Raw genomic sequence first — 70,354 nt, 5'->3', positions numbered from 1 at the left:
TCATTAATGCTAGCTTAGCAACACTGGCTTCACTCGATACACGTCATGCTAATATAAAGAACAAGTCACTTTGAGGTCAAACTAGAGTGCCTGACAATAAAAAGAAGGATGAAGGTCGGAGGTTCTGAAGTGTCCAAAAAGCCATCAAAAATGAACAAAGCGCTGTGAGCCGGAGCCGATGATGTGGGAATTCAACATTAACGTGTTAAGTGGACCTAAACCAGTTTGGTCTGTGTCGGATTGCTGGACTGCCATCAGGGCAGGACTGCGTAACTGCCAGCAGCTGCCCCTGAATACCGGCCTTAACAAATTATCTATTTCACAGCTCACAAAGCATTTAGCCTTCAAACTATGTGAACTAATCCATTCCCATGCTTTTAGAAGGAAAGCCACCCAATATTTTTGATCAGTGATCGTGATGTAGTGGGCACGCCAAGACCGTAAACGCCATGTTAATAAATATGGCGTTATCACATCTACCTGATTGACCCAATATCAGTAGCTGAAAAATGCACATCCAGGTGTCAGTGCTAGCATCTCAGAAAACAAAGGATTGAAAATGAAATAACTGATTTTAATCAGCCACAATGACAATATAATTATTTTTTTGTTCATGGCTATCCCATGGTCATCATCACTACTGAGCCTAAATGCTATGGGTGTTGAAAAGAATAGAGAGTTTGTTAGCTTGAGCTTTAGGAAACATTAGTGAAGAAATGCACAACCCCTACAGGTAGTGCATTGTTCCACTACATTAAAAAAATGGAAATAAATTCAGTACCCCTCAAGATTTGATTAAGACACATCACTACAGAATAGCTTCCTCCTGCCATCAGATTGGCTCCACCCACAAATCCCACCATTGCCATTTACAATAATTTAACAAGTTCTGTGCTAAGATCATTCTGTCTTTGTTCTGTTTCTGTTGCCATTTAATCCAACCATTTTGCATACATTCTAAAGTCTCAATCTTTAAGCCAAAATTGATATGATACAACAGAGTATATGCAAGTATTGGCAATCCTCATCAGTTATTGTGCTTTGAATTGCCCATTAGCTGACATCGGTCAACAAAGTCAATACCAAGCCAATGTCTGGTTGATATATCAGTGCATCCCTATAGTAGATGATGCTGATCAATAAGATTAGCACTGGGTTGTCTTTATTTTAAGGCCTAGGAACTGGTCACTTAGCAGTAATCACTGGTCGTTAGAGACAATTTTGTCCCAACCAGCTAGTTGTCAGAGGTTTCTTGCTGTCAGTAAGAGAAATGAATTGTACAGATTTATGTATTGCTTGACCTATCATCAGGTCAATATTATTAGCTGATTCTAGGCATTTGATGATGTATTGATCTCACCATTTAAAACAGCCAATATTAAAAACTAAAGAAGAGACGGTAGAGACACCCTTCAACCGTGTTATCAGTGCTGACATTGCATAGTTTGTCCACTAGAGGGCACTCTGCTACTTTCCTTTCAGCAACACACCCTCAAAACTCCACAAATACAATAACCATCTGATCTGGGCAGAGTCAGACAGAGTTTAATGAGAAAATAAATAGCTGAGCATAACAAATGTTAGGAAATCTGTAATTTCCCTAATAATGTGTCTAAAAAATTAACGAGTCAATATATAGGAACATTACATTTTTAAATCACTAAATATTGGCATTAAGCTTATGAATCCTATCTCAGTGAGGCTCTAGACCTTACAAAAGAAATTAACTGTCACCTGATCTGACACAGCTCCTGTTCATCAGCAGAAAATGTTGCCCGGCCATTCAGCGAGCCAGTCAAAGACTGAAGGACCAGCCCTCGACTGTGTGAGAGCAAACCATGAGCACCAGACATTATTTCCTCATTTTGCAGGGTTTGTCAGGGGACCTTGAAGCATTTATGCCAGAAACTCAGGGTGGAATAGCTCTCATAGTGGAAGCTTTGGTCCAACATCAACTGTTGGCAGTGGCTAATGAATGGTATATAAACTGGAAAACTGATTTCCTTAATCCACTTACGTTTCTTTAGATTCTATGGTGTGGTAAGCCTATTAGGCCACAGAGCTGTGGAGAATCATGCAATAAGTGTTGAAAGTAACAGCAGTGGGAGGCTGAGGAGGAAGGAACAACTGTGGCACAATAGTCTCCTTAAAGTAACACCCCGAAGAATACCGTATGAAACATTTGATCGAATCGTGCTTAATATAAGCCGCAGAAAGAAAGAAACCAAACTGATTTCTTCATCGCTTACATCCAGAGCGGTAAGCTTGGATTTGTCTCCTGGGTTCCTTCTGCAACATTTATCGAGGATAAAAAAAAAGAAAAAAAAACAGGAGCGAGAGAGAGAGAGAGAGACCGAGGGAGACAGAAAGTGAGCGAAGGATCAAGGTCTCTCCGTATAATTACAAAGATAGCACGGTCTCCACTCTCCCCAGTGGAGGCTCCGAGGCGTCACTCCCCGTCCCTTCATATTGTATAAAGACTGTTCTATCAGCCCACGAACGGCATCATTGCTTGTAAATTAATTTGGGGTTCCTGTCAGTCGGGCCCTTCTCCTCTCTTATCTGGAAGTGTAATATGGGAAGCTGAGAGGCTTGGGAGATACTGCTGAGAGCGCTGGAGGAGAGGAGGTGAGGGGAGGTGGGGTGGGGGGTGAAAGTGAGTATTAAAGAGAGAGAGAGAGAGATAGGAAAGAGAGAGGCAGGGACAAAACAAGAGAAGCGAGTGGAAGAAGCAAATGGGTCCCTGTGGATGTCAGGAGTGGATCCGATGGAGGACCTGACTCAGTGATAAGTGAATATGGTCTGGCTTCCTATTTTATACACACACACACACACACACACATGCAAGCCATTTGTCATCCAGACTGGACTCTACATCGAGAGGCCTTCACCTAGCAGCACTATTTGTTGCCGTGTCACAGCCTGCGGATAAATCTTCTCCCAAGGATCCTTGTTTAAATCCGCCCCCTATTACCAAAGGTCCGGCCCTCTCATGATCACATGAGCTACACACACAAGCACGCACACGGACACCTCTGACCCCTTCAGTTGTTTGTAATTAACCCCTCACCCACTGTATGTTGCCTCAATTCCCTAATGGCAATAAATAGGCCTGACTACAATCCCATTAGCCGACTGAGTCATGATGGTGAATTAGGGGGGACACTGACTAAACGCTGGGCTGAAATTGAATATGAGCGTCATTACTTGAGCTGACACCGTGTCCCTTTATTTTCCACAAAAGCTCATTTACACGAATTGTCCTTTTTATTGTTCATTTATTGAAATATCTATTTGTTCGAAACACATTTCTTTTGTTAAAACACTCCAGTTTAAATACAGCTTATTCTGAGTTAATTGCGTTTGTGTATACTGTATCTGTGGAAATAATACGTGTTGACAGAGCAGTGTTTATGACAAGTAGTTCAGGTTGGGCTGAAGTCAGTTGTGGGTGGTTAAATGAGGCAGAGGCAAAATGAAAATACAGCTCCAAATTAATAGAGCTGTGTTATATCAGACAGGACTGCTTTTATTCTGAAGCCAGCGGGGACTGTGGTTGACACAGGCTAACTTAATAACTTAGTGGTTTCTGATGTTGAAAAAAGCTCAGATATTAAGTAACATGGATGTTTTTAGCTGATAGGCTTTTACTAAACTCAAATACAGTTTTAGATGATTATTTTCATTTTACAACATTGTGCATTTTGTCTGTTTCATTACCAGTATTATTTCATCACCTTAAAAAATATGATGCTTTGTCCTGGATTAAATAGGAATGCACCAATCTTGAAGCTGTGAGTGAGTACAAATGTCACTGTATAAATGACTTGCATTTGGCCGAGAGTCCCACTAAAAATGCTTTCACTTAGTTTGATTTGTTGCCATTCATTCTAGATTTTTCTGCCAAAACAGATTTTCATTTTTTTAAGAAACAAATTTTTTCTGTTTGTATCGACTCACTGATATCGGCCGATATCTGTCAATGTTCTGTCAACACATCGGTGTATCCTTAAAATATCCAGCATCATATGTAGTCATTAAAACTGTCTCAAGCTTGAACTTAACAAAAAATGCTGCTTACAATCAAATGCACCAGTAATATTATTATTGTAGAATACGTGTGTTATGTACAGCATTTTTACTAATTAATTTTGAGCATGTAATGCTACAAATGTGAGCAATAATTTAAAAGAAGCCTGTAGATGTTTATAAAGATTTTCTTTAATGAAGTTTGAATAAAATAAAAAGCTGTTTTCCAGCATATAGTAATGTTAATCATTTACAGCAAATTGTATTGTCTTAATGGTGTACATGACTATACTGCAGGACATCACTTCATTGTGTATTATGGCTAAAATCCTTTGTTTATGAGTAATCGCATTCATGTTTGCCTGTGTGAGCAATAATTATTTCCACTTCCCATTAAACAAAGAATATCTTCTTCTTCATGTGGAGACCCACGGCGACCACAGCAATAAAAAATCTTTTTACAAAGCTTTGTTTTTTTTACACTCCATCATTTTGAGCATTCACACAAAGCAACAATGAGCAAAACAAGCTAGGAGTATGTGAATGTATTACATTTGGCAGGCCTCCAAAAGTGGCAAAAACAACAGAGCCTTTTTAAGCAAAAGAACAATAAGACATGAATCATCTATTGTGGCCCGCTCTGCAGGGTTGGAACTGAATCCACATGAAGAATTGGTTCATTTCCAAACGTATGAGTGTGGAAGTAGACGGGGCACTGAAGCACTCCTGATGGATAAATCCTGTCAAGTTCAATTCAACAGTCACAGTAAAGCTTTTTTGTGCATATTTTTGTTTGTTATTATGTTGTCTAAGTAGCAAAGATGAAGATTAGATTATAAAATAGAAATATTAAAAAATTTAAAATTAAAAATAAAATACAACCTAATATAAAAATGGAAATACACACGTAGTTTATTATATTTTCAGCATGTAATTATCAAAAGAGAAGTATACAACTGATTCTTCTTTTTCTGTGCAGAGTGGAAAGCACATTTCTGGGTATCTACCGCCACCTGGTGGCTACAAGCCGACAGGCATGATTAAAGCGTGTGCAATACGGGAAAATTCTACAGTTTTGATATTAAATGCTACATTAAATATAGTATTTCTAGACAAACAAACAAAAAATACTTTATTTATTTATATTAGGCGTCAGTGAGGTCAATTACAGTGTGAGCCAAACCAGCTCTATAAATATTGGTCTCCCTCTAGGAAACAGTGAAAAGCTCAAAGGGTAAAATTAGCATGCTTTTGAAAATGTAAAACGAATTTTACATTTTAACTGTCCAAAAACTACCAAACTTTCTGCTTAATTTTTACCTTTCTTTTTCCGCTGCAAACCAAAATACTAAACTTGCTTAATTACTTTCTTAATTTTTAAGAATGAAATCGTTTCATGTGTTATTGTGCCATGTGTTATTTTGTATTCATGGTTTCGTAAGTAGGGGCTACCAAAATGTTAAAATGAAAGATTGCAATACATTAAATCTTCTTTACAATAGTATGTGGCAAAAGTTCATTTCTATTCAGTTTTATTTATAGAGTGCCAAATCACAACAACAGTTGCCTCAAGACACTTTAAAAACGGGGGGAAACAAATCTCAGATTTCTAATCAATTATGGCAGTACGTTACCTAAATATCTTGTGTGTGCATAAAGATTAAATATGAGCATGTTACATGTATATTTTACAGATGTGTGTCTGGATTTGGGATTTTTCAGGGTCCAATCTTTCGCGTTTACTAAGATATTGCAAACACATATCCATCAAACACCCATGCATTGTATCTACAATATCTGAAAACCAGCTACATAAAAGATGAGGTTAATTTGCAAAGAGATCAGAGACGAGATCTTTAGCAGAATAAATATCGCTCTATTACACATATATTCGACAGATGGGTATCCAGTCATGTCCAAAAGATCTCACCAATTTGTAAAAATCTCAAAAACAAATCAAAGCTCCAGATCACATTGTTCAGGATATTGTCCAGATCTGTGACAAATGCAAATCTATCCCTACCTTCACTGAAAAAAGTGATATTGTCTCCTTTTAAATATAGCATATTATATTTTGGTATATCTTTTCAATTCAAATGAGTAATTCCTGTCTACATATATAGTTTTGTATTGAGGGGGAAAGGAAGCGATTTGTTTTATACTTCAGCTAGAATGAAAAAAGACACAAAGCTGGAGTTATTCGGTGTCTTCATGCTGAACAGCTAAAACTTCTTCCCTCATTCTCCCCCCTCCCTCTCCTGTTGCTACTTCAATCATGAAACTGATCGATTATCAGGTGATCGGCTTTTCTGTCGCTAGTCTTTCTCATTTGTTAGTCACCCAGTTTGCGCTAGAAAGAGGAAAACGGCAGATAAACAACAGCAGCACGTTTAAGCTTGATAAGCTGTTGCTAGAATTTTTTTAATATTACTTCTAGTATCCGCTTATGTTTTCTGGAGCCACAGCCGTAATAGCTGCTGGTCATGATAGTTTGGATATGTGGTGAGAAGGAAACATGAAGGTGAAACCAGGAGAAGTTTTTACTGAATCATTAGAGCTGAACAGGTAATGAAGAAACAGGTTTACATTTTAGGTCACATGAATGAGTTGAAGGGAAGTTATGAACTGTTTATGAGAGACAAATAACACCAGGATCCTTTTCTATGTAGCTGACATCTGGTAACTGTGCAGGGGCGGGTCTAGCAAAGTTTTGCCAGAGGGCCAGGTAGGGCATTAACAGGGAAAGGGAGACACAAAGACATAATTTCTTTCTTATTCTCATTTAAAATGTCTAGCTTTTAATAAATAATTATTCTAAATCTTACTACCAAAGTGGTGATCTGGTTAAATGTATAGAGATCCATTATTGTATGTAGTAAATATTAAGTCTAATATATGCCCTAGTAATAGTAGTACATATAGCACTTTTTCCTTTGGGAAGGTACGCTGTCTGCGCTGTCTGCAACTGTATTGAAGAAAAATGTTGAATCTAATTATTATAGAAAAATCATTGATTTCTGTGCATTAAAGTAGATTACGTCAATTAAGCATTATCAGGCGAAGGGTGCGGGGTGGTTTCCTAATATTTTTGCTGGGAGTTGGCAGTCCTATTAGTTAGTTTAATATTTCTATGTACTGTTTAGAATACCTGAATAAGGAGGATGGTGTAAGTTTTTTAGGTTGATCAGTATTGCTGAAGTATAAAATATTTTGGGTGCAGTGTATTTTTTGCATACAGGTATAACAGAATAGCTTTAATGTTTTGTTTTTAAAACTGAGTATGAACTTATACAAAATGCAGCAAAATATTTATAAAAACAGTTTTATTTATTATAAAATACACTATATCGGATTCATATCGGCATCGGCAGATAATCAAATTTATGATATCGGTATCGGACATAAAAAAGTGGTATCGTGCCATCTGTAGTTTGCACAGAGGCACAAGTAAGATTTGTTTTGTTACAAGGGAGTATCATGAAGTAATGCACTAATGGCTTGGAAACGGTAATTGTTTGTCTTTCTAAAGTTTTTTTTTTTTTTATTTGTCTTCCTTTTCTGGCAGATTTTCTTCCCCTTATGTGTTACTGTTTATTCAAGAAGATGGTGTTATTTTGGTAAGTACATGCAAATTCCTTACATATTTATCACAACAGTATTTGTCACAGTATTGCAGGGACAAGTTTATCTATCTCATCTTAAGGGTTCTTGTGATTATTAATATTGATATTAATTAATATCAATTAATATATATGATTAAATTTCTTTTATCCAGGACAAAAGAAAAAAAAAACTTGCGAAAGTGAAATGAAAAACAGGAATTTAGTTCTTGTGAGTTAAGAGGATGCAGAGCATAGGGTTAGATGGAGGTGGATCATTCACTGTGGTGATCCCTGAAGGAAACAGCCAAGAGAAAAAGGATCAGATTGCAAAAAAAAATGTGGTTTGTTTGCATACATGAGTCTTTACGGTACCCACAGGACTCCTGAAGTATAAGTACTCTGAAGTTTGCAGAGCAATTTCAGAGATGTTTGGGGCTTACATGGCAAGCATGTTTTTAGTTGCACATCTAAATTTTCTCTGCTCTCTGCTGCTGATGGCAGAGTTCTGCCCCGCTGACCTCACAGGTGAGACACTCCCACCAGTGGACAAAGAGCACAGGAAAATGTGTTGCCAACCACCTGAAACAGACAAATATCTGCTTTTTAAAACCCTTTAAACCCGTTAAATGGACTGATGCCATTCATTTCTTCTTTGATTAACAGTAGTAACATCCTTCATGCACTGTATACTAACCCATATGATAATCATGCTTTATGAAGTGATGGCAATTGCATTGTAGCATTTAATGAAGAAATAACAAAATAATCATACCAATGATTAAGCACCAGTCTTCTTTTTTTGTGTGTGTGTGTGTGTGTGTGTGTGTGTGTGTGTGTGTGTGTGTGTGTGTGTGTGTGTGTGTGTGATCATGCAAGAGGTAAATCTGAATATTGCAAATTCTATTTGGATTTCTTTTGTCTTAAGTGGCAGGTCACTGGTGAGTCCAATAAGCTGTTTTAGGTGACCAGCCAAGCAATCTAAATTTTGAAATTTCATATATAAATTTTATTTACTATGTTTGAACTGACATATGATAAAATTTACTTATTGCGAATGTCAGACATTGTTCTTTTTTCCAAATTGGTTTAATCAGCAACTCTCTTTAAACAGGCTGAAAGTGATGTTAAAGTGAAAAGGGAAGCAGTTCTCAGGGCACTTTGCCTCTACCTTGGTGAAGAGGACGGAAGCCTTATTCGGGAGTTCTTTGTAAGTCATTTAAGTCATTGTAAGCAAGTCATCTATACACACACTTTTTAGATAGATATCTGTGTGTGTGTGTATTACACACACACACACACACACACACACACACAAACGACTAGATTGGAATTTAATTGTAGAGTTAATTGTTTTTTCTTTTACCTTTTTATTAAATGTTTAGGACATTGAAGGAGATGATATCCAGAGAGACCTGAAGAAGCACACCATGGGCATTTATGTCATCAACAGGGAGGATGGACAAAATGGACATTATGATGACATTGGAATATTTGTTGAAGGGGAGATAGTCATGGACAACATTGGATCTCTGGCCCAAGCTTGTGCATTGATGCTTGGAGTAATCTATGCACTAAACCTAGCCTTCCCCAAGGAATTGAAGGACTATTATGAATTCATTTAGAAAGTGTTGATGGGATTCGATGGTGAAAAGCTCTCCCCCAAAGTCTTTGGGCTGAAGAACAAAATTGCTACTGGATAGGAAGATTTCTAAAATAACACATCAAGAGAATGCTGTTATGTAAATTACCAATGACTGGTGCTCTTGTGAATAGGAGTGAAACTCTTGTACAACCATCATTTGTTCTGTGTTATGTTTCGATTGAACATTTTAACTTTCAATAATGAATGTTTCACATGTGGTACATTTGAGTAGCTTGAAGAGCAACTTTGTAATTATTCAGTTATAGCTGCTGCCCTGCGTATAATCAGTGTTAACTCAACCGAATTAAAAAAAAACAAAAAAAAAACCATTCATGATTACCACACTGCAGCACACTGGTAACACTTTAAAGACTTAATTGTTTTGAAGCGAGTATGTTAGGTCAGAAAATATGTAAAACATTCAGAATCTTCAAGGAAGGACTAGAATGGAAAGACAGTGGTCAATAAGCAGTAAGGAAAACACAAGTTTAATTTTAAGTCTAATTACCTTATTAAAATGCAATTTCTAAATATGGATCGCAGAACAGCAAGTCTGAAACTGGTTAGTTTGTGGATGCATCAGTTTCTAATTGTGATACATTATACTGCTGGTAGTGTTTTATTCTTTTATGTAAGGAGTTTGTTTGTTTTTTTTCTTTTTTAGAGGAAGAGAAACATTGGTTAACATTTCTCTTGTCTGTTGTTTCTGTTTTGTTTGAATACAGCTTTTTAAAGCTACTAGTTCATAGGCAAAAGTTTTGTAATTTGTATTATACAAATTGCAGCAATTTCCCTTAGAGATGTGGATTCTTATTCTGTTTGCAACAAATTTTGCATTAATAAATGATGTGAAAGAATGTTGTAGTTTTCATTATTGACGTTTTTAAAAACTACAAATCAGGGTAAGCAATATTTTTTAAGTAAACTTAACTTAATTGAAATAGAGAGAAATTAACAATTTGATTGATTTGAATATAAGTTTGGGACATAAGTGTAAAGGAAACAAATTATTCTGGTACATTTAACACGACCTTAGTTGGACTTACTAATAATATTTGACTAAAACGTATCCACAACAGTTAAGTTAAAGTAGCTTAAAAATATATGTTGGTTTTACTCGCTTAAATTAAATTCAGTGTACTTAAAAAATATTTCTGGATTCAAACAAATTTATTTCGTGCAACCACTTGTCATAAAAAAATTGAGTAAATTGAACAAAACATTTTTTTCAGTGTTGGACAGTATTGTATTGTAGCGCTTTAATTCCATATCATGTTCTGTTGCATTGATTATGACTTGAAATCAGAAACCATAAACTCAGCACGACAAGGATTTGCTGAGGCCACAGGGCAAGAACGACACTGGAAATTTTTATAGCCACCCGAGTCACTATTAAAAGAATGCAGGCTTAATACAGTTTGACTTCTCCTTTTAAAGCTTAATGCCATATCCATCTTTTATATACAGTCTATTCACCACAAACTGGGCCGCCTACCCCAAAAAATACAAACAGACGTACAGGCCAGGAGAAAAATGTACTGTCCCCTTACAGAATCTTCAAATTGATCAAAAAAGACTGATATTATGACAAAAAGCTCTAAGGAATGTAGATTCATGTTCACGTACATCTAGGAGTGTATGTGTGCGCATGTGTCCACCGTTTATTAACGGTTGAAGACACAGATTAATCTCTTTGCATGCAACAGAGGATAAATCAATTGCACATAATTAGCAGGGGCAAGGTTATAACTGACACTAGGTTTCATCTTAATTACAGAAGTGGTTGCATGAACACGTCTCAACTTAATCACACCTGCCACTGTTCTCACCACAGCTTGATAATTTATTCTTATGGGAGCTTTTACTAATAATCATGTTTTAGTTTGTATAAAATTCATGTGGAGTTACATATGTTAGTAGGAAAGTGCAATGTTGGCCACTGATCTGATGAGTCACCAAAATTTATAACAAAGAAAATTCATATTTGTGGGGCTGTTCATTTGTAATGCTAAATATGATACAGAGTACCCTAAAAGCAAAACACACACACAGATATACAAAAAAGCCAGCAAAAACATCTAAGGCAATCCACTCTCTTGACTTCCTCCATGTATTGATGATGGTTTGAACCAAAAACTTCAAATTTGGATTCATTAGTCCAAAAAGTTTCCACTGATTTTCAGTGTAGTTCAGTCAGTCTGGCTTCTTGGCAGTCACTCTTCTACTGAGACTATTTCTGATTAGAAACTGCACGCCATGCTGCCAGGTTTTTGGCTAATAGCTCTATGGGAATTAGCCAAAGTAGAAAAATACTATTTTATGTCTGGGAAATGGGAACAATGTGACCCACTAGTAACAAAGTGCCGTAAAATTGGTTCTTTGCCAGTGTGTTGGTATGTAGACACCACACTTAATCCCTTGAGTTAGGCATTTTTTCTATACCTGATGATAGATCAGTGTTAGGCGGCTTAACAAACAAAAAAAAAGGTGTCCAAAGAAAACCTTAGACACTGGCTTTGACCTTCAGAGAACCTGGAGAACTGTTCCTCAAGACCACTTAAAAAAAATACTAGTAAGTCTGAGTCTTTGGAAGCAATATAATAAGTAGTGGCTCAGGTTTTTTGCACAGTATTGTATATGAAATTGATTAAATCAATAAATGAAATGTATTATTCAAATTTGTCGGTAATATTAGCGCAAAAACTTTCTGGCAATTCCAACATAATCCTGTCTTGCTGTTTTCTGCTTAGGTTTCTAAATGTTTTTATTTTAGTTTATTTGCTGTTGCTTTCCATATTAGTTTCAGCCATTTTATATAATGTTAGGGTGTTCTTGAGGTATCCTCCAGCTCGCCAAGGGGAACGCCCCTTCCCAGGCCAACCACGAGATATATGTATTAGATATGAGAGATATGTATTACTATTATTATTATTATTGTTGTTGTTGTTGTTGTTGTTGTTGTCGCCAGCAGGCTTATGAGATTTTATTTTGAAAGTTACAGCCGGAAGTTTAGATTTTCCTAAGACTGGTTCTGTCGCGAGCCTCCCGTACTGTAAGCCAATCACAGAGCAGAATAAGCTTTGCCGTATATACGCGCGACTATTTCCACGTTTTGATCGCAAACAGCGGAGGGCTTCGGAGTCGTTTTCTGAACCTGCTTCTCCAGGTCGCATTAAAGTAAGGAGAACATGAGTTTAGCTTGTTTTCTATGCTCCCTGCACAGGAGCTTCAGTTGGCTACATTTCATGTCATCTGTAAAAGCTCGCATTACATTACGTTACTAGTTACTAGTTGTTTTACCTCGAATAAATAAATACGTTTATTTATATAGTTTAACACACAAAGTATTTACTGCAAGGCTGCTAGACTCCATTGCTCTGAAAGGGTTTGTCCACATTAACCTGTGCTCCCCCATAAGCTTAATGGTGGTCTGGAATATAGATAAAGAGGTCTATATTTAGACCAAGTCAGCAGGAGGCTGTTAAGAAGCTAATCTGAGATGGGTGTTGGGGGTCGGGCAAGGCTTTCACATGTTAGGTTTATTTTGACAGTTTCAAGTTGATATATGCACAAAATGCCCCTTATAAACTCGTCTTTCTTAAAGTAGAGCAGGTAGAAAAGCATAACATGCCACAAAATGTCTACATTTAGAAATTAGACAGCAGTAATTTGCCACTTTCCAGTGGTTGCAGTCAGTTCAAGTCAGACTGCAACTGTCCTCAATTCAGTTCAGTTTTAATTATAAAGTGCAAAATCAAAACAGCACTCACTTCAAAGTGCTTTATATTGTAAGGTAAAGACCCTACAATAATAGAGAAAACACCAACAATCATATAAACCTGTATAAGCAAGTACTCAGCGACAGTGGGAAAGAAAAACTGTCTTTAAACAGGAAGAAAAGAAACCTCCAGGATGGCGGTGTAGCCATTTGCTGCAAGCGTTTGGGGGTGATCGGAGGGAGACGTGGCAAAATACTCGCTGTGGAAGAGAGCCGATGTTAAATAATAACTAATGATTGAATGCAGAGTGTTGTTATAAACATGCAGAGAGTGAAAAGAGGTGAGTGAAGAGGAAACAATCAGTGCATCATGGGAAACCCACCCTTACCAGCCCTATTCCTATTGCAGTCTAAATAAGGAAGGATTTGGGTCACCCCAACTATATACATTATAAAAAGGAGTTTTAGGTCTAATCTTATAAGTAGAGAGGATGTCTTTCTCCCAAATCCAAACTGGGAGCCAGTTCCACAGAAGAGGGCCCTGGAAGCTAAAGGCACTGCCTCCCATTTTACTTTTAGAAACTTTAGGAACCACAAGTAATCCAGCAGCCTGAGAGTGAAGTTCTCTATTGGGGTGATATGGTTCTATGAGGTCTTCAGGATAAAATAGGACCTTATTAGTCAAGACGCTGAATGTGAGGAGAAGGATTTTCAATTTCCCTGTCAGTACTCTTGCATTTTGGATCAGCTGAAGGCTTTTCAAGGAGTTTTTAGGATGTCCTGATAATATTGAATTACAGTTGTCCAGCCTAGATGCAGAAGAAGCAGTAAGGTATGAATGATGGTCTACTTTTTCAGCATCATTCTGATACTAGAGGTCATTCAGGTATTTATGTCTCTGAGACCTGTAGTTTAACTATTTGCAGGAAAGTCGCCTCTTGTCAGCTAACCTGTGCAAGCTTGCCATCAAAAATGGTCAAGTGGGAAACACCCTCAAATTCTGGCCAACCATTTAGTGACTACAAGTTCAAAACAGATGTGAAATTACAATTACGAGGCATCACCAATTTTTACTTTTTTTTTTATTTAAGGAGCCTGCTGTCCTATTTTTACTCATGTGACTGAGCCATTAGATGGCTCTGAGGAAGTAGCTTTGTCGAGCTAAGTGTTGGATGGTTTTTCAGATGAGCTGATTTAAGGTCAGTTTAACTAAGCCAACATTATCACAGGATGATGGTGTTAAGCCTGATAATATGTGTGTCCACAGTAATAATAATGTAACCCCACTTGGTTATACTAAGGCTGTGGATGCACTCAGTGTTTTATGTTAATATGTGCTTTTGTTAATAGGAGGTGTTATGATGCCGGTGGTTCAGTTGCTGAGAGCTGCATCGAAGCATGCTGGGAACAGGCCCCCACGCTGTGTTGTGCAGACGACCTCTGCAGCACATGGCGTCAGAACACATGCTTCATCCTGCACTGATAGTGACAAACCCAAAGTCCTCATTACTGGTTAGTTTTTGTCTCATACCTCTTGTGTTACTTAAGCTCTGTAATGGGAAATTTCTAGTTAACCCTCACATTTAGATATAGGTGGTTAGAACTTCACTGTATGATTTTTGTGTAACCTTTGCATGCGTAGATGAAGTATGTGTATGTGTCAGTATGACCTCGTGAAATAAAAAAACTGCTTAGCTAGGCCTTACAATGTTTCACTATGTTATCTGCTAAGTGTTTGGCTCAGAAGGATGAAGGTCAGGGCCAGCGCCAGGTGCTGGCCTGGGAAAAGATAGTAGGAGTCTTCTCTGTTCAGCAACAGCCCAGGGTGGACAAAAGACTGTTGTAACTGAAAGATACACAGAGTTTGACGATGTCATAAGCTTATTACTATGAACCTGTGATGTTTTGATGTATGTTTCCATTCTCCTGCGCGTAGTAATAAATAGTGTGACCACAGCTCTTTCTGTGTTGCAGACTTTATTTACAAAAATTCCACGACAGTTCTTAAAAGTGCTTAAACTGCTTGGTAATTTGCTTCTTTTTCTCTAATTTATCCTTGTAGGAGGACTTGGACAGCTGGGGGTGGGGCTTGCTAAGTCATTAAGGTAAGAAGTTTAAATAACCTCTGATTTCCGTTGTTTAGCTATTTCCATATGTAGAGTAGTTTTCTTTGCGTATACGTGATACTGATACTGGGTTTTCAGACTGATACCAGTAAAAAAATCTGTCAATATAAACATACCAGTCACTGTATTAGTTGTGGCCACACCATTTTGTACATTCCTGCTCCAATCTGATCCCAGAAACTAAACAGGGTTGTGCTTGGTCAGTATTTGTCTGGGAGACCGCCTGGGTATACCAGGTGGTTGAAGCTTGGTCGTGGCAGATGGCTTCCCCTCCCTGAGCCTGGTTCTGCTGGAGGATTCTTCCTGTTAAAAGTTAAAAGTTTTTCCTTCCTACTTTTGCCAAGTGCTTGCTTGTAAGGGGTCACCTAACTTCTGTAGCTATACTGTAGATTTTTTTGATGTGTAAAACAAACAGCGATGGATGCATCAGGTTGTGTGATGAAGGATTCCCGCTAGCTTTATCCCAGTAAAGGTTATAATGGTGATTTACGGGCACAGAGCTGCTGTTTTGGACGCTAAAAAATTTTTTTCTTTCGCTCCACCTGAGCACACCGTCTCAGTAATGACTCCGCGTTTAGACAGACCCCGGCTCAACATTAAACTATGACATTAAACCATCCTCTTTACTGCTGCTGTTGTGTTATCAGTCTTTTTGTTGAAACACTGGAGGCTGTGTGAGCTTAATGTTGTCATACTTTTAATTCACACGCGCTCTCCTATTGCAGGTCTATTTTTGATCACAAATGTGGGTGAGCACCACAGGGTCACGCATTAGACAAAGCATCAAAGCAAGGAAATAGTTTTTTTTATAGTCGAGTTATTCAAATTACTCAATGAATCGTTGCAGACCTCTTTTAAACTGCTGTGGTGAACTGTGGTGATGCCAGTCCTAAATCCAGCAATTTTATTTACAAGAAAAATTAGAAAAACTTCCAAAAGGTGATACCTGTGAGCCAAACCTATATGGGGTGTAATGTGTGAGCTGTTGAAACAACTGTTAAAATGATATATAATGAAAGAAAGCTTAAAGACGTCATGCGATCATGTCATTTGTACCGCAGACCAGCTTTTTTAGTAGAGTTACCAAAACTAATGTTTCTTTTTCAGGAGGAGATTTGGAAAATTCAATGTGATCCTGTCTGACATCCGGAAACCCCCCAACCATGTCTACAAAAACGGTGTGTGCATTGTTTTTACCTTCTCCACATATTCTACAAGTTAGTAAAAACCCTACAAAGGCCATGCGGTCTTTCTGTTTAGGAGCTCCATTCTTGCTCAGTGTAAATGCAAACCACATGTCCATAAAACTGCACTCCACTTTCCAAAGATGAGTGGGTCGACACACACAGTCTATTGTGTGTCCTGCACAGGTCCATTCATCTTCTCTGACATTCTGGACTATAAGAACCTCAGGCAGATTGTGGTCAACAATAACATCAGCTGGCTGGTTCACTACTCAGCTGTGCTGTCCGCTGTGGGGGAGCACAACGTGGCCCTGGCTAAAGAGGTCAACATCACAGGTAGACACCTCTGTAACGCGTGTACCATAGCATTAACATAGCAGACTTATGCACAGCCTCTCTTTCTCTCTAGGTTTCCATAACATATTAGATATAGCCACCGAACATGGTCTGCGTGTGTTTGTCCCCAGCACAATCAGTGCCTTGGGTCCATCCTCCCCTAAAGACCCCACTCCTGATCTGTGTGTGCAGAGGCCACGCACTATTTACGGTGTATCCAAGGTCCATGCGGAGCTGATGGGTGAGGTGAGACACTCTGTAGAGACTTTAAAAACGCATACCCGTATTTCTTCTCCGCACTTACAGCTGTTGTAGCTCCAGTCCTCATTCTGACCTCTATTCATCTTATTTCTGGTGTTTTTGAGTCTTTTCCTCCCATTATCAGTACTACCACCAAAGGTATGGGCTGGATTTCCGCTGTCTCAGGTATCCAGGCATCATCTCGGCTGACTCCCAGCCTGGAGGAGGAACCACAGGTGAGTAGACCTGAGATACATATACCCAAAGACCTTTCAGGAATAAGTGTTGGCCCTCAACAATCACATTTGCAATATGGTTAAAGTTGTGGTTCACTTCCTTTTTAAATGAACGGGTATAGAGGCTCAACAATAATTTTGATGGTGATAATATCACCATCATCACCTCCACCACTTATCTTGTATAATGTCTCTGGAAATACTAAAGGTGCAGGCTAACTGACAATGTAAGGAAGATGGCGCACCGTTTGGAAATGTTTGTTTTTTTTGCTCCATGTCTTTGATGCAGTCTGATTCTGATGGTCTCTTTTCACTGTTTTCTAGACTACGCTGTCCAGATCTTTCATGCTGCTGTGAAGAGCGGTCAGTTTGAGTGCAACCTGCGCAGCGACACACGGCTGCCTATGATGTACATCGGTAAAGCAAACTTTGATGCGTTTTGTTTTAGCGGCACTGAAGCACTCCCGTTTCGCTCATCTCTTCCTCCGTCCACCTCTCCTACCCAGATGACTGTATCAGGGCCACTATGGAATTCCTGGAGGCTCCAGAAGACGCGCTCGTCAGCCGCACCTACAACATCAACGCCATGAGCTTCACGCCACAGGACCTCACCCGAGAGATCCAGAAAGTCCTGTCTGACTTCAAGGTTACCTATAATGTGGATCCTGTCAGGCAGGCGATCGGTGAGACTGCTGGGATACCAGTGTCATAGTTTTATCCTTTCAGAGTGTTCACTGGCTACTATAATCTTCTTCTCTGCTACATCTTTTCAGCCGACGGCTGGCCAAAAGCACTGGAGGACAGCGCAGCGAGACAGGACTGGGGCTGGAGGCACGAGTACAACCTGCCGGAGCTGGTGCAGACCATGCTGACTCACATTACTCTGGGAAACAAGCTAGCGAGCGCCTTCTGAAACATTTGCAGCATTTTTGTAGCTTTATTTAAAAACTGAATGTGACAGTCTTCAGTGGCAAAATCTCAAAACATTTTTTTTTCTTTTTTAATCATCTAGAGCCTGCTGTTTGTATGTGGGTTGATGTTTTAGTTGGGAGAAATCCCTGGCACTTTAGCATCCTCCCACATCTTTTAGCCCTTGATAAGTTACCAATAGCCACAAATTCAACCCTTGACAGGATGGGTGCCCTGATCATTGCTTCAGTTAGAAGGGAGCGCATTGTTAGCACCGGTAATAAGTAATATTATGTGGGATTTCCTGCAATTGGCTGTAAAGAATTATGAATGAAATCTGATATTTCCTCACAGGAGGATTCACAGGTACACGTTTTACTAGCGTTTCATCCATTTTGAATGTCATGTTATCTCAAAAGAGAAGTTCAACATGTCATGGGTACTTGTGACTCTTCCCTGCAGAAACTCTTGTGAGGATGATTTCTTTTTTCAAATTCCCCTCCCAGATGACCTTGGATCTTTCTAGCAGTGTACAGAGAACAGGCCACAGACCCAACAAAGACTTTGAAGATGATAGGCAGAAAGTCTAAAAAGGAGACTGAAATTGAGATTTACACAATATGTTTGTTAAGAAGCAAAACAAAAGGCTTTCCTACTGAACCATCAACCTGATGCCTTTCTTTTCCTCTCTGTGAATCCGTCCAGAATTTGTGATTAGTTTGCTGCTAGAGAGCGCTGGATGTTTTCACCAAAGCAAGATGCTGAACTTTTAAGAGTTATGGTCTCTTTCTGAGTGTACACAGTATGTATGTGCTGTCTCTAAGTGTGCTACCAGTCTGTTGCGGTGTGTCTTAAGTAGGGCTGAACGATATATCGCATTTGCGATAATATCGCGACATGATCAAGTGCAATTTTCTAACCGCAAAGGCTGCGATTATACTGCGATTATAAGGCTGTCCAAATTACTACCATATCCCAGAATTCATAGCGCGGCCCAGCCAAACTCCAGTTTCCAGCAATGGCGGCCGCTACTAAGTTTTAAAATTACTCATACTAATCTTTCTGGGTCACAAAATAAACTTTTAACATATTTTCAGGCGAGAAAGTAGTTGTGTAAACATCAAATATCTGCTCGGTTTATCAAGATATCCCATATTTGCAAAAGTGCTTCGACGTTTTCAGAGGCGTCTGCTACCCACCAGCTCGACAGCTAGCCGGGAGCTCGAGGGTTACTGATGCGGCCGAGAACGGCACAACTCCCGGCACATCATTTTCAGATCACCGCGGAGTTTCGCTGCTCGGGTTAAACGTAATATATAAGTCACTTAGACAACCTAAAAATGTTATTGTTGGGCTTTTTTCAGTGTTTTGTTTGTTCGTGAGTAAATCGGTTTGGCTGAGATTAAAGTTATTAGATTAGATAAAATAAAACTTTATTAATCCCCCGGGTGGGTTCCTCCTTGGTTTTCACACAGCTGACTAAACGTCAAACAGAAAACTTATTAAACAGAAGTATGAGACAGTCGAGAATTTACACCAGTGTCTGGTTATATTTTAGATAGCAAGAAGCAGACGGCCGAGTTTATTAAACTCCACCGAGACAGCGGTGACGCTAATCAGAACTAGCCTTCTGATTGGCTAGACCGTCCAATTTCACGCCTTTAAACTTTAAAGGCGTGTTTGTGTGTGTGTTTATACAATTGCTATTATGTTTGCACTTTATGTGTAATGTTACTGACTGCAGAGATCAGTAAGATGTGTGTATTTTTTATTTATTAGTTTTATTTATTTAATATTATTTTTTAATTGAATGACTGTCTAGTAGTTCACAGATGTCGAAAAACTGAGTGTGGTAAAGCCACTGATTTTGTTTATGTATATTTCTGCAATCTGCACATTGTACTGACTTTCATTTTAATGTTTACACCAGGGTTCCTTGTCAGCACTTTATGCTCAGATGTTTGTAAGCTAAAAATAAACTATTGTGTATGTTCAAATATACTGTTGTGATTGAAGAAGTTAAATAAAAATGTCAGTCATCAATTCATGCATCACCTCATGTCATCATAACAGAGGTCTGTCTTCCAGGAAAGAACAGTTTAAAATTAATGTAATATAGTATTGGCCATACTATATGATGTATTGCTTGTCTTTGTTTAATAATACAGAAGACAAAGACCTTAAAAAATAATCGCATCGCAATCGCAATATTGGGGCAAAAAATCGCAATTAGATTATTTTCCATAATCGTTCAGCCCTAGTCTTAAGGGGCACATCTGCCACACTTGAAAACAACCTGGCTTTTAGTAAGAGCTTCACTCCCACTGTTTACTAGTGTGAACTGTGTCCTGAAACAGTGGTGCAGATAACTGTGGAAATAGTGACCCTACACAGTACTGCTGCAGGGACTGCACAAGATGGGTAAACAGAAAAGGAAACCTAGCAGTGCTTGAGGCCTTAAATTATGTGCAGCAAAGGAAATTAGCTTATAGATGCTGCTTGATCTTTGCACTGGTGTGTTTTGGGCATTTTATTTATTTATTTATATGTTTTGGGGTTGACTGAATGGATTAACATGTCAGCATTAGATAAGCAGGGCTCTTCTGTGTGGAGGTACAAAAAGAAAGGACTGGATGTTCTGTTAATGTTTGTTTTTTATAAAGCTATTATTTCAGAATTATTGCAGTTTTTTAATAAATCCTTTTTTTTAAAAAACAACAAGTTTTTCTGAATTTTCTTTGTAACTACGCAGTACTGAAAACTGACCCAATGCTGATGAGCCATTACAGCTACAGAGGGTGAATTTTAGCTTTCTTGAAAGCTTTGTTCTAGGCCTCACCTCCACTAATGCCATTCACTGAAGGTAAGCTAAGTTCAGCAGATTTTAAATTATTAAAAAAATCACATTCAGAAAAAATGAGCATCACAACATAAAAGGAAAAATAACCAAATGTAACTCTTAAAACAACAACTAGAAATTGAGAGTAAAAGTTACCAAGTTAAAAGTTTTTTTAGGTGTTAGCATTAGGTGTCTGTGTTGCTAACTAAGCTTGCTAATGCTAGCTGACATCTTAGCATTCCACCCAGTTATGGTCATGTCTGTCTGGAGAAAAGCAACCTTGCAGCAGCCAAAAAGCTATCCCTGGCTTCAAAATGTGGAGTCTAGAAACCAACCAGTGGCGTCACATTGGCTATGTCCATTTTTTATATACAGTTCATGGTAACCATGTTGCTGTGGCTGTGAAACTTGCTTTTTACCCTTTAAAGCCTAAATCATGAGATAATTAGTAGAAAATTGTAATTTCTTTGAAATTGTATAACCAGAAGGTCTTTATTGAACCTTCTGGTCATTTCTACAATGAAATATTAATTTGCATATCCATCCATTCTCTTCTGCTTAGAGACAGACAATTATTCACACTAACATTTCCACCTATTGGCAAATTAAAATCACCAAATAACCCCACTAATTGCACATCTCTAGACTGTGGGAGGAAGCCACAGTACATGGGAAGAACAAAAAAACTCCACATATATATGGGCTCATATATTTGCACATATGAGTTTTAATTTGTTTAATGTGTATTCATTACATCCAGGTTTCTTTTTTGCAATTTGTTGCTAAAAAATGTGCAGTTTATTCAGTTTTTTCGAGGAGAGTGGGATTACACCGATCATGTAGAAGTTTAAAAACTCACAAAAATTCATGTATCAAATATGACATAACAAGTGTTAAGGGATACATTTCAAATACAGAAATCTTCAAATTATAAATATAAGATGTGCAATAAAATAATAATAATAATGATAATACAAGCTTGAGCATCCAAAAGTAACACAGTTAGCCGAAACTGTGACTGTTGCTAAATGGTTCAACATTCTTACTTCTGAACAGGTTTATTCATTGACTTCCTGCCCTCTGCTTTTCCAGACGCCGTCCCTCCTGTTTTAGTTTTGGCAGTTTGTACCTTTGCATTTGTCTCTGTATTGGTAGGAGAAGTATTGTTGTGCCTCCCAGTGGCCAGAGCCTCCTGCTGCAGTTTCAGCTGCAGGATCTCACTGAGCAGATCGACCTCTTGGACTAGGCTTGCCACTATCTGGCTCTCGGTAGCCCTCACTGCTGCACGAACCAACTCCACAATGCCCTACTTGGGGAGCCAAAAACAGTGACAGTCAGTCAGTCCAAATAATTTCACTAAGGGAAGTACCTCAGATGGCGTAACCATAATAATGTTTTGGAGAGTATTAAAAAAAAGGGCTGGTTTAGAAAAAAATATTTTTCGTCAAGGAGAAAAACATTTAAAACACAAAAACCACATATTCTCGTAGCACACTGCATGATTAGATATTAGGGTTAGGGAACATGAACCTGTTTATCCAGATGCTTATCCTCTAGAAGAGTTATGTCCTCCACAGTGACCCGTGACCCCTGTCTCAAACACCTCAGCTCATTTTCCTTCTGCTCCAAGGTTGAAGTGAGACTTGCTTCATGCTGCTGACTTTCCCACTCTTGCAGATCGACGCCCTGCAGTAAAAAGGAGTCATTTTCTAAGTTTGAAACAAATTGGAACATATTAAATGGATTCCAGTACCATCAGATAGCAGCCCTGAATCTGCATGATGATTATGCAGTGCACGTTCACTAGCCGCCACTTAAAGAGGCCTCCTTACCTGTGCTAAGGGAGGGGGTGTGGGTGGCAGTTGCACCTCCAAGTGTAGCTGAGTGACAGACACGTTAGCAGCTCCATCGACCACCGCCTGGAAAAGCTTCCGCCGTGTGATGCAGGTGTCTGTGAGATACCTGGTGAAGTCATGTCGATGGACGGGGGTGAGGTTCGGTAATCCCTCACACAGCACCTCTCTCAGTAGTGACAGCAAGTTGAGTACATCAGGATCTGATGGATAGAAAACAGTCCAGAAGTTTTAAACGAGGTTTACTGAACCAAACCCCAGCAGCACATGATCCTGCACACTGTGAACAGGTGGGCCTGCATTACTAACACTGCATGAGTAATGTTTTAATAGGGCACACAGGGAATGACTCAGAGTCAATGAATCACTCAGTGTGGTATGCTAGGGTGTCTGTATTGCTTTATGAGCAATGAGAGCTTTACATCTGATAGTAATTCTCTGCTGGCCATGTAAAGGGCCACGACCTCTCGGTTAAGCAGTGTGTCCTCTAACAGGCCACTTTATAGTACACTGCTGTTTGACTCTGACCATCCAGCCGTGGAAAGATGTCTCTGGCGATCACAGCTGCCCGGATAACGTTCGGCCAGGAGAAGCCACAGTCTGCAGCGAACACGACCACGTCGTACACAAACTCTTGATGGAAGCATCGTCGCTCGTCACTGAACTCGGGCCACGAGAAGTAACGGCTGAGCCTCTGCACACCAGCATCTCTCTGACAAACACAATCACACAGACACAAAAGTGAGAAATGTTGAGCAACACGTAGAACCAATTTTACAAGTTGTTTTAGTTATTTATTCATAAACGGTGTGGTTATGTCTTTATTTTTGCAGTTCTGCTCCAAGGTTATTACATTAACTAAAACTAAACTATTTAAATTATTAAATTTAAATAAACCAGTGACCAATAATAAAATAATGTGCGTGCATGACTTCAAGCTAACTCTCTAACCAGTCGCTTACTTTAAGATTTAGGTCAAATTATAGATTTTAGCGCCATTTTTTTTAAAAAATGCTGGGACACAACTTCGTCTTTATATCGCTTAAATTAAATGTCTGGGTGTTAATTCAGTGGCCGCCTACCTGTAGCCTCGCTATCTGACCTATTTCACTCTCTGTTAGGGAATCCATCCTGATAAACACAAAGCGGAGCTCGGTTGCCATTGGAGACTGACGCGATGACGTAGGGACGTAAAGCTGCTGATTGAACGTGTGAAGCGAATTCAGTGTTACTTGTAAATATCACACGTAATTACTCAGTGCTTGTTTGTTCGTAGGTTTAATAGCGACTGTCTGATATTAAACCACACAGTCTTCATTTATGGGGCTGTTTCAGGGTTAAGAAAAGAGCAGGCTGGTAATGTAACTGGGCTTATTATCAGTCTGTGGCCACAGATGGCGGAAAGCTCTAATCCTCTTTAGCACCAACCCCAGCCCTCTCCCTTCTTTTCTCCGTCTCTCTTCTTCTGCCTTTCCTCTCCTCCTCCTCCTCCTGTTCTCCATCAAATAATGTCAAGGTAACGGCTGTTAAAATAGTCGGTAGTGTCCAATTTCCGGTTGTGTCTTTAAAAATAAAAGCTTTATTTCAGGTGCGATTTTTACCATCAAACCTTTAGGGTTTGGTGCAAATGTAGTTACCCCTTTTCACATTTTCAGAGCTCAGTTCAGTTGCGTACACACTACAATTTTGCCTTTAATTCAATTCAGTTTTATCAGTCACCTCAGGGTGCTTTATATTGTAATGCAAAGACCTACATACAAAATAAGCGTCCTAATTAGGATTAAGAACCATTCATAATCAGTATTCACAGATTTCAATATAATACAATAGTTTTAGGGTGGACCCTTCAGTTATTAAACCCAAGGCAATATTGTGTAGACTCATCACTGTGCATTACTGTGTGCAAGCAAGAGCTACGCCTGCTCGTCTACTAAGCTAAACTGTCACCCTAGCAGCTCCACTTTTAACAAACAAATACATTCTGCTGTTAAAGCCAGTTTCTTCCAGCTGAGGGCCCTTGCAAAGATTAAGACAATTCTCTCATCTGCTGATTTTGAGAAAGTAATGCCAGTGCCTTCCAGAATTTTAGGATCCTTTTGTTTATTATTAAGGCAAAAAATAGATCAGCACTTTCTTACATTTTTGAACTTTTAACTCTATGCACACTCCTAGATCATTAAGGTTAACTGACTAGATGCTTCTAGTTGTTCTGGTTGTTTAAATCGGGCCTTTTTCTTTAGTTGCACCTAAAATTTGGAACAGTCTTCCTCTTCAAAGTAGGACCTCACCAGTACTCAACATCTTTGAAGCTCACTCGAAGACAGATCGTACCTCCCTTGTGTTTTTCTTTTATTTAGTTTAGTTTATGTTTTTTTCCTGTATTGTCCTTACTTTACTTTACTTTATTTATTTATATAGCACTCTTCACAGGATAAGAACCACAAAGTGCTTCACAATAATATAAAACTGATATACATAAAATAGCACAATCAAATATTCAACACAAATTTAGTTAAAAGCCAATCTAAATGAGTCTTGTTACTTTATTGCTTTCACAATAAATAAACTGATTGGACTTGATTTTCCAAGCTGTGCAGTTTGTGTGTTTACGTTCAATCCTACCGTTTTTACTGAAAGGCTTTCAAGTCATTACTTTGAAAGTCTTAATCGCTGTACTTCCGGGTTTTCATGCCGCGGACTTGCAGCGTGCGTGAACGCGCGCGCCCGCAACCTGTGCTCACTTCTCAAATCTCAGATAGCGAGCTCGCGGCGCTGTCTGCCGCTGACCACACCTGACTTTATTATCACTCTGTTATCAAACTGCTTCTTTATCGGGATCTACACTCGGACACTGATCTTCACTGGTTCCTTCCAGCATGTTTCCTCACAGGTAAGATGAACCTCTCTTTCTCACCTGTTGCTTTACGAACACCTGCTTCTCTGAACTTAGACAAAGCTGAACATCTGTGGTAAGGTTCTGTGTTTGTGTGTTTTCAATTTAATTTAATTTATTTTAGTGAGAATACAAACCCCAATGAGCAAGTGCTCATATATCCAGAAGGCTTGTGTTTGTGTATGTGGTCCAGTTGTGGGAATAAGGTCATCACATACCTGCTTATAGGATAAGAGACAAAAGGGATTGAGCAAAGGAGTGAGCGCACTTCCAAAAATAGGCCACCGCATGCGGAATAATCTCTGCTCTGTTTTCATTTTCATTTTTTCTGCTGACTGAAGTGATCACACAAGAGCAAGAGCAGAACTTCTCTCCGTTTTCAGTCAGTTTTAAGGTGAACATGTTCAAATTCAGTGATTCACTGTGTTCATATCACAAAGGAAAGTACTCCTGCAGGACTGAAGCCTATACCCATGTGTAACATCATCAGGCAAAGCGCACAGGTGATGAACTGCTTGATTTATCCTCTAGGAATACACATTAGTACCAAAACTTTCTCAGAGAGCAGCATCCTGACGCCTCACTGTGATGCCTCAGGTTCCTGTCAGCACCGGAACTACTCATCCTTGACTTCCTGTCTACCCAGAATCCCCCTGAGGGCCACCTACCTCTCCTCTGTCTCTCATTAAGGCTGTGAAGCAGATACAGATTGATGAAATGAGGAGTTACATAAATTTTACTTATGCAATAAGACACTTCTATAAAACCAAGACATATTTCAAGGACATTTTGAGCCTGTAGATGGAAATAATAAATGTCCCTGGTGTTTTTAAAAGTGTAAAAAGACGTGTTTGATTCTGTTTTTCTTCTTCTGCTCTTACTAGAGATTATTTTTAACTCCACAACACAGCATGCCCCTGAACAGCGGTACCAAACACTGCTCTGATTAAACATCTGTAACAAACCAACCTGTTGAGTAATAACAGCCAAAATATATAAATGATGATTAATTTTAAACAGTTTACCGTTAATGGCACCTTACATAAAATATATATTTTAAAAAATGTATACAGAAATTTAAATTGATGTTTTCAGATGTTTTTTTTTTATTATTTCCTTAATTTATTTACTTTTCCATTTAATTTATTTTTACATGTATTTATTCCCTTTGTATTTCCCGTTTGTTTGTTTGTTTGTTTGTTTGTTTGTTTGTTTGTTTTGGGGGGTTGTCTCTTGCTTCATTTCTTTTCTGCTTGTGTATAAACGTGATGTGGCTGCCATTCAAAGGGTATCGTGGGGTTTACATGGCACCTGTTGGCTCATGTATACACATCTTACACTCCACACTGTCAGCTGGGGAAGAGTGTTTTGAAAATAATAAGTGATTGAGGTTGTTGTTGATGACGTTAGCTTGACCACATGCATGTTTTCTTTAAATTATTATTATAAACAAATCAGGTCAGCAGCTAAATAGGACATATCCAGAACAAGGAAATCGCAGACTTACAACAGCAACACTAACAGAAAAACAATCATCGGAACAGGAGTTTAGTAGGAACAGTGTGCAAAGGGGGCCATTCTCATTCCCAATGTGCAACATACCGCCGATTTGTCACGTCCCAAGGCGTCCCATAGGAACACGAAAGGTAACTTTCCGAGTCCCTGTGATACGCGCCGGATTGTGGATGCAATCCAATAGACTCCCGGCAGTAACACACATTCCAGCCGTGTATTCCAGCCCTAACCCTAACCTTAATCCTAATGATAAACACAGTCTTAATCATATTAGATAGTGTTTTCCAGAGCTATTAATGATGAGAAAGTAAAATAAATGTACATGTGTTGATTCATTCCAAAAGGTTCTCACGTTTCCGAACGCGTAACGTACAGACGGATGTGGTGACTGAAAGCGTAACATACTGAGGATTTGTCACATAGCGTCGGTATGTTACACTTTGGGATGAGAACGTGTTGGTGCAAAGACCCACTGTGTGAGGACGCTTAACCATGTTGCCTCACTGATCAACTAAAGGATGGGATAAAATAAATGCTAATAGTATTTATAACAATACTTTAAGTAATAACTATAATCCTTGTCCTGCTATATGCTGGCATCATAAGTATACATATAGTATTTTAACACCCAAATACCCACCTATGACAAGAAGAAAACAATATGTGTATACATTTATACATATGCCAATGCTATAAGGTTCTATGGGGGTGATTAAGCTTGGTGATCTAATAGTAAATACATTAGAGGATTACCTAGGCAACCATAACCTGGAACATCAAGTGTCTTTAGTGAAAGTCTTTTCCACCAGTGCGATATTTGAATGTGCTCCAATCATATTCATATGCAAACAGCAGCTAAAATGACCTGTAATGTGGCCAGCGTCACTTATGAATCCGCAAATAATTAACACTCTGTCTCTAACACACTTTATATGCATGTTTGTGTGAGCCTCTTTTCGCTCACTGTTTTGTTCACCCTCATCGTTCGTGTCAGTACCATCTCCCGACCACAGTGGGCAGTTCTTTTCCAGATAATAAAAAACTTAAAATATGAAAAAGCTGGCAACAGGCTGTTGAAATTATCGGAGCCAATAGCAGCTAAAGAGCTTGTTAAGTTTGGACGTGTTCTTTAGGTACAGATATAGACCGTTAATCCCACTAAAAGAAAAGATAATGGAATAAGAACTGTGGATATAAATAATATGCCATCCGCTTACCCACACTGGGAAAGCAATACACAACATTCATATTTATCATTTAGAATACCTACTAGACAAATACTTTTTTTTTCTTTCTGCAAGCTGCTGTGCAACCCACCTTGCCCTTCAGCTCCTCCTTTCATGCTGTGTCCAGCCTGATCAATGCCACAACTGTTGTCTCTGGTGCTGGTTTTGTGCTAGGTCTTGCTGCTGCTCTTTCCCCTTCTGGCTTTGTGAGATGGTGCTTTGCCAGACTGAGACAATCAGCTGGTCGTGATTGTCTCATTACAGATTTACTGCTACTCTGTCTGTAGTATTAGAGGGTTGGTTTTTTTTGCCAGGGCAGCAGTTGGTGGTTTCAGGGGTTTCTAGACAGGAGGAACCCTGCTGTTAGACAGGCTGTGTGTAATTACAATCCTCCAACTAGATCCCTGTGTGTGAGGAAGACACAGATAGAGGCCGTTATATGTGCTAAAACCTGTGGCCTCTGCACCAACTCTGCAACCAGAATGTGAAAACCGACTGCCTTTATCTGACTTTATCTAAGTCAGACTTTTTTTAAGACTTTATCTACCTAACTTTGTCCTTCGGCGTCCTGTAACTTTCACGTTGACATGATTCAAATTATAATTTCACTAACAATCTAAACATCTTTGATGTATTTGCCACTTGCCTATTAATATTTCTATTCAATCTCAATAATTCAACCTCACAACTACAAATTAGCATATGTGTCTTCTGCTACTCAGGTGCGGCATGCATAAGAGCATCACTTGCCTTATTAACGTCTTGGCCTCACCATAGCAACCCCTCCTTCTCCCACACACACACAGAGGTTCTTAAGCAGGCTTTTCATTCTATCCTTAGCCTCACCCCTCCTGTCTTCTCCTATCTCCTCAGTTCTCCTCTCTCCACCCCCACTCCCTTCCTCCCTCCTCTTGTCCATCTGCCATTTTACCCTGAGAGCTGGAGAGTGGAATCAGGGACTCTGCTTTATATGTACACTCGGGGATCGCCACCATACACACTTGCACAATTACTGCAAACCAGTCTCCTGGTCTGACTAGATATCCACAAATTTCTCTTCAGCTTTTCCATACCTCTTTGGACCATGCTTCCCGAATATGTGAGTAGTGCAACTAATACATATGGCATGGAAAAAGTGGTTGTTAATTAGTGGCAGCAGTCATTCTCCTGTTCTTTTACGACAACGGTAAGCATCTTCAAATCATTTGAAAAAGATTCTAAACGAGCAAAAACATTAAATCTGCTATAATAATGCTTTCATGGGAAAATAATAGAGCTTTATGTTGAAAAGGCTTAAACCTACAATGCTGTTATCTGTTAATGGTTTGCTTCAGTGTAATGTGTTAAAGGCTAATATATGTGAGTCAGAGTTTTGTATTGGAAAGAAAAATCTGTGTGTTAGATATGAAATGATCAGTCCATCGAGCAGTCCGTCCACAGCTTTTCATTTAACAGATGAGTCATTTATTCTGCTTAAATGTGAGAACTTTAAGCTTTGTTTGTCATATATAAACTGGGACTGTTGGTGTGCTTCTAAAAAAAATAGTTTTTAAGAAGTATTTGTAATTCATTAAGTCTAAAAATAGCACTGAAGAAACTAGATGAGATTAACAGAAAGTGAAAATATTCCTTTATTCCACTTCTAAAATCTGATATATTGATTCCATTAAATCTTGAATGGCAGTGAGAAAGAAGCAGAGGGTGATAATGAAACACTAACTGAATGTGTTTAAGTGTCTGAAAGCTCTAAGCTAACATTTGCTTGGATTAACTTGCCTCTTTGCTGGAAAAACTTGCTTAGTGCACATGGACATCAGCATAGCTGTAAGCCTAAGACCTTCCTTTAGTCCCACAGCATAATCACTTTCCCACAGCTTCAGTGGTTGCTTTTCATGTTGCACATCAAAAGCAACTTTGTTGTCCATTTCAGAAGAAAGCCAGAATAAGTTATATGAGATCGACTGAGTTAGTTTCAAGTGTAAAATAAACGTTACAGTCAGTTTTATTTATGCTGTTCTACACTGAAAACCTGTTTAACATGTCCCTAAATGTTGGGTTAACTGTGCCCTTCATAGAATTTTAAATGATATGTTTGATGTAATGTTATTAGGAAAGACTGAGCTAAAGAGGCATTAAGAAGCAGTGTCAACACTGATTTGGCCTCGTGAGACTTAAAAGCCTGCTAAGCCCATCAGAAGACATAACAGGAAACAATCAAGAGGCACATTGTGACCACATGCACTGAGTAGAAAAAGTGATATTTGTCTTGATGCTGAAGGATTTAAGGGTCACCACAGCAGATCTCTCAACATACACGTGAAATTAGCTTGTGGTTTTTATAACTATTATATAAGCTAATATGTGTGTCGATACAGACCTGAAACCCATCAAAACTCAAAACTAACAAGTAGTTATTTGCAGTGTTCATCTATGTTCATCCATGTGTTGTAAAACTAGAGAAAAAAGCTAAATGTTTGAAATACTCAGCATATGTTATGTAAGCCGATTGATGCTGCCTTTCCAGAAGCAGGGCAGAAACTTTTTACGTCTGTTCCAAACAGGATTTCTATACGTGTCCTAGGCCACACTAATAAAAATAGCTCCCTGTGCGAAGCTCCGCCTTTAACATCCATGTAAATATAGCATTTGTCTACAGTTTATCTTGTTAATTCACAGTAAAGTATGTGGCTTGTTTTTGTTGAACTTTTGTAGGATTTGCAGTTCTTATTCAAAAAACAAATTGAAACTGATCAATGATCATCGATGATCGGGGGGGGGGGGGGGGGGGGGGACTGCACAGAATATTTTGAGGGAATCCAGGTAAATGTCTTTTTCTAGAAAATCATTACAGAAACAAGACATTCACCTCAGCAGCTGGAAAAGTGACAGCTTATTATTAGAATTTAGTTGTAAACGATACAGAAGGTTTTTCCCACCAATGTCAGCTAGTCCTTTCAGCGGATGTCCTGTCCTAAATCCTCCATTAATCATCCTGATTAAGACTTGTTCTTCTTGTGAGTGTGATTAGCACGCACGGGATCAGAAAAATAAACAGAAACCTGCAGAAAAAAATAAACATGTTCTTATCTTTGTGTGTTTCCCAGGTGTATGTGAGACCACAGCATGCATTCGGTCCAGACAGGGCTGTGGAACCCCCGGCCCCCATTTAAACATGTCTTCCCCATCCCTGCCCCGCCCCCTTCCAACTCGCGCCCCGCTCACGTGAGCTCAACCACCCCAGCCAAACGGATCACATTCTACAAAAGTGGTGACAGCCAGTTTGGGGGCGTCAGGATGGCCATCCACAAGCGCAGCTTCAAATGCTTTGACGCCCTGCTGGACGACCTTTCTCAAAAGGTTAGATGAACTGTAGTAGAGACTTCTTTTGAAGCTGAATGCTTAGATGCATGCATATAGGTCAGGGGTGTCAAACATTAGGCCTGGGGACTAGAACTGAAGAGTAAAAGACTCCAATATGACCCTTGGACAGCTTTGCAAAATGTGAAGTAGGATATAAATGTATAAATTTTAGACTTTTAACTGTATTTAAGCATTTCCTACTGATAAAGACCTCTCTCGTGGCCATCCATATGACACAAAAGTAATATCAAAGTGTAAAAAACAAAACAAAAACACAAGAACAGACATTTTCTGTCAATTAACAAAAATGTTATGCTTTATAATTACAGGACAGTCTGAGCAATGAACTACCACAACATTTTCTTTCATTTTATACATTTATCAAATACTTTCACTCATCTGGCCCACTAAGATATAAGGTGCGGCATGCTGTATGTGGCTTTGACTTTACTGATGCAGGTCTTTTCACCTCTTAACATCCACGCTAATCAAAGGTTATGGTTGAGTTTTGCTTTAGCCACATGATAAATAAGCAATTTTTCAGGAACTGTTGATTTCAAATTAAATCCCAATTATTTTGTCATTACATGTTCGAAACAACTGAAAATCCTACAAAATGGGGTGGATATTTAACAAACCCTAGATGGGTCATCTAGGGTGGATGTTAAGTGGCTAAAACGGCGCTTGTCCTGATCAGCAGTGCTTTATACAATGTAGGGAGAGCAATACATGGATACGAGATAGAGACAGATTAACAGTCACATTTGATATTTATGTACAATTTGTCCACAGGTGCCGCTGCCATTTGGTGTGCGGACTGTGACCACCCCTCGTGGCACTCACACCATCAAACACCTGGAGCAGCTCCAGGATGGTGGCTGCTACCTCTGCTCTGACCGACGCCAGGCGAAGCCAGTAAACATGGAGCTGGTCAACAAACACTCAGGCATCTGGTACCATCACAACCGGAGGCCCCAGAGGCCTGAAACGTCATCCGCAACACCACCTGGCCATTTGCATATGCCTTACAGACAGCGACGGATCTTGCTCGTGAAGAACAGCGAACCGGGGATGAGGAGGAGCGTGGTCCTGAGCAGAAGGACAGCCAGGAGCCTGAGAGCTTTTTTAGATGAGGTGTCCGAAGTGATGCAGTTTCATGTCCGCAAGATCTACACTGTAGAGGGACGCAGGGTAAAAAGTTATATTTATTTGAATTTGCATAGTAAAACTTTGCAAAGGTTGCTCATTTTAGTGAAAACTGTTGACTCTAGTGAATTGTTTCCAGATTGACAGCGTTCAAAGCCTGATGACTTGTCCAGGTGTTCTGGTATGTGTTGGCCGGGAAGCCTTCAGCCCCTTGCTGATAAACTTTATTAGGAAAACTTCAGAAGAGAAACTCCCTGGTCTGGGTCCCCGGACTCCTGGAAATGGGGCACGATCCCCTGCTACTCAAGGAATAAGGTCCCCACCTCATGGAGCTCAATCCAGAGCCAGTGAGTACAGCGAAGGACATGAAAGCAAGAAAAATGGTGAGTTTTTTAGACAACTGGGCAAGTTAACAACAGACAAGTTTTAAAAGGTACAAGAAAAAGAGGGAATACATTTTGTTAAATATTGTACTTTTCTCTTTTCCTTCAGTTAACTTTGGTCTGGAAACCAAAAAGAGCATCATTCACCCTCGTTCTGATTCCTCAAACCGCTCGGCACGTTTCTCTTTTTCCTCTGAAAAGTCATATGGCAATGGTGTCACTGCATGCCCCCAGGGAAAGCCAGCCATTATGAATGATGACATTGAAAAGCGTGTTCTGGTAAATAAAGATGGCAGCCTCTCGGTGGAGATGAGGGTGCGTTTTCACCTCCAGAATGACGAGACCCTCCAGTGGTCCACTCAAATTAAAAAATCTCCATCTCTGAGCAATGAATGTTGCCCTCTAAGTCAGGCTCAGCCTCATTATCTCCAGCAGGGCCAGTCAGAAAGTTGTTCTGACCCTGATTCAACATCCTTTGATCAGTACGGTGTGGACTATTCCAGCCAGCCGCTGCAGTGCGAGTTGGAAGGGAACCGCTGCCCGTGTTGCCATCAGAGGCATGAACAGCATTACGACTTATGGGAAAACCCTGCACACAGCCATAAATCAGCTCCTGTTCCACCCCCACATGCACCCAGCCACACCCACAGTATGATGAGACATACGCACTCTTCTAGCTCTTCCTCATCGTGCAATTCAAGAAGGGTGGTGCGCTGCAGAGCACGGCTCTCCAGCTGCGGGGGTGGCTCAGGTTCAGAGCAGAGCAAACTGGTCCAGGAGGAAATGTGTGTAACCGAGCAGGTTGAGCACAGATTAGAGGTAGAGCAGGATGGGGACACCCATATTGAGGTACACAAGGTGAGCCGGTGTTGCAGTCGAAGTGAAGTGGTTGTCGCGGACAGTAACCTTCAACCACTCAGAAGAAAGTCAGCTGAAGACGAAGAAGATCGCCCGCCATCAGCAGTCAGCAGCTCCTCACATGTCCTTCAGTCGTTGAAAGAAGATGAAGATGATGAGGACGATGATCTGCCACCAAGCATCTCACGGTGTTACCATAGCAATGAACCGTCCCCAACCCCTGAAACTCAACTGCACGAAAAGCCAATAAATGACGTCTCAGCCAATTCTTTCCACTCTACCAAACACAAGGAGCAGGAAGAGCTAGGAAGCAGGGCAGTGTCTGCAGCCTCTTCCTGTCTCTGTGGAGGAGCTGCCGCTTGCTCAGCTGGCCCAGATGAGGTAGATCAAGTCCCTTGCAACACATCTAAAATAAGCGTAACCAGGATGTCAGAATCAGAGGAAGGAGGGGCCTGTGATGATGATGAAGGGATAAAGAGGGCTGTAAGTGACTTGTCAAATCACACAGGACTCTCAGCAAGCTCTCAAAAGTCAGCGACTTCCAGCGTGTGTCCGAATTGCGGGGGCTGCAAACGCAAGGTCGATTCTGTTTCCGGTGGCAGGGAATCACAGAGAACCAATCGTTCCAACCAAGCCTCTCCCCTTCCTAACAGTGATGATGCTGCCTCAGATGTTTCTACCCAATCCAACAAAACCAACCTCACCAATAATGGACGCCTCTCTGCCACACCAAATATCTTGGAGGGCAAAGTATCCAGTGCCATGTCTAGAACATCCAGTCCTCAGGCAACACAAAAAGAGAAAGAAAGGGCTCCCAGTGCTACTTCAGCTACAAGCCACAGGTCCAATAGATCACACAACTCTGGCTGTAAGGGCAGCACTGATATTCGTGCAAAAAAAGAGGACAAGAGAAGCTTCAGCGTAGTGTCAAATCAGTCTGCAAAGTCCAGCAAGTCTGAACACACAAGTGAAGCTCCTGATATCAGTTCAAGGGAGACAGCAGTCAGCGAGAACACTGTAGAAAGAGCAGTCAGCTCCTTATCAGCCAAATCTTGTGTTTCAGCTCAGACTGATGCATCAGTCAAGTCTCGTAACTCCACCTGTCAGTCAGGAGCTAAAGGCACATCCCAAAGTGACAATCCAGCTGTAGAAGAGCATGACCCAAACAACAGAGCTCCCAGTAGCCTCTCTGTGAAGTCAAATGTGTCTGCAAAGGCTGAAAAGGCTGAAAGACCTGATAGTGCTAGATCAAAAAACTCAAATATTTCTGTAAAGTCCAGCATATCTCAGAGGTCGACTTGCAGTAACTGTGTAAAAGCGACAGCAGTTGAAGCTACCATAAAGGTAACTGGAAAAGGAACAGAAACAGAGGTAGAGGAAAGACCAACAAGTGCAATGTCATCAAAGTCCAACCTGTCTGCAAAGTCTATTAAATCCCATAAGTCCACTAAAGCCTCAGAGCCTGGGGGAGAGGGAGAAGAAAGAGCACCAAGTCAAATGTCTGGCACGTCAGTTAAATCGAACAAGTCTGCTAAGTCTACAAAGTCGTTCAGGTCTAAATGTGATGGCAATGAAATGGTGACATGTTCAAGCTCAAAGACAGCAGATGAAGCTGAAGAAAAAAAGAACAATCTTAAACTGGTAAATAATGAGAGGACACCCAGTGCAGAGTCCTCCAAATCTCATGAATCTGACAGTAATCAAAACACAGAATCAGACTCCGAAATAGTACACAAAACAGAAAAAGCTGAGAAGCGAACTGCTAGTATTTTATCCCATAAGTCAGCTTCCTCTGCAAAGTCTCACAGTACAAAGATAGAGGGAGATGACATGGTGGACAGAGCCCCTAGTGCCAAGTCCTCCAAGTCCCAGAAGTCAAATCACACAACTGCATCTCCAGTTCCAAGTGAAGCTAAAGAGAATCAGGAGAGGGTGGAAAGTGTCATGTCTGCCAAGTCAAAATCTTCAGTAAGGTCCAACATTTCTCATAAATCAAATTCAAGTGCAAATGTTGTCACCATTAAAACGCCTACAGTTGATGACGAGGAAAATGTGACGAATGAGAGAGCACCAAGTGCTGCATCAGGAAGATCAAATGTTTCATCTACAGTGTCTCAAAAGTCAAATTGTAATGGAAAAACTGATATTTCTATTATTGAAACAGCGGATGGAGACAAAAAGGTAACAAATGAGAGTGCACCAAAAATTAAATCTAATGTCCAAACTCTCTCACCTAAGCGAACACGTTCGCCGCGGATGCGCTCTCCCGATGCTTCAGCCGCATCCACCAAAAGTTGTAAGTCTCCTGTGCAGCAGTTGTTGAATGGCTCTGATGCTGGAGACACAAGAGGGCCCAGTGTCTTGTCAGTTCACTCCGCGGGCTCTGCTAAATCTGGCAAATCCAGATGCTGCTGTGGAGCCACTTCAGAATTTGATGAGGCAAAAACGGAAAAGGAGAACAAGGATAAAGAGGTGAAGCTCAAGGTGAAAAGTGAGAATGTTTCTGAGCGAGCAGGCAGCGCAGTGTCATCAGGAGGCACAGACCATCCTTTGAGTCAGAACTCAACAGAATCGGTCTCTCTTGGGTTACCTGAAGAAACATCTGCCTCAGACAGTGGGAAGTCTAGCGTCTGTGTTCACAGAAGTGCTGAGAGCAATGACGAGGGCCAGGCAAAGACCTCAACTCCCAGTCTCCCAAAAAGCCCAGAGGTTTCCACCATGAAGGAGGATGTGGAGATAACGGGGTCCACCGTTTCTCAAAAATCCAACAGTACTGGCAGGAGGAGGGGTTCAGCAGTGGATATCCCAACTATTGAAACTCCATCAGGTGAAGAAAATGGATTGCAAAAGACAGAAAAAGCAGCAAGTACAATTTCAGTCAGAAGCAGCAGGTCTAACAAGTCTTCTTGCAACTGTAAGTCTAAAGAAAAACATGCTAATGCTAGCTCGACCAAACTTGGAAATGGCAGTGAAACAGAAAATGTGAAGTCTGCTCCGGTGACAAATGGTAGCAACAGCAGGAACTCATCTGCAATGTCATTAGCAGGTGCGAAAGTCCAGATAAAATCCTCTGCAAACACAACAGCAAAAACAGTTCCTGGAAACTCAGAAAATAATGGCATGGAAAATCAAAGAAACCCTAGAGCAGCTAGTGAGGCCAAACAGGAAGAAGACACTGCATACAGTAAAGTAATCTCCTCCCAAAGTCCCTGTTGCCTCAGGGCTGAGTCGGCAGATTTAGCTTCAGATCAGAGTAAAGAAAAAGATCAGGTCGAATGTAAGTCCAGATTTAGCACAGGGAGCGATTGTGGTAGTGTCAAAATGGCCAGCTCTCTGAAGAAAGGAACCCCTATCAAGTCCTCAAGCCCTTGTCCCTTACACAGCAAAGTAGAGACATGCAGTGAAAGCACTTTGTCTCAATCTCTGTCTGCTGCTGACTTGCTAAAGGAAACAATGGCTGCAGCACGCCCATGCAGCCGACAATCTAAAGCCAGTAAGTCCAGTGACAAGTCCAAGAGCAAGAAAAGTGGAATGTGTCAAAGACGCAGCAATCAGATGGATAAAAGAGAGGAACTGACACCTGCCTGTTTGCCCAACACGTCCCCCAGTGAGGTTGTTAGTGACTGGCTGCGAAGTATTCCTGCTAACAGCAGCATGCTAGCACTTGGCAATGAGTTTAATGAGGAAGAGCTGACGCCAAAGGAAATGGAAGAGATGCCTGGAGGAGAGTTAGCACAGGAGAGTCCTGAAGGTGAGAAGTTAGAATTGGAGGAAAAAGGTGACCCTGAAGAGGATGAAGAGAAAGAAGATGAAGCTAAATGTGAGATAGCACAGGAGGAGAAGGGCTCAGATCCAACTTCAGGAGATGCAGAGGGGACTTCTGGTCGCCCTAGTGCTCTACTATTACAAAGTGAGGCTCTGCCTAGAAGCTGGCAGTCTTCTGCAGCTGTGATGAAAGTTCTTCTAAGTTCTTCTCTGGGTCGATGTAGGAGTATGCCCGAGGTAAGCCAGTTACTTTTTTGTGACAGAAAATTATTCTGCTATACAGAGCTATAGATAAAAAGTTGCCAGAGGTGTGGACTCGAGTCACATGACTTGGACTCGAGTCAGACTCGAGTCATTAATTTTATGACTTTAGACTTGACTTGAAAAAATGTTCTAAGACTTGTGACTTGACTTGGACTTTTACACCAATGACTTGGGACTTGAATTGGACTTGAACCGGTTTACTTGAAAAGACTTGATATTTTACCCCAAATATAAAATTTAACATGCATATTATATAGAGATTGAAAATGTGACGTCATTCACGGGTAGAACCGCAAAGGATTCTGGGAACTCGTGGCAAGCGGTACTAGCGGCTTTCAATTAAAATCAGTCACACAGCGATAAAAAGAAACACAAAAATGTCAAGAAGCTGTTGTATTATTAACTGCAATAGCCGGTCGCATGACAGCCACGGGAAGCCGACGGGTAAAGAGATCGGTTGTTATCGGATTACGTCGGTGAAGAGAAATTGTTCGAGCCATGTTTCCGAAGTAACAAAGACGCGACGGATGGCCTGGATTGCAGCCATTCAAAGATCAAATATAACGCCCCAGAACACTCCAGCTCACAGGTTAGTCTGCTCCAAGCATTTACACGAAGGTCAGTGTTTTTTAGTAGTTAATACGTCATTTTCATAACATAATTAGTGATATAGGTTACAAGCAAGTCTGGCGCTGAACAGAAATGGTCGCGCTATGCTCCTTTATTTATTGTGCATAAATAGTGAATTGTCCTGACACAATATTGCGTTTTGCTTCTGTTATTATGGTACACTGACAAAAACATATACTTTTATTCACAGGATAAAACAGGTTTTTTGTATCACTAATTGCCCAGTACGATTACAGCATACAGTATTATTGTCACTGCTACATTTCTGTGATGGGTACCAGAAATTATTTCCACTGCTAATTAATTACCGTTGAGCTCAAAGGTCCTATTAATAAACGGTTAAGGAATGTGTATTTATGACGACAATTTGTGAGACTGGTAAACTTATGATACGTACGATGGTCTTTCGTTCTACACGGTGCATTTCAAGGTCCTGCACCCATCCGGCGGTAAACTGTACCTGGGCTTGTTGCAGTGACCTGAAGTTACTAAACTTCATGAGTGTATGCGCTCACTCCAAGAACCGTATGATTATAAATATGCATATAAATATGCTAAGATGAGATAGCTGACTTCATCTAACTAGCAAATGTTGTCCAGGCTACGTTGGTGATACAGTTTTTTTTTAATATGTATGATATTTTTGTCATGCGATTTTAAAGCCGGTCCTACAACCGCATCCAAGAATAACATGCAGCTTATCTCAGAACTGTCGGTGAAAATTATTCTTGGAGCTAGGTTTAATTGAGCTGCATTTTAAAGAGGTGCAATTTCACAACTTGTGTATATTTTCTAAGTTCACTATTTTGTCATGTGTTGAGAAAAACACAGATTTAAAATTACATGGTCTAATATTTACATTTAGCATAACTGCAACATTATTTTTTCGTTTTTTTTTTTTTTTAAAGACTCGAAAGGACTTGAAATTCAAAGTTTCAGACTTGTGACTTGACTCGGACTTTTACACCAGTGACTTGAGACTCGACTCTGACTTGCCTGACATTACTTGAGACTTGACTTGAGACTTGAGGATAAAGACTTGAGACTTACTTGAGACTTGCAAAACAATGACTTGGTCCCACCTCTGAAAGTTGCATCACCAGAGGCATCTGGAATAAAACTGCCAAGTTTGTGGCAATCACTTGTGAGCAAGTGAGCAACCAAAAGTACTTGACTTGCTAGGAAATGTACCATGTTCATGATCCATTTGACCCTACATAATTAACATGCAAATTTTCTAATTTAGAAGTTATACGTTTTGGGTTAGATATGCCAAATAAATGGTAAATGGCCTGTATTTATATAGCGCTTTACTAGTCCCTAAGGACCCCAAAGCGCTTTACATATCCAGTCATCCACCCATTCACACACACATTCACACACTGGTGAAGTGTCTTGCCCAAGGACACAACGACCAAGACTGTCCAAGCCGGGGCTCGAACCGGCAACCTTCCGATTACAAGGCGAGCTCCCAACTCTTGAGCCACGATCGTCTGATGACGAATATGTGAAAATGACATGAAAAGAGGTGGATGTTAACGTAAACTACCTTCAGTCCTAAACAGGCAACCTGTGTCCCTGCAGATCTTAGATGTTAAATCTAGAAATCCTAAAATTCTGCTCAGTTAATTTCAGGATTTTGAAATTCCTTTTTAACCAGTTGTAATTATTTGAATTTGACTATAATTCCTGCATTGAACATATTCTACATTCTCTGAATGTTTTCTTTTTGATCTTAGGTGTCTCCGGTTTATGGACGCCGACTAAGCACATCAGCCAGGGGTCTTTTGGACTGTTTGGCCCAGCTCCAGCTCATTGAGCCTTCATTGGGCCCTGGCTGTGATGTACAGAAGGGTTGCAGCCAGCAGTATGAAGACATAATGGCTATCCTTCATTCCCTGTGGCTCACTGAGCCTGGGAACATCCAAGCCAAGGAGACAAAGGAGAACAAGAACAGTAGCCCAGAGCAGGTGACACCACCAAGGTCCTCATCTGGGGTGGATATGAGCAGTGGCTCTGCAGGTTCAGGGAAGGAAAATGGCAATCAAGGAGGAGATGAGACACCTCCAAAAGAGAGAGAATCTCTACAAGCACACGAGGTAGCAGAGAACATTGTAGAAGAGGAGGAAGAGGGAAATGAAATGGCAGGAGATACAGATATTGAGACAGAACACAAGGAAACATTCACAGACCAAGCTAAGGCAGACACAGCAGAGGAACCAGTGCAAAGTGAAGAAGCTCCTCAAAAAAGCGAAAGCTCCAAACCCTCAGAGTCATCAGACAAGACCTCTGCCAAAGACAGTTCCAAATCTCCCACCGATAATGAGCACGAGACATTGGAAGACTCTAGTACAGGCACACCCCCAACTGTTCTTCGAGCATCTTTGGCCAAAAGACCATCCCAAGACCCTGACCCAGTGTGGGTACTTCACCTTCTGAAGAAGCTTGAAAAACAGTTTATGGTCCACTACATTAATGCAGTGGCAGAGTTCAAAGTTCGATGGGATCTAGATGACAGTCACATCCTGGACACCATGATATGCGAGCTGAGGGATGAGGTGAGCCGACGCATCCAGGGCAGTATTGAACGTGAAATGAGGAAGATTCAGGGTCGAGCGGGGAGAGGTGGTAGGTCACCTCGGCCGCCACAAGGAACACATCTCTCCAGAGAGTCCACTACAACAGAGAAGAGACGTCAGATGTTGAAGGTAAATCTACCACAAACTGTCTTCATAGCAGAGGATACTGCTTGGATGACATAAATTGTTGGATTTAATTTTTGTTTGTTTGTTTGTCTTTTTAGATTATGAAGAAACAGTCGGTGAAGACCAGCGAGTCCCTCAGCGACGGAGAGATGACGGGGGAGTTCAGCGACCAGCGAAGTGACGACGAATACTGTCCATGCGAAGCTTGTGTTCGCAAGAAAATGGCTGCACGGCCTTTCAAAATCAACCCGCTAGCGGCTGAAGCACCGGTGATGAAGGACTTTGACCTACTTAAGATACTTCAGCTGAAGAAAAGCCCAGCCCCTGCGGCAGTGGAAGACGAAAGCCAGGCGGCTGTAGACGACGATGGGAGGAATTTAGACGTAGTCCAGGAGGAAGAGGAAGACGAGGAAACCAAAGAGGACATCAGAGCTGTTGTTGTTTTAGAGGAGACGATTGCAGAGGAAGATGAAGAGGCTGAAAAAGAAAACGATGACGGTAAAGCAAGGGAAGAAGAGGAGACAGAAGATGAACAGGAGGAAAATGAGGAAAGTGATGCAAGCAAAGAGGAGGAGGAAGAAGAAGGAACAAGTGGTGAAGAAGTGAGAGAAGATGAGACATCAGAAACTGGAGGGGAGGATGAAGAACATCAGTGTAAGTGTACCAGAAACGAGGATGAGAGTGACCAAGAGGAGGAGGGAGAGGAGCAAACAGGAGAGGATGAAGAAGAGATGGGAGAAGATGAAACAGAGGAAAATGAGGGAGACACAGGAACTGGCGAAGAAGAGGAGACAAGCGACCAAGACACAGTAAAAGAGGCGTCAGTGGGCAAAGGAGAAACCCCAGAAAATGAAGAGAGTGATGAGAGAGTAGACGATAAAGAAAAACCCACCGAGGGTGAAAGTGTGGAAGAGGGGGAGGATAGTGCCGCAGAAACGACAGAAAATGAAAAGTCGACATTGTCAAAGGAGGTTGCAGAGAGGGACAGTGCGTCAGCAGAGGGTGAAGATGACGAGGAAGACAACACAGGAGAGGGTGAATCGAGTGAGGAACAGGAAGGGGAGGCATCTGAAAAGGAAAGAACCTCGCCACAGGTAAATGTGAACCATGTTTTTACTGAAGTTTATTCAGTAATTATTATGTATAACACAAAGGATAGCATTGTTTTCTTCTTTTTCTTTTAAAGGACAGTCACTTTCATGTTAGTAAAACAGCACTGCACTCATGGAAGTTTAACCGCATTGATTAAAGATGTCAAATAGGCCAACAAACATGATCAGACTGACTCTCCAGCTTAATTTTGACTCCCCTTTAGTGCCGTGCAGTACCGCAAATTATTGTATCAATCCAATACAAGTGAATATAGAATACAAAGTGAATACAAAACACCACTGAGTCCCTGAACAACAAACTGCGCTGTTCCTTAAAGAGGAATCTGACCTATTGCATCCTCACCACTAATTCTAAGCCTGTGGGAAAAGATAATCTCGCCATCCAATTAGAGAGCCTGAACAAATCTGTTTTGTTTGGCACCAACATGAAGCTTCCGCTGATGGACTTATGCTGCTTTTGCCAGTTACAAAAAAAGCTTCAACATGTTAAAAATACTTTTAAACTGTGTATTTTTGCCTCCATCGGAAGCTGAAACCAGTTAAGGATCAGTTTGGTGATATTATTTACTGGCACCTCCCTGCACTGATTAACTCATTTTAATCTCACACATTAATTTGGTGGTACTATGTAAGCATCTTGTAGATGTAATTACAGCACTCTAATGCCCAATTCATCTAATTAAAACTGCTCAGAAATCATTTATTGTTATCTCATTTAACCCTACAGGGGCAGGACGCGATTCCAGCTGCCTGCATGACCGAGGGAGAGGAGGCAGACGCGGAAGACTCGGACATAGATAGCAAACGTTCAAGCGACACCACTGCTGACAAATCGGGATCGGAGGAGAAGGAAGAGAGTGGAGAAGACAAAGATGAGGAGGAAGATGCTGTTAAAGAGTTCAAGCTAGAGGAAGAGGATAAGGCAAATGGAAGCAAAGGAGAGGATGGTGCTCTTCTGCATCAGTTCACCAGAACCTCAGTGGAGTCCCAGCCTGGCTCATTGGAGGACATCGACGCTGAGTCCCCACAAAATCCTGTGGACTCCACTGAAGTGTCCAAAACGGCTGACAGCATATCCACAGGTGGTAGCAATGGCCAGAGAAGGAGCCGGTCACCAGCCAAGGTCAAGCAACTCAAACCGAAAGAGGGTTAAGACAAACTGGACAGTTTTTGGATACACCTCAGGACACTTTCAAAGACTATTCGCCAGGTGAATCCCCAACTTAGTGACATAGTTTTAAAAACATAATTTGCTCTTCCTGGGACTACACTGGATCAACATAGGCATTTTTATAGGTTTAAAGACTCACTTAAAAACTTGAAGCACTTTATTAATCCAGATCTTGTTTAGGAGGAACAAAACTGATTTATGTTACAAAAGCAAAATGAAACTTGAAACCAGTCTATCGTACATTTATTGTGTTTATAATGGATCTGTGTATATTTTTGAAGTTAACTGTATGTAAGAAGGCATATGAGAATATATTTTTGAAAAACTAACACTTGGTATCTATGGGTGACTTATCAGAACTCAGTTTTGTGCTCAGTGGACAGATTTATTGCTGTATTGAATGGAATAGCTTTTTATATTTACTACACGTTTGCTCAGCCGTGGCAGTTGTATTTACTTGGGTTATCGGTTCAGTTCTGCGATTATTTCTTGGAGCTGTATCATTGAGTCAGTGCTGGAATATCAGGGTTTTGGTCACCCAGCTTGCTTTGATTTTTTTACCCTGAAAAACATACTAGAAGTAATCCTTGAAGGTCTTTTATAACTTGTGGGGTTTTTGTCATATTTCACCCTGCTTATAAAACAAAGTGACTGGGTGTGCATCAGAAGTTAGTGAGGGTGGTCTCTGCCGCTGCAGCTACGGAAAAACCCCAAACTATTCTACTCTACTGCTCTTCAAACCATGTCTTCATTATATATATATTTAGTTGTCAAAACTTGTCATTAAGTGTACAAAGGAAGTCATAAAATGTCATTGTCGTGGAGATTTAAAAAAAGGTTATTTCCTAGCTTACCTATTATTTAACTACTTGTTTAAATCTTTAACCTTTTAAATCAATTGTTTAAACCTATACAAGTCTGTAATGTGATTACATTAGAATCTTTTTTTTGAAAAATAGGCTTGTTTGCTTTCTTGCTGAGCTAGTATGAAGACTTATCAGCACTATCAAGCGTACACACTTAAAAGCTAGAATTAGCTTAGCTTAGCATAGCTAATTACTGACCTTTAGAGTGTCTAATAAACTAATGTCATTTTTATTGTCCTCTAAACAAAGCTAGCTCACAGTTTCCTTTTTCTTCCAGTGTTAAGTTAAACAAAGCTCATTAACTCCCAACTTTGTATTCATTTAGCATTTAGCTTGCATATATAAATGTTTTCTTAGTCAATTCTTAGCAAGAAAGTAAACAGCTGTATTTTTCAAAATGTCAAAGTATTCTATTTTCAGGTACCTTCAAATAATACATACTGTACTTTAATAACAATGTATTATCTTTGAATTCTTGACAGTTAGAATGTGTTTTAACTGTGCTGTACCTCACTGTATTTATGTAATCCTATTACTGTGATCATACCATAAATGCTTTTTGTCCCAGGAGAAACAGTGTGCAGCATGTAGCTGCAGGAAATTTTAGGACACGACAGCCTGACTTTAAGGTTGATGTAAACCTTTCTCTGCTGCTTTGGTAAAGGAGTCTCCTTAGGTGTGTGTTACATGCTGTAGATACTGGCGGAGTTTGCACACCAGCCATGTGGAACAACAGCGTGAAGCGTGTTACTGATGCCTTATTGTATCCATGGTTACATAGAGGATGATCGACACAAACAGAGGAGGAGATCACACTTAAGTTAGTGGCTCTCCATTAGACTCACAAAGCCTGTTAAACAAGCTGGAATGAGTCAAAGCTGCTGGTAAAGGCTTCAGGCTTACTCTTCAACTGTATATTGGAGCAGGGACACTGCACACGGTCAGTGTGTGCTCAGGACAGTGAGAATGAGGCGCTTATCTCTTACTGCTTAGTTTGACAAAAGCCTCCTATTTTGTGGCACCAAGAAGGTGTGTGTGCCTATGCTGTTACTGGTCTGTCTGTCCGTCCACTAATCTTAAGCATCACAAAGTGAACATCATGTACTTAGAGCAAATGATTATATGAATGTAATGATACTGACAGAAATAAAATAAATGCACTGAATGGTAATTCTCCAAATGTTCTATAATAATCTGGACACATTTCTGTAACTCAGCAGTGTTTGATGGAGCTGAAACTCCAAGTCAGTTATGCAAGCATGTATCGTGGAAGTACGTCTATTAGTCAGATGAAATGAAACTAGAGCTCTTTGGTCATAGAAACATTGATTATGTTTAAAGAAAGATTGGAGAGTGGTCTTTTCTTTAGTCTTTAGTTTCTCCTACACCATGCAGCGCATCGGCCAGCTATTGATGTCCATTGTTGTTGATCAGCTGCTATTGCTTCGGCTTCATCCAAGTTAATGCTGGCATGCTCCAGATCATCTATTATGGTCCGGCACCAGGTGGTCTTAGGACCTCCTCTTTTGCGTTTCCCTCTATGTGGAAACCATGTCATGGCGACTTTGGCTGGCCGGTGAAGGAGTAGGCAAAGGAATTTTGCTGCAAACCGAAATCAACGTTGAGCAACAATATCAGCTAGGGGAAGCATGTCTGCTCTTTGTAGCACCTCTTTGTTCATTATCCGGTCCCAGAATTTGCCGGAGGCCACGTTGTTGGAGCACGTTCAGCTGACGGATTGTTGCATTTCTTGATTGCCATGTCTCGCTAACGTAGAGGGTGATTGGGATAGCAATGGAGTTGAACAGATGAATCTTGATCGGCGTGTTCAGTAAAGTTGAGTTCCAGATGTGCTGTAACTCCAGACACCATGCCAATCCTGGAACAGACATCTCGATCGGAGACATCGTCGTTTGAGATAATGCTACCTAGGTAGCAGAAATTCTCAACTTCGTCAACTTGTTGCTGTCTGATCATGACTGGTACTCAAATGTAAGCATAACCCACACGAAGTACCTGTCTTCTTGGCGCTTATTCATAATCCGGTCTTCGCTGCCTCTCGTAAGTTCTTGTTGAGTGGAGCCTATAGGAGTGCGATGTCCACACTGACAAGTTTCCGCTCTTCTCAACAGAAAATACCAGCGTTCATTTGATCAACCAATCCCCACGTGTCCGGCAGGCACTTATTAGTTTCGTGCTGTATAACCCAATAACACCGCAATCCCCACAGTGAAACACGGTGGTGAGAGTATTATGATGTTGGGATCCTTCAGTGTGTCTGGAACTGGGAATCTTGTCAAGGTGGAAAGAATCATGAAGGAGAAAGGATATGTGAAGATTTTTAAAGAAAACCTCAAGCAGTCAGCAGCAAAACTGTGTTTGGGTCATCACTTTATTTTCCAACATGACCATAACCCAAAACATATGTTGCTTCTGGTGAAGAACAGTGTATCTAACATGCCTGTTTTGGTGTGTTAACCTCGTTCCAGGATCAACATTGCAACTAAGCAATCATGTTGTCATAGCTTCGCAATGTGGATAAAAAAAGAAGAAAAATACCCTTCTTTATATAAAACTTTCTTGTCAGACAAATGGTAAGAATTTGAAGTGTTTTCTTTATTAATTTTATTGATATAATGAATATATTATCAAGTTTGGTTTCCTCTTAGCCAAATTTAGGTTACTAAAGTTGGTTTGCTAATGATACTTTTTAATAGCATTAGTTAACTTCTTGACTAAAGATAATTGAATGCTCAGACATATTGGTTAGTTGCGATGTTGATCTGGGACTATTGTTATTATGATGTTGGGACAACGCCAACACGGAGATATCAGATCTTGTGGTGTGTGTGAAAAACTGCCCCAGAAGACCTAAGTGAATGTGACTGACTGGCCAGCACAAGGCCCTGATTTGTTTAATAATTCTGTCCTCATCTGTAAATGATTGTTAAATGCAGTGAAATGTCTAAAAATGTCAGTTCCTCTAATGGCCACTTGAGGTTGCTCCAAAAGTGAGTTATACCCACAGACCACCATGTTAAAATGCCCAGCTTTAGAGTACTGAAACGCAAACTTACATTAATAAGTCTAGTTACATGGTGATTAGCTTAGGTTAGCATGGCATCTAACCAGAAAGAAACAGCTAGCATGGCTAAACGCCTATAAACTCAAAAGCTACAGGTGAAAGGAACTTCCACTAGTAGCGGTTTAGAGACAATTAGACACTTTGATTGTGTAACAAATTTGTTTCTGTGTATAGATCGAAACCCAAGAAATGAGAGAGAGCAAGATGTGTCCTTCTACTTTCAGGTTATTAAGCTACGCTAATCACTTCCCGGCTTTAGTCTTACACATAATAAAGTGCAATGATCTCAGGCCCTTTACTTCCATTTTTTCCTGCACTTGTTAACATCATGCTACAAAATCAAACAGCCAGTAGTGTAAGTAATAAATGGTTTATGAAGTAAAATCACTGTGATTTTATAGGTGGCAAACAGAAATGCTGAGAATTGTGTCCTAACGCTTTCTGATCCAGACCTGATGTGCACTTCATCTTCTTGGGACCTCCTTCTCTCTCGGCTTCGCCGCTGTGTTTGGCTCTCCTCCAGTGGAGTTCCAAAGCTGTTCAACCTCTCTCTCAAGATACTCACACATAAACCACGCTAATCCCCTACCTGTGAGTAAGTTGAGCAAAAGAGGGATTGAGATTGACTTACATCACACGGACAGATCCTGCTGAGCCTTTAAATTCCAGAAAACACTTACAGAACATAGAGTGTCAGGCTTTCTAACATAGTTTAGTGAATTTGAGTCAAAAAACTTTCATTATCTTAGAAAACACACTTTTTTTAATTTACTTATTTTATTTCAATCACATTAAATTAAAACAGAAGTATGTTCATTTAAGAGTGAGATAAAAGTGCTCAAATTTGTGTTTTGTATGTAAGATTTTAACTTAACGGCCTCCGTTACCACATCCACTGAGCCACGGCTTCCCTAACAATTGGCTGCTGCTTCAAATGTGACTCCGCCTCCACCAGTGACCAACCGGTAAGTAAAATGACCAAAGCCAGAGGGACCACCTTAAAAAGAGGGAGACAACATGATACAGCCGTTTAGTTCCTCTCTCTTCAGTTATTCAGCTCTTTATGTGATTTCCATACCAGAAACCAGATTTTTCTTCAACCATGTGGGTCATTCTACATAAAGTAATTTATTCAATTTAATTCACTTTTATTTATATACTGAAAAATCACAACAAAACAACAACAGTGAGACAAACCCCTACTAGCAAGCGCTCAGCGACAGTGGGAAGGAAAAACTCCCTTTTAACAGGAAGAAGCTTCCAGCAGAACCAGACACAGGAAAGGGCGGCAATCAGCTGTGACTGGTTGGGGGTGAGGGGAAGAAGACCAAAGTTAACTTCTAAACATGATTCTTTCTATGTCACAAGCATCTTTGGATCAATGGACAATCTGACGACGAGCAAAATCAAGCAAAGAGATGAGGAGTGCCACAGCAGTTGGCACTTCCCCTCTGAAATGGAGTAAAATGAGTAAAAGTGAATGTGATGTAATCCCAAGAGAAAACTATCACAGCCTGAGACCCTCTTGATTATAAGAACTTTGATAAAAACCTCCAACCTCTTACACAGAACCAATGAACAGCAATATAGTAGTTTTCACAGCTATAGGCTAATGTGTCAAAATAATATTATTTTAAAAAGCGGTTGTTTTTAAATTCTAAAATGTGTTTCAACATATGTTTGTAAAGCTTTTTAAAGCACTTACGTATAACTGAAAGAGGTAATGACAAGAAGAAACCGTTTTTAAAATCGGGTTTCTGGTATGGATCTGTCAGCAACATGCACATCACCTCTTTACCTTGGTGCTGTTTCTGGCAAAGCACGTGTGTGTGGTGATGTCAGAGGATGTCATCTCCAGTGTCAGCATGTCTACTCGGTAGATTGCCTTTAAAAGAGCTTCCTCACATTTTTCCTCTGGACATGTAGAAAGCTTCTGAAAATAGAATGATTAAGCCTTAATTTACCTCTAAGTTCTAGTAAGTTATAGTCTTCTTTGCTGAATGTGCTGCACGTAAACAGAAAGAAAAGTAAGAAGATGGACTTATTTAAAAAAACAAAAACACTTTGCCCTGTGGGTTCCCATCATGTTGTTTATTGGTTACTAAAAAAAAGGGCATAGTGTGAAAATTGTAGTCAGTAATCATGAAAAGGACGGAGCACAAACAGTACACCCTGTAATGCAGTGTTTAAGCTTTGTTAGCGTTTTACATCACAGTACCTGGAGTAAACGCGTGGCCCTGCGGTACAGTTTAGTGTTGGTGACCTGCAGGTCAATCATGTGGTTCTGGTATATCTTCCCCTTTAAGACATGAGCTCCAGTGCTCACAGCGTTCAGCACCAGCTTGGTGGACAGCTCCCGCTGCTCACACAGAAAAGTTATTGATTTTCCTTCCCCTGCATTTATAAAAACCACACTGAGAGGAAACATTAAAGAAAATAACCTGCCATCCAAAATAAGATCTACAGAAGCAAGAAAAATTGAGAATCAATAAAGACTACTTTTTTTGACACTCCATCCTTACACTGTATTTATCTCTTTATATGGGTGCAAACGTCTCTAAGGAAAGAAGGTGGCAGAAATATAATGGCAGAGGCAGAGCATTTAATATTATATTATTTCTCATGCTTCAGTGAGTTGTTGGGCTAATGTGTGTCAAAGTGTGTGTGTATACTGTACCATATGCTGCAAGGTCCCTGAAACAAGTGCTTCTTGAGGCCAAGTTATCTTTAGTGTAGATAAACACAGTTTTTTGATGTCGTCCTGCAAAGAAAAGATACCCACATTAATACCCAAGTACAGTTGTTATAAAAGGTTGTGAACCTTGATTTTTGTATCAGTTAATGCTAATATGTTATCTGATTTTCATATAAGACACAATTGTAGCCAGACACCATCTGACTACACTATACCCAGACACATTCATGATCACTCATGGTTCAGGCTGGAAGAACTTAGTCAGACGTTTGTATACAATACAAACCCACTAATGTCCCACAGTAAGCTGAACCACGACCAGGCCCTTTTGGTAACCATCAGCTTCTGGCTTAATATTTGATCAGTCTTCCTGGCAGAATTCATAGAGTTCATTTAAATTGGTAGATTTACTACCACAGACCTGACTTTAAACTAATCTTTTTTACACTGGGAAAGAGAAACTACCAGTTGTAGTCCATCCAAAACATTCCCTCAAGGAACTCCTGAGACATTCAAGGTTAAAGTACAGGTTTGAGATCAAAGATGTACTGAAATTTCATCCAGGTGTTCCTCAGATGTTCCCAAATTGGAAATGGAAAGAAAAGAGAACCTGAACACATAATGCCTCTAGCAACAGCTGTCACTGGCACATCCCAAGTTTGCAACAGAGCACTTCGGGATGTTGTTCCGTTGACAGATGAGAAAGAATTTGTTGTGATACCTCAGGGCATGGAAAACCTGTAATTACTGAGGGAACAACTGATTTAACAGTCTATAAACATATTTTAAAGAGGGCTTTGAGTGCAGCAGTACATAACCTGAAACAAAATGGCTAATGAAATGAAATTCATATTTTTAAATGCCAAAATACTGATGAACTGAAATAGTTTTGTAGCTGATGGAGGTTGTTATGCTAAGACCCCCAAGGTCTTACAACATCTTGGCTCATGCTAATGTCAAAGCAATGCAGTTAAACCTTGAACAGGTGTTCATACATGCAGTGCGCACAGCAGTGTGCATGTTTGTAAAATCCATCAGTCAGCACTGTGCGTGAAACACGATTCAAGATTAACGTGTGAACACAGACCTCGCTGTAGGCTGAGTGATTGTCAAGTCACTGCCAAAATGAAAAATACAGCTTATTTTTTAAAATGACACTTAGTTTGGGCTGGACATGTGAATAACAGTGCAGTTTGTGTGTTATTAGTTTAGCTAGATCCTCTCTGTCTCTAATTGTGACTCCATAAAGATCAGACAATAATATTGCAGCTCCAAAACTTCAGACATCTACTTGTTGTAAAGAAGCTGCTGTGTCTCCATCAGCCTGGTGATAAACAGCATGGAGGTTGGGCGTCTTTTCTCTCACTCTGCGGGCCATGTTACCCACTTCAGTGGCGTCATCTGTGGAGAGAGGCTGTCAAAACACTTGCTGCTCTGGAAAAAATCCAAGTTACAAACAAAGCGCCGTCTCACCGGAGTGCGTGTAGATTAGCAGCACAGTGTCCTTATCAGTAAGACACGGCAGGATCAGATGTAGGAAGTCCTCATGTGCTATGGAGAACTTGGGGCCCTACAGGAAAGACATAGTTTCAGAGAAAACTATGGTATAGCCAGGACCACTGAAGAAGAAGAAGACTGGTATTAGCATCTCTCTGCCCTGTCACATGTTTATAATGAAAGCAAAGGGCAGCGTGGCCTCAGCACAGAACAGAACGGCAACGATGACAGAAGATGTGGAGCTGAGCTGGAGGTGGGTTGGAAGGTGGCGTGCAGCAATAACAGCTGTGGAAAGCTGTTCACCGAGGCGTGCCATGGTTCAACTGTTTTGGGGGGGGGTTGTATTCTTAGTCAATATTTGAGTTTCAGTTTTACTGTTTTTACACTTCAGAGAACTTTGGGGTGTTTTGCTTGTAGAGGCTTTGAATCTTTTTTATTTTAGTATGTATTCTAGTTTTTGGTTCTCTGTGTGTTATCCATGTCTGTCACTGTCATGTCTTAGTATTTATTTGTTCAAGGTTAATCTTTATCTATTTAAGTCAGTTCGACTTCCTCCCTTTTCCCTCATTTCCGACTTTCACTCTTCCCTGATAGTTTCCACCCTGTGTCCTGTTGCCCTAATTAGTGTAATAGGACACGCCTCTCTTTGACGGGGTGTCTACTAATAGTATGTTTCCCCTTTTTTTCCATTGTGATATTCTTGTGATTCTTCTGGAAGTTTCTTCCTCTTAAAAGGGACTTTTTCCTTCCCACTGTCGCCAAGTGCTTGTGCAAAGAGGGACATCAGATTGTTGGGTTTTTCTCTGTATTAGTGTAGCGTCTTTACCTTACAATATAAACCGCCTTGAGGTGACTGTTTTTGTGATTTGGCCCTTTAAACTGAAATAAAATAAATTGAATTCAACGTTTGTTCTCTTGGACTGCCTCCTTGCCTCCTGTATCTTGGATTTTGGGTCCTTTAATAAGACTTAATGATTCACACAGTTTGCAAAACTGTAGCAGTATGGCTATATCACATTTTCCAGTTGAATGTGTAGAAGGATGTCAGATGATGCAGGCTAAGTTTGGCTCTGTTCCTTGCATTCAGATTATTTTGCTAATACACATTTATGACTTGGTGGTGATCTGGTCATAAATGTTAGTAGAAAAACATCTGGAGCCATAAGTTCGGTCTTGTAAGATCCTGGGGATCCACTGAGGCTGGGATGCTAAGAAATCAAGTGTAAGTCAGAACTAGTCAGAGACAATAACCCCTTGTACTGCCTGCTAGCTAAATTTGTGGCAACAGGCACCTCAGCATGCACTTGCTAGCTGTAATGCTTTATAAATATGTTATTTTTCTCTGTTTTCTACATTAATCTTGCTCATTTTTTTTTTACATTATTCCGAGGGGGACACAAAGAAGTGGTTGTATTTTAGTCAGCTAATCTGTGTAGAATGAATTCTTTATGTTTCCTAACTGGGGACCTAGATGTGGTTCTCTGTTCAACATTCATATTAGCCCATTCATATAATCCCTACCCTGAAACAGGTGAATGCTGGAGCAAACATGTAATTTTATGTCTAAATGACTGATAGAGTGCCCTGTAAGTCCTACCGACACTGATATGAAAATCTAATTAACACCAACAAGCGGTATAATTAAAAAAAAAAGATTAAGGAACATTGAGCAGATACAGCAGTGTGTATTTTACTCTAATCCTGCTCTAGTCTCTGCTCTGCAGAGACAGATGTGTCATTGCAAGGTACACAACAAGACCTGGATGTTAATGTTAATTGGATTTTACAGGATTTCAGACATGTTATTACTTTGTGTGGCCTTGTTTCAAACCCACAGACATGTTAGAATAGAAATCTCCATGCTTGCAGTCAGCTGGTAGTGGCAGGATTTCTGTAGAAGAAGAATCTGTGCACTTCACTGTGAATTGATTGAGCATTGTGTGAAATGAAAGATTTGATGCAGTAATTACTTAATCGTTTATCTTTTGTCTAAATAGATGTTATTACATTGTTTTCTTTCACACACCAGTGAAGTTAAGGGACCGTCATTGTTATTCAGCTCTCTGTATCCTCCTCTGATGAAGCCTCGAACGTCTTCATAGTCTGTGCCACACACACACACACACACACACACACACACACACACACACAGTTTCCATCACTAGTTGTGATGCGAAACAAAAAGAAAAGACATTTTCTTTATGGCAGTGTAGTTTGGCTCCTAATGAGGACATCGCACTGCGCTTACCTGCACCAAATGTGGGGCTACACTCACTGGCATCAATGAGGCCCAGCAAAGCCAGCGAACCCCAGCCCAGGTAATACACGTGCCTGCTGCACCGCAAACTGAAACACAGCCAGACGCACATCAGACTGAAACTGCCGACCCGACATGAAAAATGTCACGGGGGGAAGTTCAGAAGCTTTCTCTACTCACAGCAAACAGATTGCCAAAGGAAGCTGTGAGTATGGCAACATGTTAAGTATCTGTAGTCATTTTTGCTTCTATGCTTTTTGTGCTGATTCATTAACTAATTCAGTTGTAACCTGCACTAACTGCTAGAACCAGTGTGCTGCTATAAATCAACATACTTCGTTTTCTTTTTCAGTGAGTTTCGAGGCGTCAGTTAAAGATGTCGGATGAGATGTTCTACCTTTCTCCCGCTGCCTCCACCAGAGTAGTGATGCCATCAGGCTGAGAGTACGTGACAGCCAGAGTTCTCTCATATTCCATCATGTGCTGCAGAACACCACTATTGAACAGACACAAAAACAAAGCACAGAGTGCAGATTTTTGTGTCTATCATCATGCCAAACAGATTCTCTTTTCTGTAATGACCTCTAGAGGTCAGCAAAACCCAATAAAATACGCTGTGGTGTCCTCCAATACACATAACAGCTTTTCTATAGGCTCAAAATGTGGTCATCGTGGCTCAAGAGTTGGGAGTTCGCCTTGTAATCGGAAGGTTGCCGGTTCGAGCCCGGGCTCGGACAGTCTCGGTCATTGTGTCCTTGGGCAAGACACTTCACCCGTTGCCTACTGGTGGTGGTCAGAGGGCCCGGTGGCGCCAGTGTCCGGCAGCCTCGCCTCTGTCAGTGCGCCCCAGGGTGGCTGTGGCTACAATGTAGCTTGCCATCACCAGTGTGTGAATGAATGGGTGGATGACTGGATATGTAAAGCACTTTGGGGTCCTTAGGGACTAGTAAAAGTGCTATATAAAATACAGGCCATAAATATTTTGTACTTGTAAATCAGGATTTGTATGTGTGCGCGCATAAAAAAGATTTTTCCAAAAAAGCGCCCCTCCGACAGCCAAACCCATCTGTTCTCTGATTGGATTGTTACATTTGTGATTGACATGACATTGACCAATAAGATGAAAGGAAGAAAAATAGGGTCAAAATTTGTACTTGTAATTTGCAGGGTTTTTTTAGCTAAGTCCACACACAAATCTTTTTTACGTACACACAAGTTTTTTTACACATACAAATCTTTTTTACGTACACACGAGTTTTTTTACACATACAAATCTTTTTTATACACACACAAATTTTTTTTACACATACAAAACCGATTTACAAGTACAAAATATTTATGACCACATTTTGAGCCCATACTTTTCTGCTTAATCTCAACTTGCTGGTGATGTCAGCTTCAAGGACATTTCAGTAAATTTTCTGTGGATTATGAGAACATGAGCAGATACTAAATTGATACATGCAACTGACAAGCACACAATGTGAGTTATTGTGAGTAAAGTTGGGTTATTATGGAGACCCAGAAGTAACTGTACATTCTGTCTTTTTATTATTTTCTTAAATACACATGAAACTATTTTGGTTCAGCTGTTCTTGTATAGTCTTCCAATCAGTATCAATCAATCAAAAATGATAAAAACCTATAAAAACCCTGAAAACCATAAATTTCACACCCGAGTCTCGACTCTCACAGCCTGGTATCAGACGGCCCGGTACCAAACGACTCACGGACCAGTCTCTGCCTGGGGGTTGGGGACCGCTACTCTAAGCGACTGGTGTGAATAACGGGCAGAACAATTACATTCTCCTCCACTAGAGGGCAGTACAACTACCTGCTCTAATTGAATGGGTTGCCAACTGCCAGTAAAATAGAAGAAGATGAAGAAGAAATTACATAATAGTGAGACAATGCAGCGCATAATAGCAATAGATAAATATTTGAAAAGAAAAAGTAGCCAGTCTGACCTGGGTCCTGGAGAAAACTCCGACCCAGATGAAGGCCCTAGCATGAGTGCTGATCAGAAGAAAGCAAAAAAGGTATACTGGGGACAAACTGAGCCAATTCCGCTATGCCTGGTGTGAGGGGAAAAATTATCAATATGCTTTTTGTGACATTTTTGTTTGGTGGTGCGGTTCTGAAACGCTGCACTAGATGGACTAGGCCTAGTCCAAAATGTGTGCTCACTTAAAGCTTGTGTTATTTATGTGGTTATTTATGTGGTTATTTATGTGGTCTGTGTATTTGATCGAAATCTATTGTTTCACTTAGTAGAATTTCTTTGCAACACAGGAAACTTCCATAAACATAAACTGTCAAACAAATGACACAGACTGAGGAATTTCTAGCAGATGAGAAACACGGCAGTTCATCCCCCAGGCCTAAGGAAGGCTTTAATATGTAACTGGTAATATATGAACCAGTGGCACCATCATCTAAATCCTTACTTGTAGGCCACTTTGAAGTAGGTATACAGTGGTCCCTCGCTGTAACACGGTTCACTTTTCGCAGCCTCGCTGTCTCGCAGATTTTTTGGGGGCAATTTTGCATGCTGCTTTTTGGGGTTTTTTGACAGCACGTTGTGTTCTGCGTCCTGATTGGCTGTAGACCATTGTCAATCAATCTCCTCCGTGCCGTGCTTCCAGTGCAGTACAGAATGTGTTCAGCTTGTCAAATTTACATAAATCATTGGTCACTAGCAGTGTGACTCTGAAGTGCTGCACTGTATGTTTGTAAGTTTTCTGTCCCTTTAGCTAATCTTGTGGCACACTTGCAACAGCAACATGCCAAGAGTTAGCATGTTCATGACATTACATGGCATATGACACATGACATATGTCTTCCAGCTTACTTATGTGTGATAGGTGTGTTGGAGGAAGTGGCAGCATGAGCAGCAGAGAAGGCAACTTCCAGGAGAATCTTAGTTGCACTGCCTCCCTTCATCCTGGAGGACCCACTGATGGCTTCGGGCTGAACAGACACACACAGTCACCAGCCAATCATAAACACACCGCTCACTTACTTTTTTGAATATAAATGCACATCGACCGTAATGTGTAGGGCATCAAGTTCAAAAGGTACAAGTACCCCAACTGCTGGGTTAATGAGGAAGGCCTTCTGGCTTTTTGCAAGTTCTTGCATCCTTTGTACCACACTGTGAAACGTGAAGGTGCAGTCTTGTATGGGCTCATCTCTACATACATAAAGACAGTTTGTTTCAAAGACAAAATGGATATTTATTCACAACTTATTACATATCATACATTCATTGCAAATATTTAAAGTCCTGTACCTGGCCTGATGTGCAGGGTTGAAGCCAACCAGCACAGGTGTGTAGACTTCAGGGTGCTGCAAGCAGAAATCCAGCTGCCCTGCCACAAATGGAGCCTATGGGGGCAGAAATCGCACACACGAGAAGTTAAGAGTTGTGAACGCCAAAACTCAAAAGGTTGATCTCGAGTTACCTGCAGATTGAATTGTTTCTCAGGTATGAGCAAGGTAAACCTTATTTGCTATACACTATTCAAACTCTGACCTCAGAGCTGAGGCTGACTTACAGACAGTCCACAGGAAATGCCAATGAACAAGACTCGCTTCTTTCCCTCACACACCTGCAGAGAACAACATGCTGTGGTCAAAATGCTCTCACAAAACACAAGACACACACTCCAGGATGTCCCAGACCTTCTTCAGACTGAGCACGCCCAGTCTGGGGTCGTCTTCAGGAGCCTCTTGAGAGGAAAGCAGAGCTCTGAGGACATGATACCAGAACATGTATGTGTGCATATGTCAGGTTAATTACAGGATTTTAATCAAGCAAAAAAATTGCTGCTGGTTATATTCTGTTTACACAACCCCAACTCACCTGTCTCCTCCTGCAATGATGTATGAATACACTTCACTTTGGTTCAGCTGACTCAGTGCTTTGTTGAAGCCTGACTAACAACACAAACAGACAATAAACACACAATACAGGAAGCATTTTTTTTCCATGAGCAAGAGAGATCTGATCACATAATTTAATTAAGAGCCATTTTCCTCATATTACTGGCAGGGTCTGTTTCGTTCTGCTCTGGCTCACTGTGCACTTGATTTTCCATTATGAAAGTAACTGATACGCTTTCCAGAAGCCTGAACAGCGCAGAGAGTATTTCAGGACAACTTTTACCGAGATCAGGAAAGCCAGCCGACCAGAAGTGCCACAACCGCTCATCACAACACAGCTCTCCTGAGGATCCTGTTAAAGACACAGAAGGCACAATAGCCTATGCCCGACTGACCGACGCAAATACAGATCCAAATATTGAGGGAGGAGAAAAAAAAGGCACCTTTATTATGACCTCGACCCTTTTAGCAACCTCCATTAAGGTTTTCAACACTTGGTCACTCAAAAGCCTCTGAAATGAGATTTAAAGAAAGAAATTCTCAAAAGGAAATTTTGAGAATACATTTTCCCATCATGAAGGCTAGTACTGATATACCTGGTAGGTCGTTCCTGCCTCTTTCTGGAACATCTGGGAATCACAAACTTGTAACATCTTCACAATGCTATAGGCCGAAGCTCGGTCGATGTCACATGTCAGGGGGTTAGACTTCTCTGAAACAGGAAGTGAAGGCTCATAATCTGCGGACTAAGAAACAACAAATTAGACTGACGACTAACTGACTTCTATCTTTGAAAAGTGAATCCAACATGAAAACAATTGCATCATTTTGAAGGACCATCAAAGCCCGATCGCTGTGACTGACCTCAGGCTTATATAACAATGAGAAAAATGGCCCTCTGCCTTGACCTTCCTGATGAGTTTATGAGTTCAAATCAATCATTTCACCTCATGGTGTATAAAACATGTTCATTTTATACATGCCGGTCAGTCTCAGTGTCACGGTATCCTCATTGACTAAAGACCTGTGATTAATAAGTTGTTAGCAGTTTCACAATCACTTCTGCCTCATGCTGGTCACATCCAGTTTTCAAACAGCAAGATGGCGGCGGTAAAAGTTCTCAGCACTAAGCTTCAAAACAGGACTTTTATAACTGTTATAACTTTAAAAAAGGTGGCCAAGTAGTTAGGTCCATCTTTTATACGGTTTATTACGTACCTAGAATAAATAGATGGCATGAAGCAAACTACGTTTACCTGAGCTAGCATAAAATGAATGAAGCAAGTAAGATCCAGCAGTCAACTACTTTAGCTAGCATAAAGTAGCTAACATGAAGCAAGGATGAGCCAAATGGGGAAAACGTAAGGTTGGTTACCTTAGCTAGAATAAATACTGTACAGCACAGTGTCAGCACCACGGAAATACACGGATACATCCGTAGGCTCGAGACACAATGCATTTTTGGGACTTTCAGGTGTATGGACCAATGTTTTATTTTCTGAACAAACCAGAAATCTTTAATGAGCAGCTAGATTTGTCTCGCATTAACTGGCTGAGTTAATGCCAGTTAATGTGACATCGAAGCAGCTGTAATCCACAGCTGTGTGTGTTCATGGAGCTTGCATTTTCACCTGCTGGACATCACTACACCTGACAAGTTTAACTGTCTTCAGAACACTGCAGAGGCCTTATTGACAGTATTTGGCTCTAAATATCTGTGTGAGCAGATTTTCTCTCACATGAGTCCTCAGGTAGCCGTCTGAATGCTGGACACTCGGAGACCTGGGTCTCTGAGTGGGAGACCAGAGATCACATAACATGTGTGTCTCTGTATTAACAAACATGCCATATTGGCTTAGTTTATTTTTCTTATCATTGTTGTGAGGAGGCCATAAATAGCATTTGTATTTTCTGTTGTACAGTTCATTTGATGTTATGGATAAAAAGTCTTTTTTTGTTTCAAAATAGCTGATAACTATTTGCTGATAGCTGCCAACATCTGCAAACAAATATAATTCTATAAAGTGGTTCTATAGATAGTGTGTAACTGTTCATATAGAGCGTTATTAAATTTATTGCTAATGCAATCATATGGCACACTGACCTCTGAGGAAATTTTAAATGGCACTACCCCTGATATAGCACCTTTCAAGATAAAATCACAAAGTGCTTTACAAAGGCAGAAAACAGACATTAAGTCCACAGATCTCAAACTCAAAGGGAGCGAGTTCCAGAGTCTGGGAGCCGCTGATACAAACGCTCTGTCACCTTTTGTTTTTAACCTTGTATGCTGGACAACAAGCAACCCCTGGTCACAAGACCTCAGGGACCTGCTGGGGTGATAAGGAAGAAGAAGATCACTTATGTAAGTTGGAGCTACACCGTGCAGGGCCCTATAGGTCATGATTATGATCTTAAAATGGACCCTGAACTTGACAGGGAGCCAATGCAGCTGAATCAGCAGGAGAGTGGCATGGGAGTATTTGTGATGCTTTATCAGAAGCCTAGCAGCAGCACTTTGAACACCCTGCAGTCGTTCCAGGGAGGCATTGCTTAAGCAAGTAAACAAGGAATTACAATAGTCTAAGCGAGATGAAACAAAAACATGAATAATCATTTCCAATTCGGAACGTGACACAATGGGACTCAGCTTAGCGATATTTCTTAAATGGTAAAAACAAGAGCGAACCAAAGATTTAACGTGTGTGTCCAGCGTCAGAGCTGGATCAAATGTAACACCAAGGTTCCTAATGGAGGATTTAATATAAAAAGCAAAAGGGCCTATATTATTAACCATGTGGGGAACAAATTTCTCAGGAGCAAAGACAATGACTTCCGTTTTATCAGCATTTAGTTGAAGGTAATTACCAGCCATCCACTCTCTAACGGAATCTAAGCAGGACTGCAAGATTTGGAGCTTAGAAACATCAGGTGGCCTAAAAGAGATATATAGCTGAATATCATCTGCATAACAATTATATGAAATATCAGAGAAAGAGCTAAGAAGTTGCAGAAGAGAGAGTAAATACAACAAAAACAATAACGGTCCCAAGACAGAGCCCTGAGGCACCCCATAGGCAAGAGAGCTGACGGAGGATCTGAACTTAGAGGTAGCCACAGAGAAAGATCGATTTGACAAATAGGATTTAAACCATTCCAATGCGGTACCCGATACACCCACCCAGTGGTTTAATCTATCTAACAAAATAAGATGATAAACAGTGTCAAAAGCAGAGGTCAGATCCAGCAACATCAAAACAGTGCACTCTCCAGCATCACAATTCATCAAAATACCATTAGACACCCTAAGAAGTGCAGTTTCGGTAGAGTGAGCCTTACGAAAGCCAGATTGAAATTTATCAAGAATGTTATGTTCATCTAGAACAACTGTGAGTTGCTTGGCCACAACCCTGTTGTCTGATATTGAAATTTGTTTGATGATCTGAACTAAGTGTAACAAATATGGACAAAAAAGAAAAACTTTTTTACAGCACTGCATAAAGAAATGAGATGTGGATCACGATTATAGTTGCCAACTGTCCCGTTTTAGCCGGAACATCCCGTATAATGAGCAAAATATAATATATTGACCTTACGAATATTAAATCTGATTTGACTGCAATTGTATCAGACGAGTGTTTTATAGTGTTTGTGCCCAGTTAGCGACGGTCCCTGACGAACAACATGTATGAGGAGTAATGCGTGATTCGTAAAATTACGACTCCGTTTGGTCTCCGTAGCATAGAAACCTGGCTAATTGATGCCTGTATTTGCAGTATTTGATTTGAATATTTTTTTATTTTTTGCTTGTTTGTGATTTCTGTCATCATTTACTGCATTTTTCTTTATTGATTTAGATGAGGTATTGATTAACCGAATGCCAAAATTTTACTGTATTTTTACTGTAAGAATATGAACACACAGTGCATATTTACACTATGCCCAGCTGGCTGTGCACGCCAGAGTCTCCATTATTTGATAGTTTAAAAGTTAGCAACCCTAATCAAGACTTTTTCACAATAATGTATCAAACCAAATCCTGTCTGTAGCTATACAAAATATTTACCACTATATTTACTGTCAAAAGCGGTGTTAACCTTCTCATCTAACTCTTTGCAGGAAAAGAAATCACTTCCCTAAATAGTCCGCCGATTTCTATAAACTTACTTCCCATTGACGTAAAGTGGAAACACCATAAGTCCAGTCTAATCCTGCCATTGTCCACTTTATCTGGCAAAAATGGTCACTGGTAACGATTTGCAGAGAAAACAGAAACTGCGAGCGAAAGGGGGAAGTGGGCGGGACCCGATTTAACTTTGCTCAACTTCCAGGCAACTGAAAAGTGACAACGAATGAGAATGAAGAATGCCGTTGATTGATGATTGACACATGACCTGGTAGTAAATATAATAGAGCAGGGGTCACTAACAGGCGGACCGGGGTCCGAGTCCGGACCCAGTCGCCATCCTATATGGACCCGGACCTATAGTTAACAAATTATTAAATTATATTTAATTTTGACGGGGCGATTCAATTTTAAGCGGTAACCTTACATTGTATTAGACCAGGGAACATACAAACCAATTGTGTGCGAGTTAAGCCACCCACGTGACACTACTTAGCCAATCACATCTGCGCATTCAAGGCGATCGCAACTCTGAGTGCAGACACAGACAGACAGAGGAAAGACATGGTGAGAGGTGAATGACAAGCGAGACGATTAACGATACAGTGAGACAAGACGTGAGCGGGAGTCACAAGAGGTAAAACAACTATGGCGCTTTCAAAAAAGAGAAAAGTAGACACCGAAAATAGAACTTTCAAGACTGAATGGACTGACGCATATATGTTCATTCTTCCGGCCGCAAGCAGCAAACCAGTGTGTCTCATATGTTCAGAAACCGTGGCACTGATTAAAAGTGGCAATGTCAAACGCCACTATGAGACAAAGCACAAAGCTTTTGAACAATCATACCCACCCAAGTCTGAACTCAGGTCCCAGAAAATTAGCAGTCTCAGAGCCCAATATGATCAGTCCACAAGGATCTTAACCAGTTCTTTCACCGCCCAACAACGTGCTCATGAATGTTCCCTCAGAGTTGCTTGGATTTTAGGTCAACACAAAAAGCCCTTTGCAGGTGTTGTCAAAGAGTGCATGAGTGCAGTAGCAGAAACATTACTTGAGGGTAAACAAAAAGAAGAGCTTCATGACAAAATAAAGCAAATACCTATGTCAGCATCAACAGCCACAAAGAGAAGTGAAATATTAGCTCAGGATGTGCTGTCCCAGCTGGAAGAAGCTATACATAAGACACCATGTGTAGGCTTGGCTGTAGATGAGTCCACTGATGTGTCTGACAATGCTCAGCTGTTAGTTTATGTAAGGTTCTTCAACAATGATAAGAAAGAGTTCTGTGAAGACCTGCTAGGTGTAACTTCCCTTCACAGCACTACAAGAGGAGAGGATATTTACCTGGCCATTAAGGAAATGTTAACAAAGCGAGGAATAGAGCCAAACCAAGTGGTTTCAATAACCACAGATGGAGCCCCTGCTATGATGGGGAGAGAGAAAGGAGCTGTAGCAAGAATGAAAGAGGACAATCCCGAGCTAATCTCTTATCATTGCATTATTCATCAGTCTGTCTTATGCTCCACCCTGTCAGACGAGTATGCTGAGGTGATGAAAACAATGATGAAAATGATAAATTTTCTCAGGGCATCTTCTTCTTGTCAGCATCGCATGCTCAGGGAATTTCTCAGAGAAGTTGATGCACACGCTGATGATCTTCTGCTTCACAACAATGTGAGATGGCTTAGCAAAGGCAGGGCATTGGAGCGATTTTGGTCCATCAGAAGTGAAGTAGCAGCTTTCTTGGAAGAGCTGGAAAGTCAAAAAGCAACAAACTTTTCTCCCTTTTTAAATGATGGGAAAAACATGGATATTGTGGCCTTTTTGGTTGATATCACTTCACACCTGAATGAACTGAATTTGAAGCTGCAGGGCAAGGACAATTCAATTTGTGAACTGATGACAGCTGTCCGCTGCTTTCAGAGGAAACTTGAAGTGTTCAAAGAAGACCTGCAAGGAGACTATGCACACTTCCCAACAGCGAAGGAACAGGTTCAGGGACAGAGAGATGTGTCCTCTTTTGTTGACTTTGTTGATAAGCTGATTGAAAACTTCAGCAAACGTTTTGATAGCTTCAGCTTTGGACAGCAGCTCACCATGTTCATAAAGAACCCATTTGCCATCACTGATGTCAGAGGGTTCTCAAAGGAAGTCACACAGCACTTCAAGTGGGCAAATGCTGGGCCTCTTCAAATGCAACTAATTGATCTCCAAGCAGATGTGGCCCTGAAAGAGCAGTTTGGAAGAACTGAACCTGCCACTTTCTGGCCCCAATTGGTCTCTGAGACAGCTTTCCCAAATCTGAGGAAAGTAGCCCTGTACATCTTGACCATGTTTGGCTCCACATACAGCTGTGAGGCAGCTTTCTCCACAATGAACATAATAAAAACTAAATATCGTTCCAGGATCACCAATGAGCACTTACACATGTGTATGAGAATGGCCCTGACACCATTCCAGCCCAGATTTAAAATCCTAGTAGAGCGAACTAAAGCTCAGTTCTCTCACTGAACAACAGAAAGTTGGGACGTGGAATATAAGGGGGTGAAAGAAAGAGAAACTGTAAAATTGTTAAAATGTTTTGATGTTATCTGTTGAAAATGTATTGAGACTGTTTAGTCGAGATGTAAAATGTAAAGAAAAAGGGAAACTTTTTTTTTCTGAAATTAAGCACTTTGTTTTAAGATGCACAATTTAGCCATTTTATTTATTTTCTCTAATTCATTTTAAACAGCAGCCCTATTTCTAATGTAGGCCTACTGTGTGTTTCAGTGTTAACAATAAATTTTGTTGAAATGTTTTAACTTGTATTTTCATTGATTTGACAGTCTATTGTTCATACGTTCAGATATAAATTAAAAAAAAAAAAAAAAGGTTGCTTCTCTATCACAATCATAACGTAAGTTAGACATTATGATGTCCCGGACCTCTGCTTGAGAAGATTTTCTCCAACTGGACCTCCTCAAATTTTAGTTTAATACCCCTGTAATAGAGGGTCACCCAGGCAACAGCAGCTTGGAAAGTCCGCCGTCAGCTTCAAAACGATACGTGAGGAACGAATCGCTTCGTGCGTGGAGGCAGCTACAGTCCTAACAAACGCTCCAGCCTGTCTGTTTGTTTACAGCATCTCAGAATAAAAACCACAAAGGGCACCGCTCTGTCTGTAGTAGCAAAGTTCACCTACTTGACCTTTGAGACCGGGAAACACAAACACCCACACAATCACCACTATGAGCACCTGTGTGTTTATCTGGCAAATGTCATTCCTGAAAATAAAGTGTAGCCGTCTCTCTTTAACGGAACCAACGATCAAACATTTCCGATCCCTGGTTTTAAATCATGCTGCCACAGTAGCAGTTAACATGGAGATCAAACTGAAAGCTCAGCATTAGAAAGTCTTTGATCTCAGCTCCGAGAGTGCTGGCGCAGTTTAAATAAGAACCTCTTCTTCCATCATTATCCAACATGCTTTTCAACCCTACAACGTACCAAAAGACCCAACTGATTCTCAGCAGTGAAAATATTTACACCACAGCAGATTGTGGAGTCTAATATATTTCATCACTCCTCCAAACTCCCACCAGTCTCTCGTGGCTGCCGGCTAATTGCTGTCAGCGACACTGCAGAGAGGACATTTTTCACATCATGTTCCATCAACAAAGAAAAGACTAATGTTATTTCTCCTCGCACTTCATAAATCGTGTCGCCTCTTTTCTCTCTCTCTCCCACATGAAATGAATTAGAATTTTCAGTGAAGGCCTGTGACTTTGTAGTGATGCATTTGTACTTCTCATTCTCACACCAGACATCTGAAGCACAGTTTGACTCAATCAAATATGACTCAGTCCAACACCAGAGCTGTGCGTGGGACTCTGTGGGAAGTCACAACCAGGACATGTCTCCACCATAGTTTGTTGGCTGCACCAACTCAGGATATTGAGGGGTAAAACCACAGCTACAAACAGCAGAGCTCAGCTGTTCAAAGGAAAAACAGGATTACGTGATTTGATACAATCAGGTAATTTAATCTAGTTATCTCAATCAATCCTCCAGTTTCTGTTGTTTAAATAATTTAAATCGGATAAGGGTTACTGTAAATAACCCTGAATGCGTTTCCTTGCACCTTATTTTGGCACTCATTCCTGTTTTCTACTACCAACTTCCTGTCCGTGTGTAGAAGCTTTTATTTTGATGGGACGATTTCCTGTAAAACTGTTTTTGGCGCGGTTTTCAGCAGCTGTCGCGGGAGTTTAGAAAAGTGATGGCCTAAACGGAGCCTATGGTGATTTCTTTTGTCATTAGCAGCCCCCTTGATAGAGGCACAAGGTATGGTTATGATGTAAATAAGGAGACGTTTAGATGTTTTTGTGACAGTCGCTACATTTGTTAAATGTTACGTTGAAACGAACTTCATGTTATAAGGTTTACGATTGTAAGAGTGTGGATTATTTTGCTTACACGCTGTTTCTATGTATACATCCCCAGCTCTTACGGTGAGATTGATGGTTTACTGCCATTAAACCTTCAAAACGTCATCAGTAAAGTGTCATCCTTCATTCGGGGGGGTTCGCTACAGTAAGAGCTTACTTCCGGGAGCAGTAAGAGCTTGCCTCCGGGAGCAGCGAGAGAGAGAGCTTCCTGCGATCGGAACGGTAACGGCACGGCACGGAGCAGCAAGCTACAGCAGCGGTCCGGTAACAAGCAATTGCTCTCAAAATGGAAAATATAGAAGGAGGTCAGTTAAACGAAAAGGAACAACGAAAGGAATTAACATGCGAAGCTGATGAAACAGCTAATGAAACATTCCCAAGGCGGTCAGAACGGCCCAGTGCGCCCACAGAGAAAATGCTCTTATATCAAAGGGATGAACAGAATAAAAGAGAGAAGAAACTGCTAACCATTTATGAACATTGGAAAAGTCAGGTCAGAATATACAGAGAAGACCTGAAAATTGATTTATCAGATTCACGGTTAGCAGAAATGGCTGATGATATTGAAAGGACAGTAAATGATATGACAAAAGCATACAGTGAATACAGAGAGCGTAATGAACCATCCCATGTCATAAGGCGCAAAATGGACTCTTGTGAATCAGTGACAAAGGACATTATGAAAATCATATCTGAGCGTTTAGCAGCTATAGATGAGTATGATGCAGATAGAGAAAGGCAGCGCCTCCATCAGCTCTTAGCCTATGAACATGCTAAGTCCATATTTGGTACTGCATCACAGTCAAGTTACCAATCTGAAGTAAGCATTGCAGCCAAAAGAATTGATGCTGTTGCAGAATTAGCTGCAAAAGAAGCTCAGTATAAAATCACACAAGAAGAAATAAAACAAAAACAAAAAATAAGAGAAATGGAAGAGAAACACAGGAGGGAATTGGACGCACAAAGGTCTGAACTAGAGCGTTTACAAGCAGAAAAGGAAAGGCAAGCAGCACGTGCAAAATTAGAGATTTATGACAAGGAGTTTAAAGTTGATATGGACAGTCAGTTAATGTTACAGAGCAATGGGATGTCTGTTATCAACCAAACCTTGCACAACCAGCCTCAGAGCTCTCTACAGGTTCATATCACCCACATGTGGAACAATATGCATCCATCCCTGTCAATAATCCTCTACAACAACTGCACTCACAAATTGTCACTCCATCGCCTCCCACAGACGTATTGCAGCTGGCTAAAGCTATTCAAGACAGCATAGCAGTAAGCAGAATTCCAGTGCCTGTGCCCATCGTGTTCAGCGGAGATCCCATCACCTACATCGAATGGAAGGCTTCCTTCATCTCACTGGTGGGCCACAAAGGTATATCTCCAGCTGAAAAACTGCATTTGTTAAAAAGGTATATCACTGGTCCTGCTCTTAAGTGTCTTGAGGGCACGTTCTACCGCAGTGATGAAGAGGCATACAAAGATGCATGGAAAAGACTTGACCAACGCTACGGTCAGCCATTTGTTGTTCAAAAGGCATTCAGAGACAAACTGTCAAAGTGGCCTAAAATCCACTCAAAAGATGCAGAAGGTCTACGGGTCTTTTCTGATTTTCTCACAACTTGTCTGCAAGCAACACCACATGTAAAGGGCTTAGAGATACTAAGTGACTGTGAGGAAAACCAAAAGTTATTGCATAAGATTCCAGAATGGCTTGCAACGCGTTGGAATCGTCAAGTCACAGTTGCTCTTATGAAAGGCAAAGATTTTCCCTCTTTCAAGGATTTTGCAGAGTTTGTAGCACTCGAGGCAGAAATTGCATGTAATCCTGTGACTTCTTCATATGCACTCTATTCATGCAGCTCATCCTTGGAGAAAAGATACGTAAGGGAGACCAAACCAAACAGATCTGTGACTCAAGTCTTCACTACACAAGCCACAGTACAAGGAGAAAAAACTAAGTCAAATGACACAAGGTTAAAGGTGGCCTGCATGTTCTGCAAAGATGAAAGTCATCAGTTGTCAAAGTGCCCAAGCTTCTCAGAGAAGTCACTAGACCACAAACGGACATTTGTGAAGGAAAATAAACTGTGCTACGGGTGCTTAAAGGTGGGCCACAATGCCAGAGACTGTCGTCATCGCCACAAATGTGACACTTGCAAAGGACGACACCCCACCTGTTTGCACAATGAGAGTCACATGGCAAATGAAAGGCCTTAGAGCTCTACAAACGTCGCTTCAACCACAGAAAATGATACCATGGCAGCCACAGCTCTGAATGTTACTAAGGTGGGTCAATCAGGTAGTACCTCCATGATTGTTCCTGTGTGGGTTTCCACTACTCAGAGTCCTTCTAAAGAGCAGCTTGTGTACGCTTTATTAGACACACAAAGTGACAACACATTTGTCAGTGAGGAGATAACTAACCAGTTACAAGCAGCATCCCATCCAGTTAAGCTAAAACTAACCACGATGCTGGGAGTTCGCATGACAGTCAAAAGTCAGAGAGTAGCAGGGTTACGTGTGAGAGGTTATAATTCAGATGTTCACATTGACCTTCCACCATCCTACACAAAGGACTACATCCCATTTAACTATGACAACATACCCACAAATGAAACTGCAAGGCAATGGCCCCATCTGTCAGAGATCGCTGATCAGATACCCCCTCTCCTGAGTTGTGATGTTGGACTACTCATTGGATTTAACTGTCCCAGAACTCTAGCTCCAAAACAGGTTCTACTTGGAAAGGACAATGAGCCATTTGCCATACAGACAGACCTAGGGTGGAGCATTGTTGGTGGCTCATCAGAGTCAAATGAAACTGAAACAAGTCTGTGCCATAGGGTCATGGTAAAGGAAATGCCTGCTGTAACACCAATGGACATGATCAATGTTCTTGAATCAGATTTCAAGGACACAAAGGCATGTGACAAAACGGTCTCACAAGAGGATCTCGTTTTTCTGGAAAAACTTAAGGAGGGGATAAAGAAAAATGAACAAGGATACTGTGAGATGCCTCTTCCATTCAAGCAAAGGCCAAACTTACCAGACAACAAAAGGCTTGCAGAGATCAGACTGGAACACTTAAGGAGAAGGTTGAACAAGGATGAGAACTACAAAAATGATTATGTTGCATACATGAAGGACATAATTGAAAGAGGAGACGTGGAAGAAGTACACAACGAAGGAACACAAGGTGAACAATGGTACATCCCCCATCATGGGATTTACCACCCCAAAAAGCCCACAAAACTGCTTGTCGTATTTGACTGTTCAGCCAAACACAATGGAACAAGTCTCAATGATCATCTCCTCCAAGGGCCAGACTTAATAAACAATCTGACTGGCATTCTCTTGAGATTCCGGCAACATCCTATTGCCTTAATGTGCGATATAGAAAAGATGTTCCACCAGTTCCACGTCAGTGAGAGGGACCGGGACTATCTACGTTTCCTCTGGTGGAAAAACGGTGATACAAGCACACAACCTCAAACATACAGAATGAAGGTACACCTTTTTGGTGCGTCATCATCTCCAGGCTGTGCAAATTATGGACTGAAGTACTTAGCCAAAGAGCACTGCCACTCGCACCCAGCAGGTTCACAGTTCATTGAGAAAGACTTTTATGTCGACGATGGAGTTACGAGCACAAACACAGTGAAAGAAGCAATGCAGTTGGCACAAGAAGCCAGAGAAATCTGCCGCAAAGGTAACCTGCGTCTCCACAAGTTTGTTTCTAACAATCACACTGTTTTGCAAAGT

General features: G+C 40.7%; 5 protein-coding genes across 6 annotated transcripts; 3 read left to right on the top strand and 2 right to left on the bottom strand.

Moving 5' to 3' along the window:
* The first annotated feature begins 12,312 nt into the window (after nt 1-12,312).
* On the top strand, nt 12,313-20,766 carry LOC146547724 (L-threonine 3-dehydrogenase, mitochondrial-like). 2 transcript variants are annotated; one of them, XM_085265494.1, is made up of 10 exons: nt 12,313-12,450; nt 14,342-14,503; nt 15,054-15,096; nt 16,225-16,295; nt 16,488-16,637; nt 16,711-16,883; nt 17,023-17,113; nt 17,438-17,530; nt 17,620-17,796; nt 17,887-20,766. In XM_085265494.1, the coding sequence occupies exons 2-10, from the start codon at nt 14,350-14,352 to the stop codon at nt 18,024-18,026; spliced, it is 1,092 nt and encodes a 363-aa protein (XP_085121620.1). In that variant the 5' UTR covers nt 12,313-12,450; nt 14,342-14,349; the 3' UTR covers nt 18,027-20,766. The 2 variants fall into 2 exon arrangements, with proteins under 2 accessions (XP_085121620.1, XP_085121621.1); XM_085265495.1 differs by lacking the exon at nt 12,313-12,450 and having other exon boundaries at nt 14,410-14,503; nt 16,445-16,637.
* Nucleotides 20,767-21,570: 804 nt separating this feature from the next.
* lg23h8orf74 (linkage group 23 C8orf74 homolog) lies at nt 21,571-24,150 on the bottom strand. Its single transcript, XM_085264946.1, has 5 exons — nt 23,797-24,150; nt 23,243-23,426; nt 22,694-22,917; nt 22,392-22,547; nt 21,571-22,167 (listed from the first exon to the last, which is right to left on the bottom strand). Exons 1-5 carry the CDS (start codon nt 23,875-23,877, stop codon nt 21,904-21,906), a joined length of 909 nt encoding a protein of 302 aa, XP_085121072.1. The 5' UTR covers nt 23,878-24,150; the 3' UTR covers nt 21,571-21,903.
* Nucleotides 24,151-25,449: 1,299 nt separating this feature from the next.
* rp1l1a (rp1 like 1a) lies at nt 25,450-45,779 on the top strand. Its single transcript, XM_085264506.1, has 8 exons — nt 25,450-25,604; nt 31,453-31,705; nt 32,501-32,899; nt 32,994-33,237; nt 33,347-38,097; nt 40,494-41,462; nt 41,558-42,553; nt 43,299-45,779. The coding sequence occupies exons 2-8, from the start codon at nt 31,472-31,474 to the stop codon at nt 43,722-43,724; spliced, it is 8,019 nt and encodes a 2,672-aa protein (XP_085120632.1). The 5' UTR covers nt 25,450-25,604; nt 31,453-31,471; the 3' UTR covers nt 43,725-45,779.
* A 2,676-nt stretch (nt 45,780-48,455) lies between these two features.
* gckr (glucokinase (hexokinase 4) regulator) lies at nt 48,456-62,347 on the bottom strand. Its single transcript, XM_085265375.1, has 19 exons — nt 62,195-62,347; nt 58,624-58,773; nt 58,471-58,539; nt 58,311-58,379; nt 58,008-58,081; nt 57,827-57,893; nt 57,700-57,753; nt 57,435-57,529; nt 57,230-57,335; nt 56,994-57,112; nt 54,540-54,638; nt 54,134-54,231; nt 53,912-53,988; nt 51,862-51,958; nt 51,680-51,789; nt 50,371-50,454; nt 49,912-50,052; nt 49,492-49,626; nt 48,456-48,690 (listed from the first exon to the last, which is right to left on the bottom strand). The coding sequence occupies exons 1-19, from the start codon at nt 62,243-62,245 to the stop codon at nt 48,577-48,579; spliced, it is 1,809 nt and encodes a 602-aa protein (XP_085121501.1). The 5' UTR covers nt 62,246-62,347; the 3' UTR covers nt 48,456-48,576.
* A 1,615-nt stretch (nt 62,348-63,962) lies between these two features.
* Nucleotides 63,963-64,667, top strand: LOC146547720 (general transcription factor II-I repeat domain-containing protein 2A-like). Its single transcript, XM_085264999.1, has one exon. It carries the CDS (start codon nt 63,963-63,965, stop codon nt 64,665-64,667), a length of 705 nt encoding a protein of 234 aa, XP_085121125.1.
* Nucleotides 64,668-70,354: the final 5,687 nt, after the last annotated feature.

This window comes from Mchenga conophoros, linkage group LG23, assembly GCF_057382185.1.
Source record: "Mchenga conophoros isolate Kocher_MC1m ecotype Shallow Benthic linkage group LG23, M_conophoros_male_GT1.1, whole genome shotgun sequence".
In the NCBI taxonomy this organism is placed as follows: domain Eukaryota; kingdom Metazoa; phylum Chordata; class Actinopteri; order Cichliformes; family Cichlidae; genus Mchenga; species Mchenga conophoros.
The sequence above is the reverse complement of the archived record's forward strand: the minus strand, read 5'-3'. Positions and strand labels throughout refer to the sequence as shown.

What these genes read in the sequence shown, in the direction of transcription:
- LOC146547720 (XM_085264999.1), top strand. Translation starts at nt 63,963, where the DNA reads ATGGATATTGTGGCCTTTTTGGTTGATATCACTTCACACCTGAATGAA.
- rp1l1a (XM_085264506.1), top strand. Translation starts at nt 31,472, where the DNA reads ATGCATTCGGTCCAGACAGGGCTGTGGAACCCCCGGCCCCCATTTAAA. An exon ending in ACATGAAAGCAAGAAAAATG is followed by an intron (nt 33,238 to 33,346) that starts GTGAGTTTTTTA and finishes CTTTTCCTTCAG; the next exon opens with TTAACTTTGGTCTGGAAACC. An exon ending in AGAGACGTCAGATGTTGAAG is followed by an intron (nt 41,463 to 41,557) that starts GTAAATCTACCA and finishes TTGTCTTTTTAG; the next exon opens with ATTATGAAGAAACAGTCGGT.
- lg23h8orf74 (XM_085264946.1), bottom strand. Translation starts at nt 23,877, where the DNA reads ATGGCAACCGAGCTCCGCTTTGTGTTTATCAGGATGGATTCCCTAACA. An exon ending in CACCCCCTCCCTTAGCACAG is followed by an intron (nt 22,548 to 22,693) that starts GTAAGGAGGCCT and finishes TTTTTACTGCAG; the next exon opens with GGCGTCGATCTGCAAGAGTG. An exon ending in ATAAGCATCTGGATAAACAG is followed by an intron (nt 22,168 to 22,391) that starts GTTCATGTTCCC and finishes CTCCCCAAGTAG; the next exon opens with GGCATTGTGGAGTTGGTTCG.
- gckr (XM_085265375.1), bottom strand. Translation starts at nt 62,245, where the DNA reads ATGGCAGGATTAGACTGGACTTATGGTGTTTCCACTTTACGTCAATGG. An exon ending in CCACTTTACGTCAATGGGAA is followed by an intron (nt 58,774 to 62,194) that starts GTAAGTTTATAG and finishes GTTGTTTCTTAG; the next exon opens with TCCGCAGATTATGAGCCTTC. An exon ending in GCTAATCTACACGCACTCCG is followed by an intron (nt 51,790 to 51,861) that starts GTGAGACGGCGC and finishes CTCTCTCCACAG; the next exon opens with ATGACGCCACTGAAGTGGGT.
- LOC146547724 (XM_085265494.1), top strand. Translation starts at nt 14,350, where the DNA reads ATGATGCCGGTGGTTCAGTTGCTGAGAGCTGCATCGAAGCATGCTGGG. An exon ending in ATGCGGAGCTGATGGGTGAG is followed by an intron (nt 16,884 to 17,022) that starts GTGAGACACTCT and finishes TCCCATTATCAG; the next exon opens with TACTACCACCAAAGGTATGG. An exon ending in TCCTGTCAGGCAGGCGATCG is followed by an intron (nt 17,797 to 17,886) that starts GTGAGACTGCTG and finishes ACATCTTTTCAG; the next exon opens with CCGACGGCTGGCCAAAAGCA.